Source organism: Benincasa hispida, chromosome 8, assembly GCF_027475165.1.
Source record: "Benincasa hispida cultivar pf3 chromosome 8, pf3_genome.v1.1, whole genome shotgun sequence".
NCBI classification, from domain to species: domain Eukaryota; kingdom Viridiplantae; phylum Streptophyta; class Magnoliopsida; order Cucurbitales; family Cucurbitaceae; genus Benincasa; species Benincasa hispida.
The window spans coordinates 56341003-56413091 of record NC_143485.1 but is presented as its reverse complement, the minus strand read 5'-3'; the positions used below and the strand labels follow the sequence as shown (position 1 = coordinate 56413091).

Genomic DNA, 72089 nt, shown 5'->3' with positions numbered 1-72089 from the left:
CATGAATCCTATTCATGTTAATTAATATGTAAATCAACATTTAAATATTGTAATCTCTCTAATTACGTTTGTTCGGTTGCTAAGTAGGTGTCGTTAGTTCTACCTAACCCAAAATAAAGAATATTTATAAAACTCAAACAACAACCTATCTAACTCGTAGTTAAAGTGGAAGTAAGAGGTCGATCCACAGGGAAGGTTTTAATTCTTATCATAACTAAACTTGACTATTAAAGCAATAAAATAGGGGGTTGATAAAGTTGAACATACTAGAAATCTAAAGATAGAAGATAAATGTAAACAAGTTAGGAATGATCTTGCTTATAATTCAAGTTAGATATTCAATGCAATTTCTATCATTGAATTCTGAAAGTTTATTGACAATCGGATTGTGCTCGCAACTACTCGCTCAACTCGATCAAGCTAGCCTCTACAAAGGCTGACAACTAGTAATAACCTAGCCGAGAGAGTGTCCTAATCATCGATTAAGGTTGAATAACTCAAACCCTAATCAATCTACATGCTCCTACTTCTATTGGGTTCAATAGCGGCCATATAGAATAGAAAACATGTGCATTAGGTTCTAGGATTCAATTGCATTGATTAATTATTAAGATATCTTACTCAATTAACCAAAATTTCTCCAAAACTAGTAATTAGTACATCCTAGGATAACCATCAAATACAAAACTTCTATTGCCTCTTATAGATCTTGGCTAGACATTCCATCGAACACATTGAAAGCAACGTATTCAACAACGATTGTGACAAAACCAAGCATCTAGGCTATACATGTCCAGAATTTAGATCACTTAACATGATTCGAGAATTAAAATCAGATTCAAGAAGGCACAATTCAGATTGCAATTGATAAAGAAATAGTAGAATACTCAAAGGAATTTACAAGAACCCTTGAAATCGTAACAAGATTCAATCAACTTCACAAATTCATTGACAAATTGTTTGAAGAATTACAAGAGTTTGTTTACAATTCAACAAAAATATAAATTCTAACCTAAATTGGAGCAAGAATTACCAAAGAAGTGAAGCAACTCGGAGAGAGATCCTAGCCTCCATGATGTTTCTTCCTCTCCTTTGCAAAAATGAAAGAAATTATTTTATAGCACGCAGGCTAGCATCACGACGTTGAGGTAGCGTTGCAACGCTAAATTGATGAAAAGCCTCGAAGCGTTGGGCTTATGTTGCAATGCTACCCCCCTCAACACTCGTCAATGCAAGGCACGCGCATGAGGGGTGATGCGTCAAAGTCTGAAGCGTTGCAACGCTGTGGGAGGCGATGCAACGCTGCCCTGTTTTGTAGTGAGATTGATCATTCTGCCTTCAAGTGTTGTGCAATGCCTCTCCTAGGGTCATGACACTGCATTCTTGATGGCATTTGGTAATTTGCTCGATCTTTTCAAATTATTGAATTTCTTGGCTATTTTGGATCCTCTTTGGTCCGATCTTCTCTTAATGTCTCCTAAATGCTTTGGGGACCGTTTTACCTACAAAATAAGAATTTAAAACAAATAATCAACTCAATTTTGGGGAATTAATATATAAAATATGCATCCTTTAAGAACCTAACAATGTTCAATTTCGATAAATTAAACGTTTTAATTATATCAAACATGATTAACCAAACCCTAAATTGAAATTGAAAACTTCAAATTCAAAACCCTAATTTCTACTTTAACATTTTAAATCCACTCCATTCACTAATCCAAGGTGTAATTTAAGAGCTAGTAGAGAAACCTTATGGACCTACAGATCATGAGCTCCAACGATTTAAGATTAATTGGCTAAACTATTTAGACCGAATTAATCAATATTCGTTAACTGCCGAAACACACCACTGTAGCTCGATAGTTGCACTCTCCTCACTTTAGATATATTTCTGTCCACTTTAACCACAATCAGTAAGTTGATTCTTCACAGGTTGTTCGTATTTACATCTAGGTCAAAATTATCGTTTTACCCCTGTAAATACATCTTGCTTCTTAACCTCCCACTGATCTTCTATTGAACAATTGGTTTATAATCCAACTAATAAACCATATTCCTTTTGGCCATGAGAGGGTGAGGCCCCTTTGTTCAAAACCACGAGTCAGTATTTAAGGGAACAACCTATCTGCTAACCCTAAATCAAGGTAGGAGTGAATTCCATGTTGTAGGACTATGTCCCCAACTATCTATCTAGTCTTATCCCAAATGGGAGGCTTATGGAACAGTATTGTTAAACTAATCTCACCTATATAGATCAAAGAATGATCTCAAATAAACAGGAGTTTATAGTTAGCTTAGGATTAAGCTTGAGTTACCCTAGCTCATCAAATTTGAAATAGTCAGTTTTAATAGTAAATAGTCGTTATAAAGAAAAGTGACTATTTCGTGGTCTGGTCTTATGCAAACATCCTTTGTATAGGATGCCTTCACTCGCATGTTTCCACATGAATGATTTTGGGATCACATCATTTGTATCAGTATACAAAGTGGGCCGCATCTTATAGTGTCACCAGGTCGAGGTATCCAATCTCATCCATCTTATAGACCATTTTGGCTATATACTAAAACTTGATCCATTTTTATGTCTCCACATAAAGTTAAAGTATTCATACTATAGTCATGGATTTCGTTTATCGGATTTTTATAACAAAATACAATATCAATAACATTTTATCGAATGGAAAACTCGATAATACTTTCATTGATAAATAGAATATGTTTCCAATATTTACGAACTGTGAGTTTTAGGACATTCCCAACAATCTTCCACTTGGACTAATACTTCAGTGAGTTACAAATATATACAAGTATAAAAGGTACATAATGTTGACATTAAGAGAGAAAATACAATAAGCTAGGGCATCTATATACCCTTGACATTCTCCCACTTTCCTTAGATTATGAAGCTCATAGTCTTAGTTCAACCAAGTGGCTCTCGAACACTTTAGTCGTGAAGGCCTTTGTAAATGGATCAACAAGATTGTCCTCAGAGACTATCTTCATGACTATCACGTCTCCTTGGTTACTATCTCCCTGATGAGATGGTACTTTCTCTTGATATGTTTCCCACGTTTTTGGCTTCTAGGTTCCTTTGAATTAGCAACTGCTCCACTATTATCACAATATAAAGTGATTGCCATATGCATATTTGGAACCACTTCCAAATTGGTCAGGAACTTGTGTAGCCATACGGCTTCTTTAGTTGTTTCACATGCAGCTACGTATTCAGCTTCCATTGTGGAGTTAGCGATACAAATCTGCTTGATGCTTCTCCACATTATAGCTCCTCCATTAAGAGTGAAAAATGATCTTGAAGTAGATTTCCTTGAACCTATATCAGTATGAAAATCATAATCAGTGTATCCTGCAAGGATCAAATCCTTAGGCCCATACACGAGCATATAGTCTCTCGTTCTCCACAGATACCTAAGGATGTTCTTAACAACAGTCCAATGACTGTGTCTAAGGTTAGATTGGAACCTGCTGATAATCCCAACTGCAAAGCATATGTCAGGACGTGTACACAACATAGCGTACATCAGGCTCCCGACTGTTGGTGCATAAGGAATTCTTTTCATTTCCTTAACTTCTTGAGGTGTCTTAGGACAATGTTCCTTAGAAAAATGAATTATGTGTCTAAAAGGTAACATGCCCTTTTTTAAATTTTGCATATTATACCTTAACAACATCTTCTCAATATAAGATGCTTGAGATAGCAATAGCGTTCCGTTTTTGTGATTCTAAACAATTTGAATTCCAAGAACATACTGTACATTCCCTAAATATTTCATTTGGAATTCCGATTCTAACCATCTTTTTACGTCAGCAAGAAAACTTGTCTCATTCCCAGTGAGCAAGATATGATCAACATAAAGGACCAAGAAAGCTACAGTTTTGTTTACTATCTTCTTGTAAACACAAGGTTTATCAGCATTTTTCTCAAAGCCATAAGATTTTATCGCAGTGTCAAATCTTATATTCCAGGATTTAGATGTTTGTTTTAACCTATAAATTGATCTTTTAAGTTTGTAAAATTTTTGCTTTTCATCCTATTCAATAAACCCCTATGGTTCAGACATGTAAATACTTTCATCAAGATGGCCATTCAAAAAGGTTGTCTTGACACCCATTTGTCATATTTCATAGTCGTAAAATGTAGCAATGGGTAAAAGTATTCTTATAGATTTTATCGTGGCAACCTAAGAGAAGGTTTCTTCATAGTCTACCCCCACTCTTTGGGTAAAACCTTTTGCCACGAGTCTGGCTTTATAGGTTTGCACCTTACTAGTTCGGTCTCGCTTTCTCTTGTAGATCCAATTGCAACCAATGGGTTTGACCCCATCTAGTTAATCTACAAGTTCACAGACAGAATTTAAGTACATTGACTTCATTTCAGGACCATGGCTTTAGTTCATCGATCTCTATCTACATCTTCCATTGCCTGTTTAAAGGTTAATGGATTATCTAAGCCATCATCAAGTATGTTGACATTAGTTTCTGCTAAACACATATAGCGATCAAGCCATCATACAACCGTCCCACTATGCCGAGACATTCTCAACTCTTAAGAAGAATGTGATGGACAACAACTGTTGTTGATGGACCAGCTTGATCAACAACTTTTGTTGAAATTATAGCTTCTCTAGGCATTTCATTGAATACTAGTTTACTGCGATTTCCTAATATGATCTTCTTCTAAAATTGTAGAGTTTGTCGATACAAATACTTTATCTTTTTGAAGATCATAAAAAAATCCACCTTTTGTTTCTTTAGGGTATGATACAAATAGGCATAATTTTGAGCGTCATTTCAATTTCTTAGGGTTTTGCACCAACACGTGTGCCGGGCATCCTCAAATTCTGAAGTGACGTAAACTACCTTTACATCCTCTCCATAACTCATACGGTGTTTTTAAAACATTTTCTGAGGGAACCATGTCCAAAATATACTGCAATCTATACTGCATACCCCCAAAAGGATTGAGGTAACTGAGCGTAACTCATCATCAACGAACCATGTCTAACAAGGTTCGATTTCTCCTTTTTGCAATATCATTTTGTTGTGGTGTTTCAGGTGCTGTGAGTTGGGATTGAATTCAATGATCTACTAGATCTGATCGAATGTTTTGATTCTCTTACCTAATAAGTTTTCAACTTATGTTTTATATTCTTTGACCTTTTCAAGAGTTTTAGACTTGTGACTCATTAGGTAAATATAGCCATATCTAGAATAATTATCAATAAAATTGACGAAATGTTCATATCCTTGTCGAGCTTTATCATTCATCATACCACAAAGATCTGAATGTATAAGTTCTAGGGGTTCTTTGGCTCTAAGGCCTTTTCCTGTAAAATATCTTTTGGTCATTTTACCCTCAAGAAATGATTCACACGGAGGCAATGAACTATCTTCTAACTGATTTAGATGACCATTTTTTACCAATCTCTCAATCCTATTGAGATTTATGTGACCAAGTCTTAAATGCCAAAGATAAGCGTTGGGAGAAATCTTTCGTCTTTTATTTTTAGTTTCTGTCATTTTAAACATCTCTATATTTAAAATGACTTTTGTTTCAGTTGGTTTTAACACATACAAGTTATTTTCAAGTTTAGCAGAATAAATATGAACACCTCTTGAACCAATGAACACTTCATTAATATCAAAAGTTACTTTGTACGTATTTTCCAGTAAACAAAATACAGTGATTAAGTTCCTTTTCATTCTAGGTACATAATATAAATTTTCAAGTAAAATGTAAGCATCTCTAAAATAATACTTGATGTCTCCCACTGCTTATGCTGAAATGACTTCACCCGTTCCCACCTTGAAAGTCATTTCATTTTCTGATAGTTGTGTCCAGGAACTAGTTTCCTAAAGAAAAGTGCAAATATGGTTAGCGACGCCTAAATCTAGTATCCATGTTTAGTGAGAACTTTCCATTAAACATGTTTCTACCACAAGTAAATTGGATTTACCTTGGTTTTCCTTTTCAGCTCTTTTTTCAACAAGATACTGTGGACAATTGCGTTTCTAATGCCCGTCTTCATTGCAATGGAAACATTTTCCTTCTGATGCTTTGTTCTCGCTTTTCTTTGCAGGGGCCTTCATCTTCTTATTTCCTTCCTACCTCATTTGGATACTCTTATCCTTTGAAGAAGAAACAAACTTTTTTTTTCGGAGGGTTTCGTTCCAGATGAAAATGCCTTAAGAGATTTCTTCGGTGAAACAACATTTGCTTCGTTTTCCTTGTTTTTCATCAATGACTGATCAGTCTGTAGTTTATTCAGAAGAGTAGTCAAATTGTAATCAATCTTATTCATTACAGCATTAGTACGAAATGTTAAGAAGGTCTACGGAAGAGACTCCATAATCATACAAACTTGACTTCTCTCATTTATGACAGTGTCATGAGCTTCCGCAATATTGAAATGGACCATCATGTCTAGGACATGTTTTCTAATAGAGGTCCCCTCTTTCATGCAGAAGTTATAGACATACTTAATAGCATCATGTCATACAAAATAAGATGGTTGCTTGAACATCTTTTACAATGACATCATGATCTCACGTGCAGTGACCATGACTTCATGCTTATTAGTAAGCACATCAGATATGCTTGCTAAGATATAGACTCTGGCTTTATCGTTAGCCCAACCCATTTATTATAGGCTTCCCGAACATTTCGGTTAGCATTTGAACTTGGAAGAGGACGACATTCTTCCGTTATAACGAACCTCAAATCGTCAACCACTAATATTATATTTATGTTTGATTTCCAGTTTGAAAACCCTTCACTGTTGAATTTATCAGAAGCTAATAGTTGTATAATCGAGTTCGATATTTCTGAAAAATAAACAATATTCTATTAGAATTATGCATTTAAATCCAATTTAAGCAAAAAGTAATAAAGTACCCATATTTCTTTATTTATTTGCAATGATACATTAATGAGTTAGAATAGATATTACCGAGAGGTAGTCAAATATTCCTTTCATTAAGCAAGAAAATCTTGTTGGAATAACTCTTATTCCTATAGTCATTTAGTTACTGTTTTTGGTCAAGAACTTACTAACACTTAGTAACTCTTATAAGTGTGATCCTCCATTTTCAGATTTCATAGAACGGTATGAATATGCCCCCGAATTGGAAGATAATGTTCAAGATGGAACTATGAAATCTTATTCATTACTGAAGCTTGGGTTGTTCTAAATCCTATGTTACAACCCTCCAAGGGGATCGTCGTGATTAACGACTAGCTAGTACCGCCTAAAAACGAAAGTAGGCGCAACATAGGAATTTCATGGTTCAAACTAATGAAAGAGACCGTAGGATATGTTGACACATTTTCTTCACCCACTTACTATGAACTACTTCCCCTATTCACTTTGTTATTGACCCATGCAAACACTTTCCGAATGGAGCAGTCGAGGTAAAATCGACACGAAGTCGAGCATGGACTCACAATGTGAACTCTTAGGGACGTGAAAGCTAAATATATCGTATATATTGTCAATCTCCTACTAAAGTGTTCTAATATATTTTAATGTCTAATCCAATTTTATAACAACTTATAAAACAACAGACATGCTTTCCATCTATAACATTCATCAAAGGCATTCAAACTTTAATATAACACTTATATTAAACTTTAAAAACCCTAAACATGCATACTATATATTATAACTCTTTATAATATATTTTTAATACATGTAACATGCTTTTTATGGTGGGATTTTAAATATACATGGCATACATTATGCACATACATATTTAATTTAAATATAGCATGCTTCACATGCATAAATATTTAAACAACACCGATATGGTTCAACTTTGGCATCCTAAGCAAGCAAATTAACTAAATATTACAAATAATAGTTAAAAATAGCTCCAATTTGAATCTGGATTGCTTGACTTGACCCGAACCGGCTTTCCAAGGCTCAAAATGAGGCTGAATCGAACCAAATTGGGCTGAACCACACCAAGAGACAACTGAACCGGTCAAACCAATCAATTCCCACGTACCCACTCAAGAACGCGTGCCTTTCAAGGCTGGGATAAACAGCGTCACGATGCTTCATCTGAGCATTGCAACACCTTGGGCTCCAAGATGAACAACGTCGTGACATTCTATGAGCAGCATCGCGACGCTGCAAGGGCAGTAACTCCAGTCTAGTTTCCGCTGCTGACTTTGCTTGCTTTCATCTTCGATCATAACCAGGTTTCAACTCTATTGACTCTAATAAAATTACATACTCTAGAGCACACATATAAACTCATCAATAAGCTTATCAATCAAGAGCCAATTACAAATTTAACAACATAATCAAAGAGAAATCTAATACCAAAGTTGAATTTCAACCATATCCATCAACAAAACATGCATCTATAGAAATTCACCCACCAAACTCAAATTAATGTTAATTGAGTGCTTAAATCATGCTCTGATACTTATTGATAGAGTAAACATATATGCAACGGAAGAAATCAGAATCAATAAGCACTCCAATTACATTTAATTTGAGTTTAAAAAGCATGCTAGAATTTTTTTCCATGGAAGAGGGTTTCAATAACTCAATACCTTTGTTGAATATCTAAAATTCCAGCTCCTCTCCACGAATTGGTACTTCAAATCTCTAGTAGACCACCACAATGATCTTCTCTCCAATCCTTTAACTTGGATTAAGAGGTGAAATCTCATATTGAGCTCAATTTGGTGGAGGAAGAAGAAGGTTTTTTTTAGAGAATTCTGAAATTCTAAAATTTCAGTTGCATTAATCAAATGCATGCACCCTTCCATTGAAAATTTGAAACTTTTTAATCAATCAAACCATGCAAGAAATATTAATTCAGCATGTGACACTTCAAACTTCAATTAGAAAGTGAGCAAGGTGTCCACTTTGGGATTAACCCATCCAAATTGGAAAAGGTAGAAAAAATCAACTAAGATAGAATTTTCCAATTTCCAATTTCAATTTTTTTAATTTTAATTCTCAATTAAAAAAATAATTTCAATTTTTAGAAATTTGAAAATAAAATTAATGTTTGATTTTAATTTAAAAAATTAATTAAATAAATTTAATTAATTAATAAAATAATTTAATATCAAATATTAAATTAATCCAACACCTAATATAAATATGAATCCTATCATGTTAATTAATATTTAAATCAACATTTAAATATTGTCATCTCTCTAATTACATTCAATTTCGATAAATTTAAACGTTTTAATTATATGAAATATAATTAACCAAACCTTAAATTGAATTTGAACACTTCATCAAAACCCTAATTTCGATTTTGAACATTTCAAATTCGCTCAATTCACTAATCCAAAGAGTAATTTTACGAGCTAGTAGAGGGACCTTATGGACCTACAGATCATGAGCTCCACTATAGCTCGATAGTTGTATTCTCCTCAATGTAAATATATTTCGGTCCATTTTAATCATAATTAGTAAGTCGATGCTTCACAGGTTGTTCATATTTACGACTAGGTCAAAATTACCGTTTTACCACTGTAAATAAATCTTGCTCCTTAAGCTTCCACTGATCCTCTATTGAACTGGTTTATAATCAAAGTAATAAATCATATCCCTCTCAACCATGAGAGGGTGAGACCCCTTTGTTCAAAACCAGGAGTCAGTACTTAAGAAAACAACCTATCTGCTAACCCTAAATTGGGTAGGAGTGAATTCCATCTTGCAGGATTATGTCCTCAACTATCTATCTAGTCTTATCCCTAAAATTTGAGGCTTATTGAGAAGTGTTGTTGAACTACTCTTACCTATGTAGATCAAAGGATAATCCTGAATAAACAAGAGTTTATAGCTAGTTCAAGATTAAGATCGAGTTATCCTAGGTCATCATAATAGAAATAGTCAGTTTTTACAGTAAACGGTCGTTATAAAGAAAAGTGACTATTTCGTAGTCCAGTCTTATGCAAGCATCCTTTGCATAGGATGCCTTCACTCGCATGTCTCTACATGAATGACTTTGGGATCACATCATTTGTATCAGTATACAAAGTGGGTCGCATCCAATATAATATCACCAGGATGAGGTATCCAATCTCATCCATATACTTATAAATCATTTTGGTTATATACTAAAATTTGATCCATTTTTATGTCTCTACATAAAGTTAAAGTATTCATACTATTGCTATGAATTTCGTTTATTAGATTTTTATAACAAAATGCGAGATCAATAACATTTTATTGAATGAGCAACTCAATAATACTTTTATTAATTAATAAAATATGTTTCCAATATTTACGAACTACGAGTTTTAGGACATTCCCAATAGTAATAGAGATGAGTGGGTTCCTTATTGGATTTTTAGGAGAGGGAATTAGAATACAGAGAAGATGAAAGATTTTTTTTTTTTTTTTTGAGAAAATTTTCTCTATCTGTGTGTTTCTGGTGTATCCACACTTCTGTATTTTCATAAAACATAGACTACTAAGAGGAGGGATAGGGAGTTACAATAACTCCGTCACATGTACACCAAGTAACTCTCCTGTAATGGGGTGTTAAAAAAATATATTATATAATATTAATAATATATTTTTTTGTAATATGGTTAAATAACTAATTAATAATCCTATATTATACATCTTAATTATATTAAAAAGCAACTATCTCTTATAACCTATAGTATATATATGAATCTTATCCATATAAACAATATAAACAATATTTAAATTTTATTCAAAATTTATCTCTCATATATTATATAGCTTTAATTATAAGGGCTTCTAGCAAATTTGGCAAAACAAATTTTAAAAATAAGGCCCATAGCCCAAACTTATTACTTTTGCAAAAATGGCAGAAAACAAGTCCAGCCCATGAAATGTAAAAAATGTATGGATACGCCTGATACACTTGATACACACTTGATACATAGTTAATACACATGATACAATTGATACAGTTGATACACTACTGATATACACTTGATACACTACTAATATACGCTTGATACACTCGATATACTTCATACATTAAAAAAGTGCCATATCTGCAAAATGGAAAAAGTGTGTGACACATTTTCAATATCCTATTCAAAATTATGCCTTTTTATAGGCTACCCAAAGGAACAAGAGTTGTTTACTTTTACGATCCTAAAAATAATAAAGTGTTTATGTTCAAAAATATTACATTTTTATAAGAAGACCACATTAAGGAGCACAAACCACACAATAAAATAGTATTGAATGAGCTTTCCAAAGAAACTACTGAATCTTTAACAAGAGTTGTTGAAGAGCCAAGTACATCAACAAGAGTTGTTGATGCCAGTTCATCTATTAAGTCACATCCACCTCAATCGTTGAGGGAACCTTGACGTAGTGGGAGAGTTTCAAACCCGCCTGTTCATTATATGGGTTTAACAGAAACTCTGACTGTCATATCTGATAGCGACGTTGAGGATCTATTGTCTTATAAACAAGCAATGAAGAATGCAGACAAAGATGAATGGATCAAAGATGTGGATCTCGAAATGAAGCCCATGTACTTCAGGATCTTATAGATCAACATGATGGGATAAAACCTATAGGTTGCAAATGGATCTACAAGAGAAAAAGGGGTGCAGATGAAAAGGTGCAAACCTTTAAGGCTAGACTAATGGCAAAGAGTTATACATAAATTGAGGGAGTTATCTATGAGGAGACTTTCTCTCCCATTGCCATGTTAAAATCTATTTTGATACTCCTGTCCGTTGTCGCATATTATGACTATGAGATTTGTTAAATGGATGTCAAGACTACCTTTCTAAATGACAATTTTGGGGAGACCATCTTTATGCAACAATAAGAGTGATTCATAACCCAAGGTTAAGAGAAAAAGGTTTGCAAGCTCAACCGGTCCATTTATGGACTGAAACAAGCTTGTCGTTCTTGGAATATAAGGTTTGATACTACGATTAAATCTTATAGCTTTTATCAAAATGTTGATGAACTTTGTGTATACAAGAAAATCATCAACAATTTAGTAGCTTTCTCAGTATTATACATAAACGATATCCTACTCATTGGAAATAATGTAGGTCTACTGACTAACATAAAACCATGGCTAGTGTCCTAATTCTAAATGGAAGATTTGGGAGAGGCGCAGTTTGTTTTGGACATTCAGATCTTGAAGGATTGTAAGAATAAATCTCTGGCCTTGTCTCATAAATCATACATTAACAAGATGCTTGTCAAGTATTCGACGCAAAACTCCAAGAGAGGATTACTATCTTTCAGGCATGAAATTGCTTTGTCTAAGGAACAGTGTCCTAAGATACCCCAAGAAGTTGAGAAGATGAGATAGAACCCCTATGCATCGTCTGTTTGCAGCCTAATGTATGCGATGTATATACTAGACCTGACATCTGCTATGCAATGGGGATAGTCAACAGATATCAGTCTAATCCATGATTAGATCACTAGGCTATCGTTAAAACGATCCTCAAGTATCTTAGGAGAATGAGGGACTACATGCTTATGTATGAGCCCAAGGATTTGATCCTTAGAGGATACATTGGCTTTGATTTTCAGACTGATAGGGGTTCTAGGAAATTCACTTCAGAATCAATGTTTACTCTTAATAGATAAGCTGTAGTATGGAGAAGGACCAAGCAGAGGTACATTGCTGACTCCACCATGGAGGCTGTTTAGCTTAGAAAATTCTTGACTGATTTGGAAGTAGTTCCAGACATGTCCTATCATATCACTCTTTATTGTGATAATAATGATGTTGTGGCTAATTCCAAAGAGCTGAGAAGCCACAAGCATGGAAAGCACATTGAGCGCAAGTATCACCTGATTAGGGAGATTATGTATCGAGGGGATATGATCGTCATGTAGATCGCTTTGGCACACAACATTTCTGATCCGTTTACAAAGACCCTCATGACTAAGATGTTTGAGGGTCATCTGAAGATTCTGGGTCTACGAGACAGGTCACCTTTAGTCTAGGGTAGGTGTAAGATATTATTGGGCGCGTATTGTATACCATAATTTATTGTTTTTGTGTACGTTGTACTTGTTTGTACTTTTATTATGTACATCCCACTAACTTTAGGAAAAGTAGGAGATTGTGGGGGTTGATGCCCTAAATCTCATGGATCTTTTAGTTTGTAATTGAATTGTACAAACACTTTATTTATCTAATAAAATAAGAGGTATTTTATTTGATATTTAGTTGTATTAACCCACAAAACCAATAAACTAAGATTTAGGGTTATCTTCTAAAACTTAAACAAGTATGTAGAGACCTATTAGTGGATCATTTTTAAGAACCTAAATGGTCTGTAGTAGATGGATTAGGCTGGTACCTTGTCCTTGGTGACACTACGAATACGACTCACTTTCTAATTATTATAATTATTGTAATGTTCTACAAATGATCTGATCCGGATCATTCATGTGAAGACATATGAGCGGGGGTAGTCTATACAAAGAGTTTATATAAGACCAAACCACAAAATGAATAGTATCTCTATATAACATAGTTTCTAGAAGAGACTTACATTTCACCAAGATGACCATAGGTGACTTGACTTAAATCCCGAGTTAGTTGTGAACTCCTACCTATGAAGGCAATTCTTTAATCTGTATGGGTGAGAGTGGCCTGTTCCGTCGACTCAATATGCCTATCATTCTAGGGATTCATCTGACTGGGGAGTCGGGAACACAACCACACAAGTAGGAATTCACTCATTCTCTATAGTTAGAGTAAGTAGAGAAATTATTGGGGGAAAAACTTATTACACCTAAATTACTAAAAACGATATACTCAATGTATAATATTCAAACTCAAACGAAAGCCAAATAATGTAACAAGGGTTAGATATAAAAAAAACCAATGATTAGAAAGAACTTCAAAACCTTTGGAGATTTAAAACGTAGTCGAGGCACGCTTTTGGTAAGCACTGTTCTGAAGAGAATTATTGGCTCTGCTGCAAGCAAACTGCAACGATCATTTCAGCAGAATAATATGACTAACTCTGGTAGAATTGCAACCTCGAATTACTCGAATCTGGCAGAACTCTAGGATACTTGCTCTCAACTCAACTCAAGAACAAAAGAAAGAAAGAAAGAAAGGAGAGAACTCTTCAATTTGGAATGGGATGCTATAAATGAAGAACCAAGTTGTTACTTACAGCCTAGCAACTTGGTAACTCTCCAAATTAAAAAATAAAATCAAATAAATACAACAATGGAAACATTTGTCTAATTTAACTCAATTGAGTTGTTACTTGACAAAAATCAAACATAACTCATTCAAATTGAAAAAACTACAAATTTAACATTAATACATATTAAATTTCTACGAGAAACATCATTTTAATTTGAAGTTTCAATTCAATTTGAAACTTCTAAACAATGAATTTAATCTACACAATTAAATTCAATTTATGTTTCAAATCTTTGCCAAATTTTAACTTTCTATCATTCTATATATGCAACAGAAATTGCTCCCTTAAGGGTTGTTCCGAGGATTGAACAATGAGGCGCGCACCCTTTCCTAGCACTAGAGGGGTTCGATTATAATTGGACTATAACTTATTGTTCCCTAGAGAGATCAGTGGCACTTAAGGAATTACATGTAATATAGGGGCAAAATGGTAATTTTGGCCTAGTTGTATTTACGAGCAATTTGTGAAGGGTCGATGAACCGTTGATTGGTTATATCCAATGGATATATAAATATATCTATAGTGTGAAGAATGCAGTTGTCGGTCTTTAGTGGAGTGATCAAAAGTTAATGAATGTCGATTAATTTAATTAAAGAGTTTAATTAATTAATCAAGTACCATTGGAGCTTCAATCTATAGGTCTATATGGTCCCCTTCTTAGCTCAATTGGGATTAATAATAACCAAATTAATTTTAGATTAATTTGAATTGTTCAAATTAATAAAGGAAATTAATTACATAAGATATAATCAATATAAAATTATATGAGATACAAATATTATAATGTATAGGATACATTATAATATAAAGTTTTATTTGAGAGAAAAATATTTGAATATGATTCAAATATTTATATGAATTTGATTCATGTTTAATACTATAGGTTAAGTGCGAAAATATTAAACTATAGGTTATATTATGTGTGACATAATATAAACTATAGGTTATATGTTTGATACTTGTAGAAATACAAGTTATTGTTCTCTTAAAGTTAGAATAATTAGGGTTAAATAATGAGAGCGCATTCATTTCAATAGAAAAACACATAAAATTACATATATGTGTTTAATACATACAAAAACATCATTTTAAAAGAAAAATGCATTACTAACACTTCATAACGCAAGAATCGTGGAATTTCACTAAGTGTTGTAGAGAAGCCAACGCATGAAGCATGCGTTGGGATCCAATGGGCGCAAGATGATACATTTCACTCGTGCACTTAACGTCAGATCTCAACTTTCATTATGGGCAACCTGACAGGCGATGTTTGAGCAGATCAGAATGGCAGACGGCTACAGCAAGGTATGGAAACTAATGCTATCACATCACAAGTTGTTGAGCCCAAGTGCTTATAAAAGGAGATGTTGTGCACCTGAAAAACAATTAGAAAGTTAGACAATTCATAATTAGGAGTAGGAAATAAAATCTCTATACAAAGTTAGTTCCCCAGCTGCTTACAAGAAGAAGAGGAATTCGACCACCATTTCCACTGCTAATTACGGAGGTTCTACCAGAGTTAGAGCTTGAAAGAGATAACCTTCAACACGTCCTCTCTCCAGTCACAACAGTAAACACCTAAAATCAAGCCAAAAGAAAAAAGAGATTGACCCTAGCGGCTTGACACTTTCCTTTTCCTTACTTAGCATTTTCTTTCATTATTTATCTTAATTGAACTGGGATTCTGTAGAACTATTTCATTAATATCAATTTAATCATGATTTCATCCATTTCTACATCCTTGTTCTTAACTTGCTTCATCATGAGTAGCTAAATCCATGGTGGGTTGGGTGGAACTAAATGTTAATCTGCTGTACATGTATGTGCATCCAACTTGGTTGATGTTTACTTAAACGTTTTATGCTTGAATCCATCTTATCAATCGATTTGAGTATAAATAGGTAACTGCTTGAGAGTAAGTAACTATAGGATGCATTAAGTAGGAATTTTGAGTAGCTTTAGAGACAAAGTTAGTCATATTGATTTGTTCATATTAGTAAACGCATGCATCTTAGAGATAAGATAAGTGTGGTAAACGCATCGAGAGATGTTGAAAGACTTAAATAGAGAATATAATCTAGATGCATCACACATGTATATTTAAGGATTACCAGTTAGTCTTCCTAACCCCATCCTATTCCATTGATTTCATACAACTTGTTGTTTGTTACTAAGGAACCATCACATTGCATTCTAACACATTATACATTCTGTCAATGCATCCCATTTCTCCATCTTCTTTCTCTTGCATGTACGCTCTTTTATTTTAGTTTATAATCTCAAAAAATATATCTATACTTAAATCATCACTGTTAAAGATCATTTCACCATTTTGCGCTAGCACTGACTAATTCTTGCGTTCGACCCTGGGCTTGCCAGGAAACTTGGACTAGGTTTATACTTGGATCTAACTCCATAAAACTTGTACGCAACTAGAGCTTTGCATGAAATATTAATCTCTATCACTTAAACGCATAGTCTCAAAATAGGATGGAAAAATACACAAGCGCAACAAAGATAAAAACGCAACAATGTTATATTAGATATAACAAATGGTTTTAATTTATGATATATATGTATATGTGTATATATATATATATATATATTAAACTAGTTATTATATATATACCTCTAACATAGGGGGAATATCTGACGTGCGTGCAACTGCACCTTTTCCCCAACATTTGCCGAAACATAATATTGAAAAGCAATTCACGCGTTCTCTCGATATTCTTAAGCAGCTGCATATTAATATCCCACTGGTGGAAGCATTGGAGCAGATGCACAGTTATGTTAAGTTTTTGAAAAATATTTTATAAAAGAAAAGAAAGATCAATGAAGCTGAGATCGTGGTATAAACTTAAGATTGTAGTGCGTTATTCAAAAGAAATATCCCTCAAAAGAAAAGTGATCTTGGTAGCTTTACCATCCTATTCTCAACTGGAGGGATCGAAGTGAGGCATGCATTATGCGATTTAGGCACAAGTATCAATTTGTCACCCTTATGAATTTTTATGAAACTGGGAATTGGTGAGGGCAGTCCAACCATGGTAACGCTTTAGCTAGCTAACAGATCCATTACTTATCCATAAGGGAAAATTGAAGATGTGTTTTCAAAGGTTGATAAATTGATTTTTCCAGCGGACTTCATAATCTCGAATTATGAAGTAGACAAGGACATCCCAATCATCATTGGGCATCCCTTTTTCTCCACTAGAAAAGTTCTCATTGACATACACCAAGAGGAACTTACTATGCGAGTGGAGGTCAAGTTCAATATATTAAATGCATTGAAGTTCCCAAATGAGTCAGAAACGTGCCAGTCAATTGACGCTGTTTAATTATTTGAAGAGGACAACCAACAAAAGCAAGACCCCAAATGCGAGGTCTATGCGTTGAGCGATAGTAAAAAAAAGTTTGAATCCCTCTATTTGAAAAAAAAATCAAAGCCAACTTCTTCTTCTCTCGAGGAGCCGCCAATGCTTGAGCTTAAACCACTCCCTGACCATCTGAAAATGTGCTTTTCTTGGAATTAATGATACTTTACCTGTTATCATCTCATCAAGACTCTCTCATACTAATGAAGAACTTTTGTTGCAAGTACTGAAGAAGCATACATGAGCCATAGGATGGACGCTTGTTGATATCCGAGGAATCAATCCATCATACTTTATGCATAAAATAAGATTGGAATAAGGAAAGACCAGGTCTGTTGAGCCCCAATGCAGGTTCAACCCTATCATGAAAGAAGTGGTGAAAAAAGAAATTATTGAGTGGCTCGACGCAAGGGTCATTTACCCCATCTCTGATAGTAGCTCGTTATGCTCAGTGCAATGCGTGCCAAAGAAAGGAGGCACCACTATAGTCGTTAATAATAATAACAAGTTGATTCCATTCAGAACAGTCACTGGGTAACGAATTTGCATGGACTCAGAAAGTTGAATGCGGCGATCAAGAAAGACCACTTCCCACCTCCTTTCATTGGTCAAATGTTAGATAGACTTGTTGGAAAAGAGTTCTATTGCTTCTTAGATGGTTATTCTGGTTATAATAAAATTCTAATCGCTTTAGAAGATCAAGACAAGACAACTTTTATTTGCCCCTTTGGAACATTTTCATTTTGACCCATGCCCTTTTGGCCATGCAATGTGCCAGGAACATTCCAGAGGTGCATGATGACAATTTTCTCTGAGTTTCTTGAACAATCTGTTAAGGTTTTTATGGATGACTTCTCTATTTTTGGTGATTCTTATTCTACTTGCCTTAACAATTTGGAAGCTATCCTCGTCTAATGCGAGAGACCAACCTAGTATTCAATTGAGAGAAGTGTCACTTCATGGTGTCCGAGGGGATAGTTCTTGGTCTCAAAGTTTCCAAAGCATGTTTGGAAGTTGACAACACAAAAATAGATGTGATTGCAAAATTACAAGCCCCTACAAATGTGAAGGTTTTGAGAAGCTTTTTAGGGTCCATAGGCTTTATAGAAGATTTGTTAAAGGATTTTCTCAAATTACCCAATCTCTAAGCGCATTGCTAGAGAAAAATAGGCTATGATTTTAACGCTAATTGTCAGCTAGCATTTGAAACCTTAAGGCCTGCGTTAACCACAACACTAATTTTGGTGGCTTCTGACTGGACACAACTCTTTATTCTGATGTGTGATGATAAGAATGTGGCAGCTAGTACAATGCTGATGATGTGGCAGCTGGTACAATGCCGACAAAACATTGAATGAATCTCAACAGAATTATACCACAACAGAAAATGAAATGTTGGCGGTAGTGTTTGTTATTGATAAATTTTGAGTCTACCTGGTTGGTCATCTGCAACAATTTACACTGATCACTCTGCTATAAAATACCTGATGGAAAAGAAGAACGCAAAGTCAAGGCTAATCTGGTAGGGGCTATTGCTACAAGAGTTTGACTTAGAGATTAAGGATAAGAAGGGAACTAAAAATTAGGTGGCTGATCACCTTTTTTGCTTGGAGAACAAGGAACATCAGTTGGGCGTGACGGAAATGGAAGAGAAATTCCTTGATGAATGCTTGTTGAAACTTGAGGACCATGAGCCTTTTAACCACTAAGGAATTTCAAGAAGATTTCGATGCCTAACAAAGGAAATGGATCATCCATGATAGCATATGTTATTTCTGGGACGAGCCATCTCTCTATAAACAAGGTCATGATTTAATTATGCATCGGTGTATTCCAAAGGTAGAAGTGCAACACATACTTTTTTGTGTGCCCCGATTCTCCATATGGTGGCCACTTTGGGGGTCAAAGGACTACTTCCAAAGTCCTTCAAAGTGGTTACTTTTGCCCTACCTTGTTTAAAGACGTAAGAGACTATGTGCTTAAATGTCACCGGTGCCAATGCGCAGGTAATTTTTCAACTAAAAATGAAATGCCCTTGAACAATATACTCGAGGAAGAACTTTTTGACGTATGGGGCATTAATTTTATGGGATCATTCCCTCTTCCTATGGCCTTAGTAGGAGTTGATTATGTGTCTAAGTGGGTTGAAGCGGTGGCCTGTGTCATGAATGATGCGGTGACTATCTCAATATTCTTGACCAAGCATATCTTCATGCGTTTTGGAACACTCAGGGCATTGATCAATAATGAAGGTACATATATTATTAACCTCATTATTTCTAAATTGCTTGCTAAGTATAATGTCAGGCACAAGATAGTCACTGTCATCACCCTCAGATGAATGGCCAAGTAGAAGTTTCCAATAAAGAGATCAAGTCCATCCTAGAGAAAGTTGTTAATGCATCGAGGAAAGACTGGGCACAAAGATTAGATGAAGCACTTTGGGCATATCGCACCACGTATAAAATGCCTATTGGAATGTTCTCATATGCCCTGGTGTTTGGGAAAGCCTGTCACCTGCTGCTAAAGCTAGAACATAAAGCATTTTAAGCAGTAAAAAAGCTAATCTTGGATTTGGAAATAGCGGGAGACACTAGGAAATTATAACTTAGGCTCAATGCGGGAGACACTATGAATGGAGGCTCAACGCGTATGAATATGTGAAAATCTATAAGGAGAAGACAAAGTGCTGACATGATCAATGCATTGGTAAGAAAATTCTGTTTATCGGACAAAAAATCTTGCTCTTTAATTCGCGTCTGCGTTTATTTCCAAAAAAATTGAAATCTCGTTGCTCTGGACATTTCATCATCAAACAAATCTTTCCACATGGGGTTAGATTGACTCAAGAAGATGGATCAAACCCCTTCAAAGTCAATGGACAATTGGTAAAACCCAACTTTCAAGGAGAAGGTGAGTGAAGCAAAACTTCCATCAACTTGTGTGAGCCAATCTGATGCTCGTGTTGGAGCTGACCCTGCATCAAAGACAGGAAATCACATTCCAGGGATGCTTCCTTGACATTGCTTTATTTCTGTTTTCTTTATGTTGCTTTCTTTACTTCCTTAGTTTGTTAACTTGTTTGGTTTGGAGATTAATTTTGTGATTTTTTAGAATGAATTACTTTATTTGCTTAAAAAAGAAAATCAAAACCACGACCAACAATTAAGTGCTAAGAACCAATTCATGTCTATGCTTTGTAGTAAAACTAGCCATTACATTAGGGGAATACACCACTCGAGTGGTGTACTATCCCATGCCCGTCTCTTTAGCTGCGCATTTAATGCACTGACTTGGGGGCACGTGTGAGTGACAAGCGTTGCTCCACACTCTCTTTCTCTCCCTGCTTGCGTTTGCCTATGTAAATGGTCCCTCTCCCTATTCTTCTTCTTCTTCTTCTACTTCGTGATTTTCAAACTAGAACCCTCGAGGAACCCTCGCCGTCGCAATTCTTCCATTATGGTGACAAAATTTTAAAATATTCCATGCCTTCCTCGTTAGAACAATGTCAGATATCTTGGATTCCCAGAATGCATTGATGAGCTTCGCTGAAGACAACCCGATGAGCTTCTTGTCTTCCCCTTCTCATTATCCTTCATCTTCCCCGTCTTCCCAATAGTCACAAAGTCCATAACCTCTAGTAAACCTAGGCCAAAAACTACTGTCACCTCCACCAAAAAGACCTCATCAAAACCCAAATCTTCGGTGGCCATTCAAATTCCTAAGAAATCAGTGTCGACTATGTTGGGATTTGTGCCCTAAAGTTTTGCGTTCTGTAGTTTGTAAACAATTTTGTACGAACACTTGTGATGTATAATATATATGATATTTACTTCACTTCTTGACTTTGCACATTTAGATGTTTTTTTTTTATTTTACCACAAACCAATAAACTTAATATCCTTGGTTGTCTTTATGTAACTTAAGCATGTATGTAGTGACATATAAATGGATCATGTCTTAAGTGACAACCAAAATGGTATGTAGTATATGGATATAGGAGGGAAACCTTATCCTGGTAACACTAGAACGCGGCCCATTTTGTGAAATAGTTACAAGTGTTATGACTTGTAACAGATGGTCTGATCCTGATCATTCATGGAAGGGACATGCGAGCGGGGGAATCCTATACAAAGAGTTTATATAATACCTGACCTCAAAGTGTTAACATCTCTTCATATAACTTCGTTAATGACGAAGATTTCACTTCACTAGGATGACCATAGGTAACATGACCTCAATCCTGAGTGAGTTGGGAACTCCTGCCATTGAGGGCGGTCCTTTGATTTACATAGGTGCGAGTGGCCAGTGTGCCAACTTAAACCTACCCCTTTGGGGATTCTTCTAATTTGGGAGCTGGGAACTCAGCTTCATAAAATGGAGTTCACTCCTTCCCCGAAGCAGGGGTAAGTAGATAGATTGCTCCCTTAAGGGCTGATCCCAGGGCTTCAACGATGTGGCACCACACATCTTCTTATGGCCCAAGAGGTGTTCACACATAGTAGGACTATATTGTATTGTTCATTAAAGGGATCAGTGATACATTAGAAGTAAGATGTAACTATATAGGCAAAACGGTAAATTGGCCTAGCTGTACTTACGAGCATCTATGAAGGGTCATCATATTGATAATTGGTTATATCCAATGGACATAGAAATATATGTATGGTAAGAAGAGTTCAGCTGTCGGTCTTTAGTGGAATGTCTGGCAGGTAACAGATGGTGGATATTGTGGCTAAAGAGTTTAGTCAGTTATTCACGTACCGTTGGAGCTTCAAGCCATAGGTCTATAAGGTCCTCTTGGTAGCTTGGATAAAAGTTGAGAATCAGTTTTTGGGTCAATTTGAAATGTTCAAATTAACAAGAGGGAGTTTGATTATATATGATATAATTGAACTAGTTAATTATATATGATATAATTAATTTTATGTATGAGGTACATTAATTTGAAGGAAATTGGATATAAATACAATTTATATCTAGTAGAGGAAAAATACTATGGTTAATATATGATATTAATCCATAGGTTATGAATATAATGTGATTATATTTATTGTCTATTAATTGGACGGTTAAGGGATAATTGGAAGGCGTCTCTTCTGTTTTCATAACGGATGAGTAAGATGAAGAATTGCTTTAAAACGCTTAAATCGCTCACGGTGTGTTAAGCATTGAATGGACGAACATAGTGTTGAAGTATGTCATCGCTTAGTAAAATAAGAGCCTATACGATAGTGCTGAACTATCGCTTATCTATGCGATAGTGCTGAGTGATCGCTTAATGCTTACACCTCCGCACGTTATTTACTAAACGATCGCTTATCTTTTTCTAATTGATAATTTAGTGCCTGAGCTTTACTAAATGGTCATATAGATGATTGCTTAGCTTTTTCTACACGATCGTTTAGATGACCGATTACCTTTTCCTACACGATCGTATACTTCACTTAAACGATCAAGCATTTTGTCTATACGATAGACAAACGTTTCTCCTACTTGCTTGATCGTTGTATACGATCTCCCTTCCTTCTCCCCTCTACCAAATCCGAACAAAGCCTACCCTTTGGATACTCACTCCAAGAATACTGAGGGCTCTGAGTGGTGGTGTCGTCTTTGTTTTCCTCTGTTCATATGGAGACTGTTCGAGGTAGACGATTGGGATTTGCTGAACGATAGCTTGCCATTCCAGCGAAAGTGAGATTTGCTGTGAAGAAAAAGTCTTCAACTAGTATGATCTCTCGGTCTCTTGTTTATTTTTCTTTCAAACATGCTAGTAATTTAGCTTTACAATGCATATTTGTATGTTTGAATGTATATCTGAAAATTCTGTCACAATGAATTGGAAAGATCCGCTTCTGCTTGTAGGTACTCTTGAATAAGAGTTCCTTCAGACCAAACCCTCCTTTTTCACCTGATCCCCCTTGAAACCCAAATCCTCCATCTCCCAAAAGCCTAAAAACTCTAAGTCCACAACCCCTTCTAAGTCAACGTGGCAGCCTACGTCGAAGTCATCAGCTGTGAAACCTGCTGCGAAACCCTACAAACAACCTGGTCCTCCATTCATTATCCCAACATCACATCAATCATTCTGATGCAAGACCCAACTCCCAAGCATCTTTGGACTACTTCATCTTCTGTCATGCATTCGACAGTCCCTCTCTTGGTTGAACCCCTAGACACAATATTCCCAATAAAGGTCAAAATCCAACCCGATGCATCATCACCCTACTCCTCACATACTTCTATCGAACCTTACCCTCTTACTTCACTGCAGCCATATAATCAGCCTTTTCCTCAAGATGACTCGCAGCATGGTGCAGTTGAGCTGACTAGGAGGGTTGAACAAGAAGTCTTTGGAGACGTCCTCGCCAGTCTCGAAAAGTGGCAAGAACTACATAGTGCGGAGTAGGAAATGCGTTCGGAGTTAGTGATTGTGTTGAGCAGCAACGATGAGATGTTAGCTCAAACACAAGAGGAATTGGATGAAACTGATCAATGGGCCATTATTTTAGACCAAGAAATAGCTGAAGAAGAAGAGGAAGAGCTGTCGCAAATGTCTATTCCTACAGCAGGTGGCCTTGAAGCAACCACAGCACACCAAGCTAATGCAAATGAAGGGCTGGTAGTCCAGCCAATGAAGAAAAGAAGAGTAGTGTTGGCTGAAGAGATAGAAAAAGAGATTGCAACTGGTATAGTTGCAACGCATGAGGAGAGCTCGACTGAATCAAATGAGCTGGAACACATGCTCGAGAAGTATGTGCCAGCCAAAAGCGTGCGGAAGAAAAAAGCTCTCTAAAAAAAGTTGGAAAAGAAGTTAAAGTCATTGGCCCAAGAAGCCATCTCTTACGACGTAGGAAGGAAAAAGCAAGGGATGAAGAATATCCTAGTGGAGAAGAGTTTCTTCCCTGAATGCCATCCACTACCAGAGTTTATATCAGAAACAATCGATGCAATGGGCTAGCGTCTACTTCATGTTAGCCCCACAAGAATCTGGCCTAATCTCGTCTCAGCCTTTTATGACAGTGAAATCAATGAACAAAAGGACGTGACATTGGTGGAAGATACAATAGTTCATTTTTACCCAAGAATCATTAATGAAGTTCTCAATGCAACAAACAACCTCAAAGTAGAAGGCAATCGTTTCATCGAGCAACCCATTCCACATCACCTGGTGGATGCGATCCAAGTCATAGCAAAGCCCGAAAGCAGTTGGAAAATCTCACAAATGGGCTTTATGACTTTGGCTAACAGAGACATTCTCCTCTACGCATACCTGTAGTTATATGTTGTCAAGAATAGAATCATGCCTATCTTGCATGATGAAGCGGTGTCGAGGGAAAAGGGTGCTAGCAACATATTGCACCATGCAAGGCATCCCACTTGACATAGGACAGATCATAGTAGAGCAAATCAAGGGTGTCAAGGGGAAAGCACGTGACCAGTTATATTTTCTGTGGTTAATATGCAGATTGTGTGAACGAGCTAGCATCTCTACGGGGATGACTATGAAGTTGTCGAAGGCCTGATGGATCTAGTTCTAATTTGGCGTTTGATGATAGGATCACCGTGTTAGCCAAACCTTCCACTAAAACCCAAGATCTCCAAGTCTCAGCCTTCAAAATGTGGAAGGAAGAAAAGACACGTTAAGACTTCGAAAGAAGAGCAAAGCAACGAACCCTCCCTTAATGAAGAAATTGAGGCTGAGCTTGCATTAGAGAATGAAAAGTCTGAATTTGTGGACTTAAACCTTTTTCCATTCCCTGAAGAAGTTGAATATAGGGAAGAAGACCTTACCTTGCCTCCTCCACCTCAAGACCTTCAAACCCAACTCCCACCTCTTGTTAATAAGCCAATAGATCCAAAAGCCCATGATGAAATGCAAAGGGACCTGATTGGTGAGACAGTAAGCCCACCACATTCACCTCACTGCTTTCTACCCACCATATTTAACCCCCCTATGACTATCTATTGAAGTAGCTGAGCTTGGAACCAACAATGTTGAAAGTTTGCAAAATCCAGTTGGTGAGATGAATGAATGCTCACAGCAGATGCCCAGGCTTCACTCTAGTCTTCCAATACCATTTGACGCTAGCTCTAACATGGATGACCCAAAGAGTTCATCCAAGCCTAACTCAGACCAATAATCACATCGCTTGAAGCGTTTTATCTACAACAAGCAACATTTCAACGTTAGGACATTGCACTGAGGAATTATTTGCACCAACAGACGCAGAGAAATCAGGACCATTTAGACTTCATCGTACAATACATCGATCAAGCCTTGATGGGGATGTTTTCCCCTCCTCCACTACCGCAATATCTACACGATCCCCTTTGGTTTAGATGAAGACCCTGCTCCTAAACATAGGGATTATGTGGCACTTCATGATTGAATTTGAGGGTATTAGGTTTATTTCTTTCTTTTGTAATTTCAGTTCTCGCTTTTGTATGTCTTGATCATATTATGAATTTCATGTAATTATTTCTTATGAATACAATTTCAATATTTTGTCTACTTGCATTTGTACTAAGAATTCCCTTATGCCTTTTCAGTTGCTCCTCTGTCTTGTGTCTTGCATTGATACCTCGATAACTGTACCAATGTAGATAACTAAAGAATATGTTGATAGGTGTTAGAATTGCGTTTAGGAACTCCTTCGAGTAAAAGATATCTTTGATTTTCTATGCGTACAAGTCTTACCTCAAACCTCCTTTTGAAAACTTTTTAAGACCTTGCTAACCTCCAATGCTTATATAAAGTCTATTTAAAAAAAATAAAAAAAAACTCCACTATTAGTGAAAAGGAAAACCAACCTGATATGATTTAGTTGTGAATGACACTTACTCATAGTTGGATGTCCGCATGACACCCGTGGGGACAAGTCAAAACGAAGGTCGATAACTAGGACGAACTAAGCATAAAACACCCCAAACTTCAATGTCTCAGCCTAATGAAAGAGAAAATATATAGCTTAGACAAGAGTTTAGTTGTGAAGAGTATTTTTTCATAGTTGGATGCTTACATTATACCCATGGGGACAAGCCAAAACGAAGGTGAGTTACCTGAATTGACGCATGAAAGAACGTTAAGCAATAACTGGAAAAAGAGCCTTTTAGAAAAAGTGAACCTTCTAACGCAATTCTAAATCTTAAAGATAAGAATGTTTTAAGAAAAGAAAAAGGATTTTTGAGGAAGGTGCTTGCCTCATAGAAGACCAGAGATATATTTCTTCGGGAAGGAAGCAAACTCACATTACTATATGCTGATAATGAGACCTACAAGTTATTATTCTCTTAAAGTTATTTAATTAGGTTCAAATAATGAGAAACACAGTCATTTCAGTGGAAAAACACATAAAATTACATATATGCATTCAATACATACAAAAGCATCATTTTTATTCATTGAACAATGTGTATCTTTACAAAACAACGAGACTCTGGAGGAATTAGGACACCAGTCCCAACAATCTCCCACTTGTCTTAATGACCCGGGAAACTAATGTACAATACAATATAAAAATGTACAATATACAATAAACTAGGACATACCCCAGTATCATCTCCCACTTACCCTAGACAAGATGCCGCATGTCCCGCAGACCCAGACTTTCCAGGTGACCCTTAAACATGTTAGCCATGAGGGCCTTTGTAAAGGGATCAACAATGTTGTATTCCATAAGGATCAAATCCTGAGCTCCATATATAAGCATATAGTTCCTCGTTCTTTGGAGATACTTGAGGATCGTCTTGGCCGATTCATGTTTGTCAACATCCTTCATTGCTTTCTTAAAAGACTATGGATCCTCGACCCCATCATTCGTAATGACAGTTTGGGCTTCAGTCAAACCCATGTAGCGATCCGGTGGGTTCATAACCCTCCCATTACGTCGAGGCAGTCTCAACTCTTGAGCTGGTTGATTAGACGTCCTTACCTCAACAACTCTTGTTGATCTATCGGCCTGTTCAACAACTCTTGTTGAACCCTTAGAAGTCTCAGTCTCACTAGAGATCTCACGTAAAACGAGCTTACTTCGTGGCTTATGATCATGTGATCTTCTTTCAAGAAGATAGTAGTAATGAAAATAAACACTTTGTTCTTACTTGGATCATAGAAGTATCCTCCTCTCATTTCCTTGGAGTAGCCTACAAAGAGGCAAACCTTCGAACGTAATTCCAACTTCTTTGGATTAGTCACTAGCACATGTGTCGGACAGCCCCAAATGCTTAAGTGGCGTAAACTACTTTTACGGCCTCTCCATAACTCAATAGGTGTTCAGAAACACTTTTCGAGGGAACGTTGTTGATGATATAACATGCAATCTGGACTGCATAACCCCAAAACGAGTCTGGAAGATGAGCATAACTCATCATAGACCGAACCATGTCCAACAAGGTCCTATTTCTCCTTTCTAATACACCATTCTGCTAAGGTGTACCAAGGGCCGAGAGTTGGGACACAATCCCATGTTATATCATATAGTTCTGGAATTGGAGGTCCATGTACTCTCTACCACGATCAGATCGTAGTGTTTTTATCTTCTTACCTAACTAGTTTTCAACTTCAGCCTTATACTCCTTGAACTTGTCAAGGGCTTCAGACTTACATTATATTAGGAAGAGATGCCCAAACCTTAAATAATTATCTATGAAGGAGATGAAGTATTCATACCCACCTCGAGCTCTAACATTCATCGGACCACAGAGGTCTGAATGTACAAGCTCCAAGGCTTCCTTGGCTCTGTAACCTTTTCGCCTTCGAGGCATGATTCACATACTGGCAAGAAGTTTTCTTCTAAACTCTTTAGAAGTCTACTTTTCACCAACTTCTCAATCCTATTGATGTTGATGTGACCTAACCTTAGATGCCAAAGATGGGCATTTTTCTTTGGAGAAACCTTTGGTCTTTTAGCTGTTGTTATCGTACTGAACATTTCAGTGTTAAACAAGGCTTTTATGACTAACGACCTTAGTACATATAAGTCATTTTCCACCGAACCAGAATAAATCTCCATTCCATTCTTGAAAATAAACACTTTATTCTTAGAAAAAGAGACGGTATAGCCTTGTTTAATGAGATAAGAAACCGAGATTAAGTTCCTCTTAATATGAGGAACTACAAAAACATCATCCAATAACAGATAACGTTTCTTGTCAACATATAACTTCAGCCTGCCTATAGCAACAGCTGAAACAACCTCACCATTACCGACTCGAAGAGTCATCTCTCTCTGTGGCAACATTTGCCAGGAACTGAATCATTGGTAAGAGGAACTGACATGATTGGTAGCACCTAAATCAAGGATCCAGGCAGAATCATCATTCTCTACCAGACATGTCTCCAAGACCAATAAATCATATTTACTGTCTTGTCTCCTCTTTTAGAGAGTAGTGGGATGGAGGTCGTTTGCCACGAAATTCGTTTCACACGATTCCTTCCACTGTATTAAATCGGGCATTTTAAAAGCTTTAAACCGAAATACTAACGAGTTGTTGAAAAGAAAAACACATTGACCTACGTTAGGTTTTAAGCAAATACCCATTGTAAAACAAAACAACATCCAATAAGGTTTTAGCAAAACTAACATGAATCCCGTGTGACATCTAGTTTTGCAATGACACTTCAAAGGTTTAGGACAAAGCCGCCTAAGGGAGGTCAGTTATCCCTCCTCTGAATTGAGAAATTTTCAACCAGTCATTAATACCAGAACAACTCTTGTTCCTTTAACGACTAGCCATCATTGATTTGGCCAAGAGATCATTAACTTACTTAACAATCTCCCGTAAGTGTGACCTGCCATTTTAAGCCCTAGAGGTCCGTCCCAAAAGGCCAATCCTAAGGGGAAAAAATCCGATTGGGGCAAAACCTAAAGTGACCCTATCCATTTCTGGAGTTCACCTTGATATTGACCAATTGCATAAAACCCTTCCTAAGGGGGCCGCTACCAGGGCGACACGAGGGCATACAGAATGATCTCATGGTGTGAACCAATGACAAAGACCATAGGACGTGTTGACACATACCCTTTACCCATTTACTATAAATACTCTCTCCTCCACCTTGATATTGACTCATGCAAACACCATCCTAAGGGGGATGCATCCTGAGGCATCTCGAGGCCAAGCATGAATCTCACGGTGTGAACATGTAGGGAGAAAGGTAAGTGGAATCATAAACATATCTGATACGCCTCCTCCTCCCACTGAGTATTTTATAACTTAGAGTTTAGTTTACTTAGAAAAAACACGGCTAAGGATTTTAACTAAGTGACTTTTAGGTTTTCCAAGAGTAACATTTACCTTGGATAGTTGAACAACTTTTGATCATCATCCATTGAACTCTTTAACGGAGTCTTTGACCAAAACGTCGCATGCTTGTTGAAAATCTATCTAATTCACCTTTCCAGGTAGGTTCCCAGGTAGGGGTGTTATGTTTCTGTCAACTTAAGAACCCCAGCCTAGCCAGAACCCGCCTTAGACAAAAGGTCCCTTATAGATAGGTTTACAACAAATTTAATCTTTTATTCCAACAATTTAATCCTATTAAACCGATTGTAAAAGATTAAGCTAGTTTACTAAACTCTTTAGAACCACTTGAACTTAGGTCTATCTCAATCCAATTTTAAAACGCTTTTAAAAACTTGAGTTCACCTTAATTTCGCATGCAACTCTGAATTATCGATTTTAGGTCTAATTTCCTTTATAACACTTATAAATGAAAACAACCACAATGCGAAGCTAACACATGCAAGGCATTCATAACGCTTATAAATGGCCTAAGTGTCATACTCAATGCATTGTCCATTCATTGCTACTTCTTTTATATAACACTTATACAAAACAGCAATGAAATAAGCAAAACATGCTTCCATTCACCCTTAGACTATAACATTTATAATAAAAAGATGATGCATGATAATGCTCAATACATGCAAAATATAACTCTTATATTTCATGATGCATGCGCATGCTTTCAAGTAATTTCTTCATGCAATATTATAACATTTATAATACATGATGCATGAACAATTTCACAACCTAAGGTGGGTTTTTAACTATATGACAAACACTTTGACATATAAGAACCATACATCACATGTGTGAGCAATAAAAGTTGATGAACTGGGTAAAATTTCCTTAAAACACAAAAAAAGAAAGCTAACTATTACAAAGACAAGGAGTCTCCGGTTCAAACAGGCGAACCGGGTCTTGAACTGCTCGACAAAGCATCGCTTCTCCAACCAACCATCGTGTACAAAGCACTCCACGATCGTCTACACGATAAAACAAACTCTTTGCTCTATCGCTTACCAGTGCTCTAGAGTTAAACGATCGTCTAGAAAAATCCAAACAATCGTTTAGCTATTACAACATGATCGTGTACCGTAACTAAGCGATGAAGTCTGAAGTACACGATCGCTTAGCGCGCTCCGCACGACACCCGCCTTCCGCGATTGTCTAAGTGACTATGATGTCGCGAAACACCATTGCCTAAGCGATCACTTAGCCAACACCTCCGTATCGTATATGCGCGATCGCATAAGTAGTAACTAAGCGATGAAGCTTGCTAACTACGCGATTGTCTAGCGCGCGTCTTTTACTAAACGACGAGCATCACATGCTCCCACTACGATCGTCTACCCCCAGCGCCTACGCGATCGCGCAACCAACGCTACACGATATGGTAAACGATTTACCCCATTGCTTAGAATTAGCTAAATGATCGATTGGAAAATACTATACGATCGTTTAGAACGAAAAATCTAAACGATCGCTCAGTAAAATCCCTACGATCGTTTACCTGAGGCTACACAATCCGACCAACGCTTGGTCTTCTTCTTCTTTGAGAACTGTATTGCCATGCGATAAAGCTTCATCACGAACGACTCGACAAACTCAAACTTTTTGAATTACAGACTCGATTGCAAAGGTAAATTTGCCCAAAAACGCAGGAGCCTTTACAATTAACACTTTGTAATACTAAAAGCTTTAACAAAAAGGCAGATTAAACCCGAAACGTTCATTAAAACATCCACAAATGCAGAGAACGGTTAACTACAAATGCAGAAACCCACCGCGGCTGTCAAAAGCATGTGATTCAGATCTGTAATTTGAAATATCAGGGAACCTGGCTCTAATACCAATTGAAGAAAATCGAAATCGGGATTTTTGTGAGTAGCGAAAGCAGATTATTCCAAATTACAATCATGAATCAACATATATTTATAGTCGACTTCCATACAAGCGGTTATACAATTCACAGAGAAATTACAACATGAAACAACAAATGTACAGAGGGAAAAACTGTACTAACAAAGGCAGATGCGTCTCCATGCTCCGATGTGCGACCGCTCGAACAACAGCGACCACGAACACTCGATCTCCATGATGGCAACACCGCACGAACACAGCACGAACACTTCGCCTTCGTTCTCAACGATCTCCTCGGTCACGATATCCTCCGCAACACAAACTCCTCCACAACACCACGAACAGACTCCTCCAAAGCACCTCGAACGGCCTCCAGAAAACCTCGACGGTGTCAAGTTGAATCTGACACCACCAACAAGGTGACCTTGGTATTCTCGGTGTGAGAATCTAGAGAGTGGGCTCTGTTCGAACTTGGTGTGAGGCAGATGAAGGGAGGAAAGACAGATCGTGTACATGATTGGGCAAGTGGGAGAAGTCGAAAATCTATCGTATAGGTCAATGCCCAATCGTTTTGATAAAGCTATGCGATCGTTTAGCTCTATCGTTTAGCTCGGTCGATTCTACATGATCGTTTATCTTGGGCCAGCGATCGTCTAGCAAAGCTATACGATCTTTTAGTAAATACTTCACGATCGTTTAGCTCGCACCTGCACGATCGTTTAGTTCGCACTTGCACGATCGTTTAGTTCGCACTTGCACGATCGTTTAGCTCGCCCAACCGTCGTTTAGTAAATCTGTATTACCTTGACGACTTCCGTGAGTTTCATTTCGCCGAAGAGAAAACTCAAATTCTTTTCAAAACATTTATGAAAACTTCTTTTTCAAAATAGGAAACTGATTTCCTTTTAAACTCACGGTTACCATGATCAATAACCACCCACTACATTTGGTTATTTAAAAGAAAAAGTATTATTTATCTAATAATTAATATTATTATAAATATAAATGATAACCAACTTATAAAACTATATTTATAACCTATAGTTTTAATATTTCATATCATGAAACATATAAACCATAGTTATTTTCTATTCCATGGTACTTAATGTAAATCTCATTTACATCAATCCTCCACTTGATGTATCTCATACATCATACTGATTATATCATATATAATCAAAATACCTCTTGTCAATTTGAACATTTCAAATCAACACCAAGAACTTGATCCTTCAACATAAATCCAAGCTACCAAGGGGATTTCATGGACCTGTAGATCCGAAGCTCCAACGATACGTGAATAACTGACTAAACTCTTTAGTCACGGGATCCACCATCCGTTAACTGCTAGGCACTCCACTAAAGACCGACAGCTGAACTCTCCTCACTATAGATATATTATGTGTCCATCTTAACCAATCAGCAGTGTGACAACCCTTCACAGATCACTCGTAATTACAGCCGGACCAATAACCGTTATGCCCCTGTAGTTACATCTGTCTCCTTAAGTACCACTGATCCCTCTAATGAACATAAATCATAGTCCTACTAGGACTGAGTCTTCTCTTCCAAAGAGAAGCTGTGGCCACTATGTTCAAGCCCCGGAATCAACCCTCAAGAGAGCAATCTCTCTACTTATCTCTGCTTCGGGAAAAGAGTGAATTCCATATTGTGGATTGAGTTCCCAGCTCCCAGATCAGACAAGTCTCCAAAAAGGTAGGCATGTTGAGTTGGCAATCTGGCTACTCTCACCCATACTAATCAAAGGACCGCCCTCAAAGGCAGGAGTTCACAAAACACTCAGGATTGAGGTCGTGTCACCTATGGTCGTCTAGGTGAGATGCAAGTCTCTAGTATCAACGACGTTATATACAGAGTCTAATCATCTCGTGGTCCAGGCCTTACACAAACTATTTGTATAGGACACCCCCGCTCCACATCTCCACACGAATGGTCAGGATCAACCATCTGTAGTAGTTTACAACACTTGCAAACCTCTACAAAACGGGTCGTATCCATAGTGCCACCAGGATCAGGTATCCCACCTTAATCCTTATACTACAGAACGAATTAGGTTATCACTTAAGGCCTGATCTACTTGTATATCACATATACATGCTTAAGTTCATATAAGATAACCAAGGAGTTTTGTTTATTGGATATGAGTAAATGTCAGAATTAAATAACACTTATTTTATTCATTGAACAATGTGTATCTATACAAAACAACGAGACTTCAGAAGAATTAGGACACCAATCCCAACATAATTATCCTGAAGGTACATCGATCTAGTAGTTTGAAATCACTTTTAACATAAAAATATAAATATCATCAATTCTAGATATCTGGCTTTCTCTTGATTCATAAAACATTATAAAAACAAATTTTCTCATCAATCTAAATTCATTGGAAATTATACTCTCTTGAAACTTATTTCACAACTTAATTATTTTTCTAGTAAACATAAAACCCAATAATTATGAAACATATTTCTAACATTTCTAAAAATCACAAATAGTTGACTTTATACTAAATAACTTTGAACTCTTACCTGAACAAAAACATAAATTTTAGTAGATTGATCAACCAAATTTAGCTCAATACAATGATCTTCATGTTGGAGTTTTTGTCCTTTTTAAACTACACGCAGAGTACTGTGACTTTGCAAGGAAATGATCTAAAATGCTAACTAGACTGAAATGGAAATACAATAAACTTAATGGAAAAACATAATACATTTAATCAATTTTGGGCTGGACTTTAGGAGAATTGAAATCAAACGTTTTGTGAATCTAAAATGTAATGATTTGCTGAAGGTGGAGCCAAATTAGAGAAATCTCAATTTTCCATAAATTGCTAAACTTCTAAGCTGTAATGATTTAATTGACCGATTTTCTATTTTTTGGAATTGTGTGGTTGAGCCTCTAATTTGTAGTAGTTGAAATTTTTGCCAATAGCTCTGATTTGAATCCATTGATTATGCTGCCTTTGCTTCTACGTAGTTTGATTTTTTTCTTTTTTGTTTTTGTCATACCAACGTTTTCTCTAAAACATTTAACGATCTTCGAAATCCTTCCAATAGAGACAAAACATTTCATAATTCTCAACTAATCATAAAGATTTCAAACAATTCTAAAACCACAATATCGGCCTAAATCTTAGAATTTTCTGAAAATTTATTACAAATTGGAGAAGCGATGCACCAATTATGAAGAAGGGACTAAAATTACCATTTTTCCATTCGATGCAGCGTTGCAAGCCTTGCATTACCCTCTGGCGCTATGCTGTAAGACAGAGAGCACACTTTCATCGCATGAAGCCAGCGTCGCGACTCTACCTTCACGCTGCTGTGTTTGGAAGACAGTATACTCGAATATAGAGCAGCGTTGTATATATTAATGTCTCAACACTACAAAAATTCAACACATCCACACGCGCGAGCCTGCTAAAATGCCATAGAATAGCAAAACTGCCTCTATGCTTATCTTATGCTCAAGGTCTGATTTGCGGCTAGAGTGTTGAAACGCTGCGATTATGACTATAAATTGTTGTTTCAAGTGCCTAAGTCAGGGAGTGATGATTTCAGCCAATTCTAGCTGATTTCCACCTCAATTTCTCTCCACATTTTTTCTATTTCAGTTTGGGAATGTATAAGATAATACCTTAACGTTTTTCATGGCTATTATAGGTTAAGGAACTCGATCAACTTTGGGTTTATTAGGATTTTTCACCTATTTGATGTATTCATGAGATTTGTAATTTTTGTTTCCGATTTTGTTTATTTAATGTTTGTGATTATTTCATTGGATGCTTTGGAATATTTTAATTCTTGCTTTTGATTGGCATTGGATATGTGACATGTAAACTTTGTTAATCAATCAGAAGCAATAGGTTAGGGTAACTTGTAAATCACCTAGATGAACATTATTCTAACCAAACCTAGAAATCAACCAAATGTTTGATTAAGGTTGTTCCTTGTTAAATGTTCAATCTAGCTTTGCACTAGATCTTAATGCAATTAGGTCAATTTAAATTAGCATGTTGTTCATCAATTTAAATTGGTCTAATTAGTTGATTAGGTCGGATTAACTGGTTGTTCTAATTTATTTGGTTAGGTAAAATTAATTGTATGTCTCTAGTAATGAGAATTCTGTATTAAAAACCTTGAAGAAATGAAATAAAATAACTACCAAAAGGAAAATAAAAGAACATTTTGTTATTCTAGAAAGTTGAGTGTAGAATGTTGGGAAAGAACGTTGAGTGTCCTTCCCTGTTCTAATAGTTATCTTGAAATCAAACAAGATTAATACGGGAAAGTGTAGAGAAAAAATAATAAACATAACTCGGTGGAATTTTCAAGTTCCCTCTAATAGTTTACCCTACAACGATGAAGAGCAAACTCAAGAACTGAAGATTAATCACTAACTCAAAAAATTAAGAAGACATTATTTGGAAGGAGGAATTAAAAACACAGAAGACAACATCAATCGTTGGCACCATACTCTTACACAAAACATATTTTTATTCTCTAACCAAACAAAAGTCAACATTAAGAATCAAAATTATCTAATAAATAAATTTTCAAAAACAAAATGTTAATAGCAAAATTACTTCCTAACTCTGCAGTTTCTCCATGCCGAAAATACAAGCTTCACATGGAGAGAATTTTGAACATCCTGTCGATTCAAGTACTTTGCTATAATATCTCCTGCACACGGATCTTAACCTCTCTGTCTAGCTTGAAGAAAATTTTGGATCAAACAAAAATTTCAAATCACACAACCAACCAGAGCAATAAAGAAGAAAAAATAACCCTAAAAATTGCAATAAGAAGTCGAATAACCTGGAATAGATGAAGTTGAGGAGTGGAGAGTATCAGTGCAATTGAGATGGTTGAGCTGTAAGGAGGTGACGAAGCGACGTGCATTTCCAACGGCGACATCAAAGAAGAAATCGATGGCGAATGAGAGCTCTTTGGAGGTGTTACTGGCGACGAAGGTACAATCGGAAGAGAGGGATTTGGGTTTCCTTCGGTGACAAGACGAGAGGCGTTGAAGATGGAAGTGAGAAGGTTGAAGTCATCGTTGGAGATGAGGCCATGAGTTCACTAATACTGATCTAAGGCTTTTTGTGTCTACTTGGATGTCAAGAAGCATGGAAAACGAAAATTGTTTTGGGTGACACGCGGCGAATTCTAAAATTTTGGGCGCCATCAGTAATTCTTTTGTTTTTTTTCTTTATTCAGCGTTTTTTTTTCACTTAAATTTATAGCTTACTTTTAAAAAGGCTATATGTAAAAGTTAAAAAAGAGCATATTTGTTGTAGTATTAATGAAATATGAGTTCATAATTGTTGTGTGTTATTGTTGTTATGAATGTTGAATTGAGAATTGTGAGTTGATGATGTTTATATTGTTTTTATTGTTTTGAATGTGTTGAGAAATGTAAGTTAAACATTTCAGTGAATGTGTTGTGATATATATATATATACGAAAAGAAGTTTAGTTGGTGTTTTAATTATGATCTAAACTTTGTATTATTTATTTTTTTACAAGATCAATGTTATGTCTGTGGCTTCGCAATTCAACAGGATTAAAATGTTCTTATGTCAATGTTATGTCTCGTAAGTTTTTTTTTTTCTTAATCAAGACTCCTGTTTTTGTTATTTTTAGTTCATATATGTTTATTTTGGAACAACATAAGTTGTAATGATATTATGACTATTTAAATGAAGTTCGATTGTTGACACATATAAATTTTATTGGCATAGACCCTCTAAGCTGATATCATGTATACAACGTCAGCAAATCCATGAAGTTAAACGACATCGACATAGACAATGTATGCCAACGCCAATGAAAAAAACATGGGGATATGGTATCTCGATGGACCTATCCTAACTACCACCGTTTGAGAAGCGTCGGCAAGACCTTTTGCCAATGTTTTCAAGGCTATCCTAATGCTTTTCGAGAAAAGGTACAGTTTTTGTAGTGGATGTAAACATTAAGATCATATAACAACTGACGAAGCAAATATAAGTTAGAGGCAGTGTTTGCAACAGCACGATATTCTGCCTCTATTGAATGTGATAAGATATTTTGTAGTGGATGTTGAATGTGTTTTAACAGCAAGATAAGTTTAATGTGGGTTGATGTGATAAGAGTTCACATTCAACAGCACGATATGTTGAATGTGTTTGCAACAACAAATATTTTGTAGTGGATGTGAGAGATTTTTGGTTGCTTCTTTGCTGACCAAGAGATAAGATAAGAGAAGAACCAAGAAAAACAACGTAGCCCATAGTAGATCAACGATCGAAAATATCATCAACCCAATTAGCATCCGAAAATGCCTAAAGGGACAAAGAACAAGGTTGAAAGAAGATTCCATGACCATGAGTGCCACAGAGATACTATAAAATGTGTTTGACAACTGTATAATGAAGAACACATTAACATCCCAAAATTTTCAGGTAATTTGCATTAAATTATTTTAAAATATTTGGGCGTTATTTTGATAAATTGGGGCTAAAATTTTAATATGGGAGGCAAGATAATTAATTTAAATGATATTTGTAAAGAATTGGAATTTTAATTCAATTTAAGGAAAAATTGGATTAATTTATTTTGGTGAAAGTGTCTTTTTAAATCGATTAAATATTTGGAATGATGTAATTTATCTCAACTATTGGATAAGTTAATTGGGTTTGAAATTAATTTGACAAGAGATTTGGAATTTTTGGATTATTTTGGATAAAGATTTGAAAATAAAGAAAAGTAAAAGAATTAGGATTTCGGAAATCAAAAGGAATTTGAAACTTAAGAAGAAAAATTGTGGTTCTAAATGTTATCCTCTTTAATTTTGGAGTTTGGATCCAAACTAGATAAGACAATTAATATAAATTGAGTTCATAAGAGAAATTTAGATTTAATTTAAATTAATTAGATGATGAATTTTCTAATTAATTAAAATATGAATTTCCTAATTAGAGAAAATGTCTTATTCAAAAAGAAAATTTGATCTATTCACTACTTCATGTTATGAAACCCCAAATAATTTAGGATTAGGAATATTTTCCCACTATAACTCTATAAATATAACCATCCACTCCATTCCAATCTATTCATTTCATTCCAAAGGGAGGTCAATTAGAGAGAAAAATCCTTGTTACTTTCATATTTTTTTTAGCATTTGCCGTTGTGCGTCCGCTGATCACCGCCACTCACCAGATTTTTATTTGATTTGGAGTATCGATTCAACTTTTTGAAAGTCGTTAGTGTACTATTCAACAAGTTTCAGAGCTTTGGAGTGCATAATTGATTTGAATCTTTGAGCAATGTTTGGAATAAATTTGGAGTAAACAAAGCATTTGAGACATTAATTTATGTTTTTGTTGGAGGTTTATTTCTTGGATTAATTATGAAATTTCAATTTGAGGTAAGTAATCTGACTATTGGAACCGCCTTTGTGCCAGACGATATATTTAAGAATAATTTTGAGGATTCTAAGATTGTTTGCATCGGGATGCACGAGGAAAAATAAGCTTATCTTAATTATGTTTTGAAGCATGTTATGAGTGCAAGCATGGATTAAATTTTTTATATGCTTTGCTAGAAGAATAATGAGCGTGATGACATGTATTTGCATGATTGTGGGACTTTATTTTGTGATACATGTTATTTATGATAGTGATAGTTACCCCTATACCTGTAGTTAGATACTCACTAGGGGTTTTTGTTTCCTTCGGGATTCACCAGAGATTTGTGTTTCCTTCAGGATTCATCAGAGGTTGTGATCTCTTTTGGGATTTCGTTAGAGGTTTGTGTTTCGTTTGGGACTGACCAGAGATTAGTGATCTCCTTCGGGACTTCACCAGAGGTTAGTGATCTCCTACGGATTTAACTAGAGGTTTGCGGGTATATCTTATCTATGGTAGAGCGAGTTTAATTATCAACTAGATAGTCATCCTATGGAAAGTAGAAGTTTATGAATGGTCCACTCGAGAGTGGCATCTAGAAGACATAGATGCTTAACCTGACCTCGGTAGTGGAGTTACTTACTGAGTATTTTATACTGATCCTTTTTTTATGTTATGTTTTTTAGGTAAGTGCAAGAACGTTTTAAATGTTTTAATGTGATCATGCCACTAGGACAAGAGAGATGCTTCCGCTTATGTTTTCATGTTTTAATGTTTAAATTTCAGTCTTGATTTTTGAACTTAGAGTTCTATTGTTGAAATTTTTATTTATAAAGCTTCAAGAAATTGATTTTGAACTTATATTTCAGAGGACTCCAATCAAAGATTTCAGTTATTTAAATTTTACAAAAGTTATTTATTTAATAAAGTTCCTTTGATTTAGTTAAAATTTGTGAGAGAGTCGTTTTGAGATTTATGCATGCATGTAGTAACGACCTAGTATAAATCTTAGAAAGTCAGGTCGTTACACAATAGTAGGTCATTGCATGAATTGACTGACATGGTTCACAACGAATTTGATATCAGGACGAGTAAAAGTAAGATACTGCAAAGAACCAACAAGTTGTCAATATAAAGGAACATCAGAGAATAAAGATGTAGAAGCATGAAGATCCACAGTAATGGACATAGATGTGAGACACTGCTTAGAAGTTGACATGCTAGAAGTATTGATAAGATCATGTAGATATTTTGCCTGATTGACAAAGATACCTTCAGGAATATTCATAATTTTAAGGCCAGAAAAATAACTGAGCTTCCCCAGGTCAGAAATATGAAACTCGAAAGATAAATCATGCATCAACTGGCTAATATAGGTTGAATCTGGTCCCGTGATGACAATATTGTCCACATATAATAAGAAATAAGTTAAGGAGGATCCCACATATCAAACAAACAATGAATTATCAGCTGAGGACATGACAAAGTCAAGTGTTGATAGGTAGGAGGCAAAGCGATCACACCATGCACGGGGTGCTTTCTTAAGGCCATACTAATTTTTATGTAGCAGAAAAACATGAGTTGGGTAGTTAGGATCAACAAACCCTACTAGTTGACACATATAAACCCTTCTTATAACTAACCATAAAGAAAGAAATTCTTAACATCTAATTGATGTAAAGGCCATGTAGAGATTGCAGCGAGTGTAAAGATGTGGGTTTTTTAACGATATGGATGGAGAAGTACAAAGTGTTATTGTAAATTTTAGGCTCCATATAGTAATAATTTGATTTTTTGTTTTTAGTTTTTTAAAATTAAAGCTAATAAAATCTCACCTTTTGTATCTAAATTTCTTGCTTTGTTATTAACTTTTTGTCAATATTGTTAAAAATTAAGTCAAGTTTTGAAAACTAAATAAGATAGCCAATGTTTCATCTATTCAACTTTGAAAGAATAACTTAATGATTTCGCAAACACCTTGTATCTCTTGCCTCTAAAAAGAGAAAAAAAAATCTAAATATCATACATTTATTTCCAAATATAAAGATGTGATAAGATTTCTAAATCTCAGGGGGAGTTGCCAACCATTTGAAAAACTAACTAGTACACCCTACAACGGGTGGGTGCATGATATGAGGGGTAAAATAGAAAAAAAATGGTCTATATTATTTTCAAATTAAAAAATGATTTAACCATATTTCAATATAAATTTTGATTGTTTTCTATGAGTAACTTATTTATAAATATAGCAAATTGTTATTGTCTATTACTCTTAGACATCTATCAGTATTTGCGTGACATTTTAATATATTTTAGAAATATTTTTAGCAGATTTACTATTTAAACTAATTATCTTAAATTTTTTGGTTGTTTAGCAAAACCGCAATTTGTTAGTGGTTATTCTGCACAACTTCCTTCTCTTAAAATCACTTTAAAGGTTGTGCAAGTATGTGTTTGAGAGATTGAAAATGGGCCAAAAATTTGGGAGGAAGAACACCACCTATCCTAACACTTGGATTCGATTTTGTTGGGCTTGCTCACTTAATTTCTTGAATCAAGAAAAGGCCAAATGATGAAAATGTCTTCAGTTGACAGACCCATGATCCAAAGGCCTTAGTTGATTTGCCTCAAGACCTAGTAGGTAGATCACTTGGCTTTGTTTGCTCCACGACTTTCCAGCTGATATGCAACACGTGGTAATTACCACTTTCACTGCCTGATAGAAGTGACACCACTCTAATGGGAAAAAGAAAAATAACAAACAATTTGGTTTTCTTTCTCTATCTCATTTCAGACTTCGGATTACAGAAGTTTTCTCTCTAACCTTCTTCTTGTTTGATTGTTTGCATGAGTTTGTTGTCTGAATGAAGAAAAAGATGAAACATGCAATGTGATAAAGAGAAAGAAGGGAAGAAGAGCTACACAGAGATGTACGTGGTTTGGCAATGGAGTACCTACATCCACGGGAAGGAGAAACACTTTTATTATTCAAGAGCTAAGTCACTTTCTTTTTACAGATCTTGTAGCTTCCTTGTAAGTTTATAAAAGATCACTCTACTAAATGTAAATGATGCATATTTATACTTTGAGCTGATACAAGTAGTTACATAACAAATTATAAAGAAAGTGTAAAAAGCCATTGAAGTCTTGATTTCAAATCTCCACCTTAAGCTCAACATGCAAGCTTTTCTCCTTCTAGATCTAACTGATCTTCACCACTTTTCAGGTAGCTGGCAGCCGATCTGACAAAGACAGTTGGTGAGCTTAAGCTTTGAAACAGATGTGGTAAGCATATCAGCAGCATTCTCGGTGGTATGGACTTTGTGAACTTCGACTTCACCTTTTTATATTTTGTCCCTTACGAAATGATATTTTATATCTATGTGTTTGGTCCTTGAGCGTTATTGAGGGTTTTTGGAAAGATGAATGGCACTTTGGTTATTATAGTAGATCTTAACTACTGCTTGATTGAAACCAAAGTCCTTCATCAACCCCTTTAACCATAATGTTTCTTTTATAGCTTCTAATAATGCCATGTATTCTGCTTCAGTAGTTGATAGGGCTGTGATTGACTGAAGGTTTGCTTTTCAACATAGTAAATTTGGACCATATAAGAATAGATAAGCTGTTAATGATCTCCTTTTGTCTTGATCACCTGCAAAATCTGAATCAACATATAGCTCTAGTTCTGTTTCTTTTGTACTTTGATATGTTAATTTAGATTGTTTAGACCATATTAAGTATCTTAATATCAATTTTGCTGCTTCCCAGTGCCTTTTTCCATGGTTAGATATGTATCTATTGACAAGACTAGTACAATAGGATAGGTCTGGTCTAGTTGATATCATTAGATACATTAAACTACCTACTGCTTGGTTATAAAAGATTAATTGCATTTGAGTTAAATGTTCTATATCTGTTTCCTTAGGTGAATTAACTGAACAGAGTTTAAAATGACTAGCAATAGGTATAGTAACAGACTTAGCATTAGACATATTTAACCTTTTAATAACCTTTTCATAGTAGTTTGTTTGATTGATGGTGAGGATAGAGGAAGCTCTATCTCTGTTTATTTCAATCCCAAGATTCCTTTTAGACTGACCCAAGTCTTTCATGTCAAACTCTATCTTTAAGAGATCTTTGACATGTTTTATAACCTCCTTGGATTTCCCAGTTAGCAACATATCATCCACATAGAGGAGTAAATAGACTTTGTTCTTATAGGTAGTTGAATTAACATAAAAACAAATGTCATAGGTACTCTGTTGAAACCCAATACTCTCTATGTAGTCATTGAATCTTCTGTACCAGCATCTAGGGGATTATTTAAGACCATATATCGATTTGTTTAGGAGACAATAAAGATCTTCCTTTCCTCTTTCTTTAAACCCTTAAGGTTGAACCATATAGATAACCTCTTCTAGATTTTCATTAAGGAAAGTTGTTTTAATATCTAGTTGATCTAATTCATGGTTGTAATGAGCAACTAAAGACAGCAGAAGTCTGATAGAGGTTTGCTTTACTACTGGTGAAAATATTTCAAAATAGTCTATGCCTTTCCTTTGAGTAAATCCTTTAGACACTAACCTAGCTTTATACTTAGGTTTTTCTTCTTTAGTAGAACCCTCCTTTAGTTTATATATCCACTTGGAAGCTATAGGCTTGCATCCTTTAGGAAGAGGGGCTAGGGTCCAAGTGTTGTTGACACTAGTGATTCCATTTCTTCACACATAGCTTCAATCCAAGACCTAGCATTAGGGCAGCTCAGTGCCTCTTCAAAAGTAACAGGTTCTTGGTCATTGGGAGCTATTGTGGCATTTAGAACTAGTTTCATGTAATTAGTTTCAGTATACCTTGCTGGAGAAACTATCACTCTTCTTTGTCTATCCCTAGCTAATGAGTACTGACTCAAGTTAGGTTGAGATTCAGTATGCTCAGTAGACTCACCTGAGCTTTCCTCTTCTTCTTCTGCAGATTCATTAGGAGGATTGTGACTAGTGGATGAATCTTTAGGTGCCTCCACCTCAATTCTAGCAGTAGTCGGGCTTTTAGGAACTTCACAGGTTGTCTTTTCCTTTTACATAAACGTCTTTTTTTCTCTAAAAAGAGATCATTAACAGCTTATCTATTCTTATATGGTCTAAATTTACTATGTTGGAAAGTAAACCTTCAGTCAATCACAACCCTATCAACTACTGAAGCAGAATACATGGAATTATTAGAAGCTATAAAAGAAGCATTGTGGTTAAAAGGGTTGATGGTTGGATTTATCTAGGGTTGAAGTTAGAGCCACTACAGGAATTCTGGCTTCTCCTGACGTCATATTTTCGTCCGAAAAGTGTGGAAAATTCGTCGGGAGAGGATCTCCCGACGCATAAACGATCGTCGGGAGTTTGGTTGGGAGAAATCCGTCGGGAGAGGATCTCCCGACGCCGCGTCAGGAGTTAAGGGGGAACTCTGGACACCTATGCGGCGTCGGGAGTTAAGGGGAACTCCCGACGCTTAGTATACGGCGTCGGGAGTTCTTGGAACTCTCGATGAGCTACACCGCATCAGGAGTTCCCCCTAACTCCCGACGCCGCGTCGAGGGATCCTATATGGATAAACAATTCAATTTCCTATATGGATAAAATTTAATATATCGTTTGTAATTTTTTAAAATTTGATCTGAAATCCTGTGGAAAATATTATACCAAATAAAGATTCACATAAAAGAAAATAAAGTTCATTTTATAACAAGTAAAAAATTACAATATCCAAATGTTGTCCCAGCTCTAGAATACTTGTCCATTATATTCAGAAATACATAAAATAAGTAAAATGAGAACAACATTTCGAACACTTCTCGAACACAGCATCTTCAACAATTGTCCTAGCTCATCTCCGAACAGCATTCTCCAAAAAAAAAAAAAAAAAACATTGAAATGTTATATGGATAAATAATTCAATTTCCTCTATTTTTCAATTTTTAAAAGTCCTATATGATCTTTTAGATTGGAATCTAGTAAAAATTAAATTTGCATGAGAAATATGTAAGAAGGGCTAGCTTACCTCAAAATAATATTAGTGCATGCATAGGATAATGAGGTAGAATAATGGTAAAGAAATATTGTTGGAAGGGGGAAAGAAACAAAAACAAAGACCATAATAAGATTTGGGTGACCTAACTTTAGTTTATTGACATGACAAGATATGGCAACCTTTTGAATTGATTATTGACTTTCTAAGCAACATGTTCAAAAAGGAAACAAGTTAGCCTATTACTGATATATTTTGTTATTTTGAAATTCTTTAAATATATTGTTGTTCACTTGATTAATACCCCTAAAAGTACAACTTATTGCAATTACCCTTTCATCTTTTATTCTAATGGGTCCAAGTGGAGAGCTTTCAATTCAAATCCATATCCATTTATGCAAGTTTGGGCCTTAGGAATATTGAAACAACAATTGTTGCAAGCATTTCATTTCTCTTGATGATAGGATGGGCCTTGATTCTAGCCCAATCCATAGTTGGGGCTCATTGGGCTAACTATCCCTTTGCTATATAATTTGCTTAAGTCCCCCTTTTAATTCCTTTGTTATCACAAGTTAAGGCTCTCTCTAATTTAATAATAAAAATAAGATCAAAAGAAAAGGAAAAGCACAATTACACATCTTAATTAAATATAACAGTTGAGAATTTCTTATGAGTTTAGGATGAATATAACAGTTGAGAATTTTTTTTATTTTATTTTTTGAAAAGGAAACGAGACTTTTTCATTGAAATAATGAAATGAGTCTATTGCTCAAAGTACAAAGAAACAAAAATAATAGTGAGAATACAATGGAAAGTTCGTCACAACTAGAATAAGATCAAAAGAAAGGACCAGCCCTAAGAATAGAAAAAGAAAGCAACATCCAATGAACAAAAGTATCTGAATGAAACAGTTGAGAATTTCTTATTCGTTGCTTACATTACAAAATTTAATGATATGGCATGGTGGGATTATTTATCTAATTTTTATAAGAGTGTTGAAGTTGCTGAGGGCATCTTTGGATGTCATTACTTTGGATGTCAATCAGGGTGTGAAGCTGTTGAGGGCATCTTTGCAAGCGAGATACATGGAGAGATCGACACTAATTGAGAGAGCGACATTCAGGGACTGTGATTGGGCTTTTGAAACATCAAGGCATGGTGGGATGCTTATCTAATTTGTATGAGAGTGTTGAATCTTTAAATGACACATATTTACAACCAAATAAGAGCAAAGACACCCTTTTGAAGGCTAATATTTGAATCTTCAGCTGATCAAAGGAAGTTATACATGTGCTGTGACATTCATGGAGAGAGCGAGTGGAGAGAGCGAGATACATGGAGAGAGCGAGATATATGGAGAGAGCGACATTTAGGGACTGTGATTGAGCTTTTGAAACATCAAGACATGGTGGGATGCTTATTTAATTTGTATGAGAGTGTTAAAGCTTTAAATGGCACATATTTACAACCAAATCAGAGAAAAGACACCCTTTTGAAGCCTAATATTTGAATCTTCAGCTGATCAAATGAAGTTATACATGTGCTGTGACATTCATGGAGAGAGCGAGATACATGGAGAGAGCGACACTTATGGAGAGAGCGAGATTCATGGAGAGAGTGAGATACATAGAGAGAGCGACATTCAGGGACTGTGATTGGACTTTTGAAACATTAAGGCATAGTGGGATGCTTATCTAATTTGTATGAGAGTATTGAAGCTTTAAATGACACATATTTACAACCAAATCAGAGCAAAGACACTCTTTTGAAGCCTAATATTTGAATCTTCAGCTGATCAAATGAAGTAATAATGTGTTGTGACATTCATGGAGAGGGCGAGATACATGGAGAGGGCGAGATACATGGAGAGAGCGAGATACATGGAGAGAGCGAGATACATGGAGAGAGCGACACTCATGGAGAGAGCGACATTCAGGGACTGTGATTGGGCTTTTGAAACATCAAGGCATGGTAGGATGCTTATCTAATCTGTATGAGAGTGTTGAAGCTTTAAATGACATAACTAAAGACATAACTAAACTTTGCTACCATAACTGCATAAAGTTACTTAAGACATAACTAAACTTTGCTACCATAACTGCAGGATAGCAACATATTACACAACTAAATAATGTAGTAATCATACCTAATTTGATGGGTCTCCTCTATGTGATCGTACCATGTCTTCAATCATCTTTTTCATTTCTTCCATTTGTTTCTCATGATCCTCTTGCATTCTTCTTTGAATGTCTTCGAGTTCCTTAATCCTCGATTGAGACTTCTGGAAATTGACTCTTAATTCATCCATTCCCGCCTCCGTTCCTTGAGTAGATGACGAGCTTGATGACATTGTACTCCTTCGTGACTTAGGTTTAGGGCCCCAACCTAGACCTTTTGAATATCTGGGTCGTGTACCCAAAACCGTCTCACAGATTTCATCCCCTGTTAGTGGTTGAGAACCTTCTACAGTGGGGTTGGATTGTAGTTCCAACATTTGATGCTTGACATAATAATTAAATGGGTAAGAACGAGGGACTAAAGTTAAAAGTGAAAAAAAAAAACACAACAGTAAAGAAAAAATGTTACATGTGCACTTTCAGCAAACTCGTCACAAACTTGCCACCTTTAGAGTGTGTTTCCCTAAATAGGTCAACACGTCTTATTTCTCGACCCTCCTTTGCCTACAACTCTGGCTGCATTTGCAGGAATGACTTTGATATATCAACGTGGTCGAACGGTAATTTCTCTCTATTCTTCCGATTCGTCACAGACATTTCCTACATTTGAAGAAAAAAAAATATGTCAATAGTGTGATGTATTAGTAAATGCAGCAAATGATACACGCCATAAATATTGTACTTGAAACACTTCACTCTCGAAGCGGTCACACAAAAGTACCAATCTTCTAGCCTATTTTTAAGCCAACTAGGCAAACTAGCACGTACTTGTTGAGGATATCCACATTTCCTATAATGTTTGTACAAGTCTGATCTAAATTCTTTGAACAAGTTTTGCATTTTATGTTCTATGAAACAGTTAAGTCGTTGACTGGACAGATCAAGATCGAAATGAGCCTACAAAAGAGGGAGGGAAGAATTAGCATAGATGATGTTCATGACTGTAAAAGAATAAACTTATAATTACTTACCAATAATTGACTTTTAGCCAATTCTATGAACTCGTTTGGAACCTCAGCAAAAGTACGACACTGTACTGGAAATGTGGATCTCACGGCGACGTCAATCGCATTACTAAAAAAAAAACGAATTTTGAGATATCGGTTTTGTCTCCCCCTAATTTATGACGATTGTGATTCTCCTATGTTTTTGTACGTATTTTTCCAACTCGATGTTCCGCGAATGCTCTCGCTTCTTCCGATTGGATGTTGAGCCACTATCTGAAGAATAAAAAATTTAAAACAGTTTATGATGTATTTTAGTTAACTGAATATATTTCAAAATATCTAACCTGAAGTATCACCCACAGAAGATACCGTGTTGCCTATATATAACTCTTGGAATTCTTCATCAGCCTCCCATTGCCTATTAGGGGTTGACATCGTATCTATACAAACACAAAAGAGATAAAACAATATTAAATTAACAATAGATACGTGTAAGCTAGAGAAAAAGAGAATTTAGTGATACATCATTACTCATCATCGTAATCTAATTCAAATTATTATTAGGGGTTGACATCATATCTATACAAACATAAAAGAGAGAAAACAATATTAAATTAACAATAAATACGTGTAAGCTAGAGAAAAAGAGAATTTAGTAGATACATCATTACTCATGATCATCGTAATCTAATTCAAATTATTCATCAACACTTGAACTGTTATTGGGAGATAATTGTTCTCCATCATCATCGTTTATGAAGTCATGATCGCCATGTATAGTAATTGGTCTTTCCACAACTGTAGAATCAACGTCAACTCTGCATAAAGTAACCTCCTCATTAGTTTCATCCACTCGAACGCCACCAACAATTTCTAGTAAATCTTGTTGTGTATTTTCAACATCATCCACTTCCGGTACATCCCATATTCGTTTATTTTGGATTACTTGAACAACTTTCCAATTGCTACCTTTTTGGATGTCATCAATGTAAAAGAATTGTTGTGCTTGGATAGAAAAGATGAAAGGCTCGTCGACATACCAAAAGTGTGATGTATTAATCGATTTGTATCCTAAATCCACATGTGTCCTATTACTTTTTGTGTTATCTGTGTCAAACCATCTACACTTCAACAAGAAAACTTGTCTTTTATTCGCATATTGCAAATCTAATACTTCATGTACAACACCGTAGAAATTGTTATCCACACTTGTGTTCTTAATGATCTACTCGGCCATTAGGACTCCACTATTTTGTGTAGCTCGATGATTATCACGCTCTATAGTGTGAAACCATACCCCATTAACAATGCAACCATTGTAAGAGCGCACCTCAGACGAATGTCCCATTATAAGTGAAAAGAAATCATCGGAGATATCTTCTCTCTCGCGCTGTTATAGAACCTGATAATTACATATACATTAAAATGAGTACGAAAAATGAATCATCCCTCAACCGTTGCCTAGAAAATGATTATGTATACCTGAGATTTGAACCAATGGGGAAATTTGCGTTGATGTTTTATATATAAGTCAGAGGCGCTTCGAGCTTCACGACGAATTAACCTCAAATGTTGCCTACAATATTTATCATTTAAATGTTATATCAAAGGAGATACCCTAGAATTTAGAAAAGGAAAAAGTTTGAAATGTACTTGCGATAGTCTGTTATTTATTTACAATTGTTGAGAATGTACCAATGTGCAATACGCTTTTCCTCCGTTGATAGTGTCCGTAAAGCTGACGCCCCTAATGGTCGTACCCTCTGCCTAAATAATTCAAATTCACCAAATATCTCATGATCGGGAATGTTATCATCATTTCGTTCATATCTATTGAATCTCATTTCAGTCCCACTTAGATATCGTGAGCAGAAGTTCCATGATTCATTCATTGCATATGCTTCCGCTATAGACCCCTCAGGATGTGCTTTGTTTCGTACAAATTGTTTTAGTGTTCGTAAACTCCTTTCAATAGGATACATCCAACTGTAACTAACTAGACCCACCACTTTGGTTTCATATGGTAGATGAACTGCAAGGTGTACCATTACACCGAAAAAGGCAGTTGGGAATATTCTCTCCAATTTACAAAGTATGACTGATGTTTGCTTGTAGTCTGTTCAAATCACTTACACATATTGTCTTTGCACATAAGTCATGAAAGAATGTACACAACCCAACAATAGCAGTGGATACATTCTTCGGTAGGTATGCTCGAATACCAATAGGGAGTAGTCTGTGAAGCAACATATGACAGTAGTGTGTTTTTAGGCCTGATATTTTTCCATCTTTGTCATTGACACATCGTGATATGTTAGATACGTATCCATCAGGGAATTTCACTGATTTCAAATACTTACAAAACGAAATCTGTTCACCATTTGTTAATATGTATGCTGTGTGTGGTTTTACTAATCTATTCTCGACCTGTATCAAGTGTAGGTCCTTTCTTATCTTCAAATCTTATAAGTCCAATCGAGCGTTCGTTGTATCCTTTGTCTTTCTTTTAATATTTAACAATGTGCCCACCAAATTTTCGCATATGTTTTTTTCAATATGCATTACATCCAATTTATGTCATAACAATAGTCTAGACCAATATGGAAGTTGGAAAAAAATACATTTTTTGGTCCAGTTTAGAATTCGCTTTCTTTTTTTGTCTTGCTTCGATGGATGTTTGCTAAGTACAGAAAAGTTTAGCGTATTTATTTGTTGTAATATCTCTTCTCCATTCATTATGATTGGTGGAGGTCTACGTTTAACTTTTCCATCATGTTGTCTATTTCAACGCCAACTATGATTCTCCGGAAGATAACGTCGAAGTCCCATAAATGATATTTTCCCTCTTATCCCAAAGGACGAGTTATCTTCTTTGCATATTGGACATGCTTGATAACCTTTTGTACTCCAACCAGATAAGTCACCATACACAGGGAGGTCATTAATCGTCCATAATAAGGTAGCATATAGTTGAAAAAACTTACCAGCAATAGAATCATAAGTTCGCACACCAATTGTCTACAACTCTTTCAACTCTTCAATCAACGGTTGCAAGTGAACATCAATTTCCTTTCCAGGAGATTTTGGACCAGGTATGAGCAAAGACATGAAGAAGTTTGTTTCTTTCACGCATTTCCAAGGGGGCAAATTATAAGGAATTATCACCACAGGCCACATACTATAAGAAGTGCTCATATTTCCAAACGGATTGAAGCCATCTGAAGCTAATCCCAAACGAACATTTCGAGGATCTAAAGCGAAATGAGAAAATTCACGATCAAAATTAAGAAGCACATAGGCCTCCTTTTTATCTCCAAGTTTCTCTCTTAAGGTTTTGAATTAGGCAACAATTTTCTTGAATTCATCTAGATTATTAGTTAGAGACTTTGATGAATCCATTTTAAATGTGAAGAATTTTTCCCTAAGGTACATTTTACTAGGAAGATCCTTTGTAGCATATAAGTCTTCCAATTTAGTCCATATCCTATTGGTTATTTCTTGATCTAAAACTTGTCTTAAAACATTATCACTAAGGTTTAGGACTAACGTACCATAAGCTACCAGCTCCCAATCTTCTTTTTCTTGAGCTGTCACTGAGGCTGAGAGTGTAGATGGGTCAAAGAGAGCTCTGTGAGTCTTCTGTTGGCCAATAATTACTTTGATTTTGGCCTTCCATAGACCAAAATCTCCTTTACCATTGAACTTTTCTACTTCAAATCTTGCTACTGACATCTTGGAGTAAAACTTGAATCTTGAATCTTCAAGAACCGCAATCTTGTAAGTCTTTTTTCTCTGATACTACTTTGTTGGGCTTGCTCACTTAATTTCTTGAATCAAGAAAAGCCCAAATAATTAAAATGTCTTCAGCTGAACAGACCCATGATCCAAAGGCCTTAGTTGATATGCCCCAAGACCTGGTAGGTAGATCGCTTGGCTCTGGTTATGCCACGACCTTCCAACTGATGTGCAACAGGTGGTAATTACCACTTTCACTGCCTGATGGAAGTGACATCACTCTGATGGGAAAAAGGAAAATAACAAACAATTTGGTTTTCTTTCTCTCTCTCGTTTCAGACTTCTGATTACAGAAGTTCTCTCTAACCCTCTTTTTGTTTGATTGTTTACGTGAGTTTGTTGTGTGAATGAAGAAGAATATGAAACATGCAATGTGATAAAGAGAAAGAGGGGAAGAAGGGCTACATGGAGATGTACGTTGTGTGGGAATGGAGTGCCTACATCCACGGGAAGGAGAAAAACTTTTATTATTCAAGAGCTAAGTCACTTTCTTTTTACAGATCTTGTAGCTTCCTTGTAAGTTTATAAAAGAACACTCTACTAAATGTAAATGATGCATATTTCTACTTTTAGCTGATACAAGTAGTTATATAACAAATTGTAAAGAAAGTGTAAAAAGCAATTGAAGTCTTGATTTGTATGCTTGAGCTTATTTTTATACTTCAAATTGTCTATGGGAAGAAACATATTAAAATTAGAGAGTGAAGATCATTTTAGGAAACTATAAGAAATGTCTACCTAAAATATCCAATATTGAGATATGTCTAGACGATTAATAGTATTACAAAAATAACTACAAGATTTTTAATAAAGGAGAGTGAATATTTCTTTTTTCCAATTATACTTTTGTATATCTAATTATTTATAGATTTAGTATAATAACAGAAATGCAATTGCTTATGTTAGAAGTAAGAGATTTTAAGGAGAATTTTAATAATATATATTCTCTATAACCCAAAACAGACACATTATTCCAAATATTATTATTATTATTATTATTATTATTATTATTATTATAATAATATTATTATTATTATTATTATTTTCTATATTTAGGGTTGAGATTTCTCGTTTTCATTTTTTCATTTACGCGATATGTTCATCCTCTTATTATAACACATGATTCCTTCATCGACAACAATAAAAACAGAGACAACGGATAAATCACAAAGAAGATAGATCATGGTGAAGGAATAAGAGAGAAAAGTATATTATTCCTTGGTGAAGTTTCTATCTTTGCTTGTCTTGGGTCCTACCCCAATTGTGCCTTCTATTAGATGAAGCAAACAAAACTTATGTAGATTCTCAGGCATGGTATTGTGCACCTACTATTGGGAATGTCCTAAAAACTCGCAATTTGTAAACATCAAACATATTTTATTCACAATAAAGTTATTATTGGAATTTCTATCAATAAAGGTATTATTGAATAACATTCTTTTATAAATCCAATAAACTAACCTATTGCTATAATATGAATACTCAAATTTTATGTAAAGACAAAAAAGAGGATCAAGTTTTAGTATATAACCAAAAAGGTCTATAAGTACATAGATAAGTTTGGGCACCTTATCCTAGGGACATTATGAATGCGACCCTCTTTGTATATTGATACAAACGATGTGATCCCAAAATCATTCATGTAGAAACATATGAATGGGGGCATCCCATGCAAAAGATGTTTGCATAAGACCATTGTCACTTTTCTTAATAACGATTATTTACTGTTAAAATTGACTATTTCAATTAGATGAGCTCTTGTTTATCCGATTATCCTTTAATCTGCATAAGTGAGAGTGGTTGAACACCCCCGCTCAATTATCCTTCCATTTTAGGGATAAGACTGGATAGATAGCTGGGGACATAATCTTACAAGAAGAAATTCATTCCTACTCATCTTAGGGTTAGTAGATAGGTTGTTCCCTTTAAGTATTGATTTCTTATGTTGAACAAAGGGGCCCCACCCTCTCATGACAGAGAGAGATATGGTTTATTGGTAGAACCATAAACCAATTATTCAATAGAGAATCAATGAAGACTTAAGGAACAAAATGTATTATAGAGTTTAGTCAAGTAAGGAGAGTGCAACTATTGAGCAATTAGTGGTATGTCTTAGTAGTTAACAAATAGTGATTAATTCAATTTAAAGAGTTTAGCCAATTAATCTCAAATTGTTGGAGCTCATGATCTGTAGGTTCATTAGGTCTCTCTACTAGCTCGTAAAAAGATTAAACCTTAGAATAGCATGTTGAGAGAATTTGGAATATTCAAACTCGATTTAGGGTTTGGATTTTTATATTTAATATAATTAATGTTTAATTTAATGAATTAAATATTCTTAGGGAGTTGATAATATTTAAATATGAATTAAATATTTGATGAGATGTTTTATTAATTTAATATTTGATATTAAATTAAATTAAATTAAATGCAAATTTAAAATTTGAATTTATGAAATTAAAAAATTAAGAAATTTCTTTTTTGATTCTTTGAATTTTTTATATTCAAAATAATAAAAAAAAATTGTCTCTTTTCAAAATTCAATTTTTTTGGAATTCGAATCAAATTTATAATGTAAAATAATATATATTTTTGCAAAATTTAGAAAATGGAAAGTGGGATAATTCCACTTATCCCACTTCAATTAACATCTCAAGCCATTACGAGTTAATGGTTTATGAACTGGCTTGATAAAATTCGATCTTGTTTGAATGAAAAACTTCTATAAATTGAAGTTTTTAAACAGTTTTGACTGAGGCAAAAAAGGAAAACTTCGGAAGAGGAAAATCCAGTTTTTCTCACATCATTAACCCCCATAATCCAACTCTAAATTCTCTTTAATTTGAAGTCCACACTTCAATTTAAGGCCTGAGGATAGTAGAGAAGACTTTGATTATGGTTTACTGTTGAGATTGAAAAAGAAATCAGAAAGAAATCAAACAAATTTGTGGATTCTTCAAAGGTTGTATTGTATATACCCTATTTCTGGTTTTCTACTGAATATGTATGCTATTCCTTTAAATTGATGTAGTTAGAGTGCTTTGATCTGTAATAGCTTCCATTTATTTATCGTCAACTTCATCAATTGGTATTAGAGAATGTTTTAAGTACTCAACTTACGTTAATTTGTGCATGGTGGTTGTTTTCATTGAATTGGATGAAATGGTTGCTGAAATGATTTTTATGACTGGCATCTTAATTTCTGTTCAATTTGCAAGTTATTATTATAATTAGCTCTTTGTTTATGGGTCTTAATGTGTGATTAAGAGTCTGTAAATTAATTAGAATCATTAGAGTTGCAATTTGGTTGTAATTGAAGGAAATTCGAAGCAAGCTCAACTACAGAATTCAAGATTTGAAGCTTCTGTGAGACAGTGTTGCAATACTGTTCTCCATCCAGCCAATAATTGAAGATCAAATCCTATGGCGTTGCAATGCTGGGATGAAGCATTGCGATGTTGTTCATCCTAGCCTAGATCGCACGCGTGCAAGATGACCAACGATTCAGCTGAATCGGTTTGATCGATTCAACCCTTGAGGGTTCGGTCAACTAGTTTTTGACTAATTCAACCATTTTTGGAGTCATGGAAATCCGGTTCAGGCAGTTCGGGTCCGGTTCGATTTGGTTCAAGTAGTCTAGAGGCTTTGTGAAGTTGTTTTAATTTATTATGGTAATAATTAGCTTGTTTGCTTGTTTAAGATGCCAAAAACAGTCCATTTCAGTGTGTGTTTAATTATTTATGCATTACGAATGTATGTTTAATTAAATTAAATCTTGTATATGCATAAAGTATGCCATATAGATTTAAAATCCCATCATAGAAAGCATGTATCATACAATGAAAGTATGTTATAACATGTTATAATATATAGTATGCATGATCTAGGGTTTCATGTTTTTAATATAATTGTTATATTGAAATATGAAATGCTTGATGAATGTTATAGCATGTCTATAGTTTTATAAAATGAGTTAGACATTTAAAATCTATAACAGAGATAAACAACATGCTCACTTAGGGTTAACTAATAACAACTTGTTTTAATAGTTAAAATATGTGCTAGACCTGCTTCTTGTTGTATGATTGAATAAGCCGAAATGATGAATAATTTGTGTGGCCTTTCTTGCCGATCCAATTCGTGAGTCCAATTATTTTTCCCCAAAAGAATTTGGTTTGGTAGAATACTTGGCCACCAATTGTCCACGAGCTTCTAGCTGATGTGCTCCACATGGTTTGCTCCACTAATCTATTCCTAATGGAAGTGAAAGAAAAAATAACTCTGATGGGTGATTATTCAGAATTAATTTCCTTTCTCTCTCTTGCTCTCTCATTCTCTATCTTTTCGATTTCTTCAGGACTTCTTCTATCCCTAATTTCTCTGTTTGATTTTGTGAGACTGATCGAGTAAACAATGAAGAACAAATGCATGCAATCATGTAGACGAAGGGAAGAAAAGAAGAACTACACAACGATATACGTGGTTCAACTTAATGTTGCCTACATCCACGGGAAGGAAAGAGATCTTTATTGAGAGCTGAGTCATAGATTCTTTCTTTTACAGATTTCAAGTTTTTTTTGAAGCTATTGTAATTGTGTACTATGAAAATTTGTAAATGATGAGTACTTATTCTATTTTTCTGATACAAGTAGTTACAATAACAGACTGTAAAAGTTAAAGAAATGTGAAATAATTCTTGAATGTTGAATGTTTGAGCTTATATTCTTCAAATCTCCATCTTAAGCTCAACATGCAAGCTCTTCTCCTTCTGGATTTAACATGTCTTCATCCTTTTTCAGGAAGCTGAAACCCGATCTGACCAAGACAGTTTGCTAGCTTGAGTTTCCTCACAGGTTTGGTAAGCATGTCGGCTGCATTTTCTGCAGTATGAACTTTAAGCACCTCGACTTCTCCTTTCTCTATTCTCTCTTACAAAATGATACTTAATGTCTATGTATTTGGTTGAATGATACTGAGGGTTTTTGGATAGGTGAATGACACTTTGGTTATCACAATAGATTTTTACTACTGTTTGATTAATACCAAAGTTCTTCATCAACCCCTTTAACCATAATGCTTCTTTTATTGCTTCTGATAAAGCCATGTACTCTACTTCTATGGTTGATAATGTTGTGATTGATTGTAAATTAGCTTTCCAACACAACAAATTAGGACCAAATAAGAATAGATAACTTGTTAATGATCTTCTTTTATCTTGGTCACCTGCAAAATCTGAATCAACATATCCATATAGCTCTAAATTTGATTCATTAGTATTTTGATATGTTAATTTTGACTGTTTAGACCAAATTAGATATCTTAAAATCCATTTTGTTGCTTCCCAGTATCTTTTCCCAGGGTTAGACATGTATTTACTGAGTAGATTAGTGCCATATGATAGGTCTGGTCTAGTAGATATCATCAAGTACATTAGACTCCCTACTGCTTGATTCTATGGAATTGATTGCATTTGAGTCAAATGTTCTATGTCTGTTTCTTTTGGTGAGTTTTCTAAGGAAAGTTTAAAATGACTAGCAATAGGTATAGTGACTAGTTTTGCATTAGATATATTAAATCTGTCAATTACTTTTTCACAGAAGCTTAACTGGCTAATGGTTAAAGTTGAGGAATTTCTGTCCCTTTGAATTTCAATCCCAAAGATCTTTCTAGACTGACCCAAGTCCTTCATGTCAAATTCTCTCTTTAAGAGATTTTTTACATGAATTAAATCCTCCTTAAATTTCCCAGCTAGTAGTATATCATCAACATAGAGTAGTAGGTAGACTTTGTCCTTATAGGTAGATGAATTAATATATGAACAAATATCATAGGAACTTCCTTGAAATCCAATACTCTTTATGTAATCATTAAACCTTCTATACCAGCATCTAGAGGATTGTTTTTAACCATATATTGACTTATTTAGGAGACAGAATAGGTCTTCCTTTCCTCTTTCTTCAAACCCTTTAGCTTGAACCATATAGATAACCTCATCTAAGTTTACATGAAGGAAAGTAGTTTTAACATATGGTTGATCTAGTTCAAGGTTGTACTCAGCAACTAGAGATAAAAGTAGTCTAATAGAGGTTTGTTTTACTACTGGTGAAAAAATTTCAAAATAGTCTATGCCTTCCCTCTGTGTAAACCCTTTAGCCACTAACCTTGCCTTGTACCTAGACTTTTTTTCTTTGGTAGAATCCTCTTTTAGTTTATATATCCATTTAGAGGCTATAGGTTTGCATCCTTTAGGAAGAGGGGCTAGGGTCCAAGTATTATTGACAATGAGTGACTCCATTTCTTCACACATAGCTTGAATCCAAGATATAGCATTAGGGTAGTTTACTGCCTCTTAAAAAGTGGCTGGTTCTTAGTCATTAAGAGCTATTGTTGCATTTAGAACTAGGTTCTTGTAGTTAGTTTCAGTATACCTAGCTGGAGGAATTATCACTCTTCTTTGTCTATCCCTAGCCAAAGAATACTGACTTAAACCAGGAACAACTTCAGTATTCCCTATATTATCATTTGAGATATCCTCTTCTTCTTCTTTTGATTCAATATGAGGGTTATGGTTAGTGGAAGAAACTTTAGGTGTCTCCACCTCAATCCTAGCAGTATTAGGGCTATTAGAAACTTCATAAGTTGTCTTTTCTTTTTGCATAAACATCTTTTTTTCTCTAAAAGTGACATCTCTTCTTATGACAAACATTTTCTCAATAGGATTCCACATCTTAAATCCTTTGACACCTTCAGAAAACCCAACAAACATATACTGCCCTAGATTTTAATTTCCCTTGATTTTGGTGAATATAGCCAACACATCCAAATACCCTTAGATTTTATAGGTTAGGTGGATGTGTGATCCATTTTTCATCAGGAGTTAAAAATTTTAGGGAGAAATGTGGACACTTATTTAAGGTGTACATAGTGTAGCTTACAGCCTCAGCCAATATTTTTCACTAAGGATTGCATCTGATAAAAGACATCTAACCCTTTCCATGACTATTCTATTTAGTCTTTCAGCTACTCCATTCTATTGATGAGTGAATCTAACAGTCCTATGCCTAGTTATTCCTATTTCTTTACAGAATTTGTCAAACTCTTCACTACAAAATTTCAGTCCATTATCAGTTCCTAGGTATTTAATTTCTTTAGAAGTTTGCTTCTCTATCATGAGTTTCCATTCCTTCAACCTATCAAACATTTGGTCTTTAGTTTCAAGAAAGTAGACCCAACTTTTCTTAGAGAAGTCATCAGTAAAAGAAAGTAAATACTTTGAGCTACTTGGGCTGGGTGTAGGAGAAGGACTCCATAGGTCAAACTGTATATAGTCTAGGATAGCTTTTGTGGTGTGTTGTGCTTTAGTGAAGCTTTGCCTTGTGGCTTTCCCTAAAACACAGTGTTCACAAAAGGTTAGATTTTCTGAGAGACCTTTAGGTAGAATCCCTTATTTAGATAGGACTTCTAGGCCTTTAGCACTAATGTGAGATAATCTTTTGTGCCATACATCAACCTCTGTGATCTCATTTGTGGTGGCAACATATGCCCCTGTCATCATTTCAACTCCTTTGACCACAAATAAGTCATTTGTCTTTTCCCCAACTAATATCACCTTAGAATCCTTTAGCACCTCAAGGGTTCCTCCTTTACCCCTATACTCACAGCCAATTGCATCTAGCATACCTAAGGAGATTAGATTTCTCTTAAGTAATGGAACATATCTCACATTCCTAAGAAGTTTAATAGTTTCATCCTTAAGTTTCATGGAAACATAGCCAATCCCTTCTATCTTACAGCCTTGATTGTTTCCCATATACATCATTTCTCCTTCAATTTCTTTAAAGGTGTCGAACTAAGGTCTCATTGAGGTCATGTGGTAGGTGCATCCAGAATCTAGGACCCAATCATGTTTTCCTAGAGGATTTACATGGTTGGATTTTTCTAAAATTGAGGTTAAAGCATCTGAGTAGATAAAGGATCCTTCTACAACAGATGCTTGGGGCTGTTTGCCTTTTGAGTCCTTTTCTTTCTTTTGATTCTTTCTTTTTAAGATAAAACAGTCCCAAATTAGACGTCCTTTCTTCTTGCAATACTTACATTTTATTTTCTGTTTTGATTTATTATCTTCAGAGCTGTGAGGTTTTCTGTCCTTGAATGATTTTTTTTGAAGTTTCCTTTAGCAAATAGACCTTCATCACTAGGATGATCCTTTCTATCAATCTATAATTCTAGCTCTCTGGTTCTTAGGGCTGAGATTATAGTGTCTGTGCTTATACTATCTCTTCCATACTTTAGAACATTTTTTATTTCTTTATAGGGTTCAGGTAAGGAGTTTAGAAGCACGTAGGCCTCATGTTCATCATTAAGTTTTTCTCCTAGAGTTTTAAATTAAGCAACAATTTTCTTGAACTCATCTAAGTTATCAGTTAAAGTTTTAGATGAATCCATTTTAAATGTGAAGAACTTCTCCCTAAGATACATTTTACTAGGAAGATCATTAGTAGAATATAACTCTTCTAGTTTAGTCCATATCTTATATGCCATTTCTTGATCTAAAACCTTTCTAAGAACACTGTCACTAAGGTTTAGAACCAACGTACCATAGGCTGCCAGCTCCCAATTTTCTTTTTCTTGTGCTGTCACAGTGGCAGGGAGTGTTGATGGGTCAATGAGGGCTCTGTGAGCTTTCTGCTAGCCGAGAATCGCCTTGATTTTGACCTTCCGCAGTTCGAAGTCTCCTTTTCTATCGAATTTCTCCACTTTAAATCTTGCTACTGACATTTTTGGATGAAAAACTTGAGTATTGATTCTTCAAGAATTGTAATCATGTAAGTCTTTTGCTTTGATACCACGTTTTTGGGCCCGCCTTCTTGTTGTATGTTTGAATAAGCCGAAATGATGAATAATTTTTGTGGCTCTTCTTGCTGATCCAATTTGTGAGTCCAATTATTTTGTCCCAAAAGAATTTGGTTTGGTATAATACTTGGCTACCAATTGTCTACAAGCTTCCAGTTGATGTGCTCCATGTGGTTTGCTTCACTCTTTTCCTGATGGAAGTGCAAAAAAAATAACTCTGATGGGTGATTATTCAGAATTAATTTCCTTTTTCTCTCTTGCTCTCTCGCTCTCTATCTTTTCGATTTCTTCAGGACTTCTTCTAACTCTAATTTCTCTATTTAATTTTGTGCGACTACTCAAGTAAACGATGAAGAACAAATGCCCGCAATCTTATAGACGAAGGGAAGAAAAGAAGAACTACATAACGATATACGTGGTTCGGCTTAATGTTGTCTACATCCATGGGAAGGAGAGAGATCTTTATTGGGAGCTAAGTGATGCATTATTTTATGCGGTGAAATAATGAAAGGAATTACGGTGATGGAAAATGCGTTGTGCAACAATTTTTCTCAGCAGAATCCAAATATAAATCCTACTGAGTTTCCTGGTAAGTCTAGGGTCAAACTCAGGGACTAAGAAAAACAATATGCGGTAATAATTTTTAAGATGACTTTGTGGTAACCAATAAATAAAAGAGTTATTGGGTTGTTATTTGCGGTGTAAAAAGAATGCGGCGGATTTGAGAAAAGATTGATTATGTGACAAATACACTGAGTATTCGGAAGACGGGTTGAGAAGGTCTTTAGCTAGCGTTTCCCGAGAATGTGTTCAAACTATGCGATCATGCTACACTCATTCGAAAGCAAATCATTTTTCAATGCAAATGCGGTAACTTCTAATTCTAGGACGCATGCGATGAATGCGATAATGTCCATGGAGCTTATTCCTAAGTCTCTACTTCTTGCCTATGTGATGATGTAAGATGCACACAAAGACAAGGTGACCGCATACAATCATAACTTATCTCTAGGATGCATGCGATGCGTCAATAGCAAACAGTGCTTATTCCTAAGCTCCTATCTCTTGATTATGCGTTTCTAATCCGACTCTCCCGAACCTAGATTCTAATCTGAGTTTTCCAAGCCTAGATTCTGTCCTTAGACTACCCTCTAGAGTATCTCTAATGGACGAATGACACATACATAATACAAGGTAATCGCATAGAATGAAGATCCCCAGTTATGTTAGCTAAGTGCTTCTCAACCCATTCGATAGATTTAGCTACTCATGTGTAATAAACAGAGAGTGAACATATAAAGAACTAAATTCCATTTCGATAGATGAGATCAAAGTACAAAATAACAATGGAAGATAAGAATAGAGAGCCTGGTAGCAATTCCTTGCTTCCCGAGGCTTTTAAACTGTTAAATCTATTATGCTCAAAGGATGTTCGTGCTTCCGTAGAAGTTGGCCCTCTCTTTGATATTGACGCTTCCGGTACTCTTCCAAGTTCACCGGATCTCTCGGTACAATCTCACTTCCTTCGCTTCCGCCTTCTAAACAAAAGAAAAACTAAGAACAAGGCCACTTCTATCTAAAGGGGAAAATTATCTAACTGTCTAATTAGACGAACTAGACAAACTGCATTACTGAAGGTGGCCTCTTGTATTTATAGAGCTTCAGGGTGAAAGGCTTCTTCTCTCTTATTATTGCACTGATGGGATGGCATTAATTCTCTGTCTGATACGTCGAATATTTGTCACCAAAAAGTTGAGTGTACTTGCTACAGTAGATCGTTATCGGCTTGTCAACTTAATTTGGAATTGACGGTCGTTAACTTTCTATCCCATCGTGATTTATTATGCTTTTCACTCAGATGTGCCCACCATGTTGGACCGGCTCTATGCGGCAACCTTCTTGAGCAGATACTCGCGAGCGCAAATGACCGCATAGCCTTGTGTTAATGTAATCTCTTAATGCGCCTTGCGTTAATGCAATCTCTTGATGCGCTCATTTAGCCTTGCGTTAACGCAATTTCTTGATGCATTCGACCGTTGATTTCTTTGGATCGCATTTTCCACCTTGCGTCAATGCATAATCTTCACAGAAATATATAAGTTAACTGTTTTAATGTGATTGATGCATGCGACTGCAATATTGTGAACTTAATGCTTTTGGATGCAATCTTGTATATTTTTATCAACGCAAACCTGCATTGTTTTATAACTTAGCACTGTAATAACGTGCATTTCTGCCCATTATCACACCCCCAAATTTAAACAATGCTTGTCCTCAAGCATAAGCTAAAAATTTTCTTTAGAAAGTCGACCGCAATCTCTTTTCCTGGATTTCTCAAGGATGCCTTATTCAAGTTTTATACACCAAAAATTTCCTTAATTTTTATCCAGATCTCTTCTTAAAATATTTCTAAGATTTATGGACTGGAAGTTTAACCTTCAAAAATACTTTTACTAGATTCTAGGATATCGCATGATTTATTTCAAAAAAACTTTTTTTCACTGGGGTGTTAAATGTTTTTTTTATCCTTGCATATTTTAGACATTATTATTATTTTGTTTTCTCTGATATTGCGCTAATCCAAGTGCCTCGCCTTCGTTTTTTCTTGCCCCCACGTGTGTCATGTGGACATCCAACTACGAGCAATGCGCTCTTTCTCAGACTATACTCATGCCCATTTGACAGCGGAGTTGTGGTCATTTATTTATACGTTGATCACGATTCTTACCTTCGTTTTGGCTTGACCCCACGTTTTCATGCGGACATCCAACTACGAGTAGGATCGGATTGCAACATTATGATTTTTTTTTAAGATGTAAGGCTAAAAATAACAAGGTCGAAAATGAATACCGTACCCACAAATTTAAAATCCGGCAATGTTCTTATTGCCAAAAGATTGAAAGAAGTCATGTGATCTTCTTAGGAAGTTCGTGAAGGGCCAGTTTGAAAGAAAGCTAGCAGACCACTAACTTCTAGAAATGTTTCATGAGGTGACTGTCCTAAAATTAAGTGGACTCTAGTATATACGAAAAAATAGAAGCATGTGTTTCATCATTGAAATCATAATTGGCAAAGAGAAATCATGTGGTGACTTACTAAATTGATCAATGTTAAATGATTGCGGTAACCAAAGAGGATGCAATGATAGATTTTTCAAAATTAAAATGCGATGCGATAGTGCAAAATTTGGAATAAAGTTAAGGAAAGATACAACCCCCAAATTTGCACTGTTACCCGCATTGTTTATTGATGCATCCTACTTTGCGGCGATCTACTTTCTTTGGATTGCGGTGATGGAGTAAAGTAGTTGCGTCTTCGTGTAGCGCCCCTACAATCGTTTACCTCGATTGTTTGCAAAGAAAAACATCGAAAGGGTCAAATAATAAAAAAAATGAAGTTAACAAAATTTCTCTCTCTCTCTCTCTCTCTCTCTTTTGATATAAAGATGTAAAATGAAGACAGATAAACGATATTTGAAATAACATCATAGTAGTGAGAGTTCATGAATCATAAGTAAGAAAAAGGATACTCCAGAAGACTTGCGCCCCAGATGATTTTCATTCGCATGCCAGCGTAGAGGCCACTTGATTTCCTTCATTCCATATTTCTTAGGTCTACAAAGGTCTTTTCTCGATGAAAATCACCCCCACCATATGCCTTGACTCTTTGTCTGTTAACCTTGAATGTACGGGTCCCTTCCTCATTAATCAGCTCAACCGCTCCATGCAGGAATATTTCTTTAATTATAAAGGGTTTGGACTAACGTGAATTTAATTTGCCAGGAAAGAGCCATAATCGTGAATTGAAAAGTAAGACCTTTTGTCCGACGTGGAGATTTTTGTCATATAACCGATTGTCATGCCAAAGTTTTGCTCGTTCTGTTGCATTTTCATAAGTTTGCGTTCTCCACTCATCAAGCTCGACCAATTGGAGTTTTCTTGCTTCCCCTACTGCTTTTAAGTCGAAGTTAAGTTTCTTCACCGCCCACAACGCTTTGTGCTCCAGCTCCAGTGGTAAATGACATGCTTTACCAAACACCGACGCATATGTAGACATGTCTATCGGTGTTTTGTAGGCAATTCTGTATGCCCACAGCGTATCGTCCAACTTTGTTGCCCAGTCTCTTCGCAAAGGCTTTACCACCTTCTCTAATATTAGCTTAAATTCCCGGTTAGAAACTTTAGCTTGACCATTCGTCTGTGGATGGTATGCGGTAGCCACTTTATGGAGGATATTATATTTGAGCAGCAGATTTTTGACGAGGTAATTGAAAAAGTGGGAGCCTTCGTCACTTATTATGGCACGTGGAGTGCCAAAATGAGTGAAAATATTTTTCTTCAAGAATTTGGATTATCGCTGCATCGCTTGCGGCACATGCTACTGCTTCTACCCACTTGGACACGTAGTCGACGGCTAACAGAATATACTTGTGACCATTCGAAGGTGGGAATGGTCCCATGAAATCAATGCCCCAGATGTTGAACAACTCCAGTTCTAAAATGATGTTCATGGGCATCGCATGTTTCCATGAAATATTACCCGTGCGCTGGCATCGGTCACAATTCATCGCGTAGTCTTTTGCATCCTTAAATAGTGTTGGCCAATAGTACCCACTTTGTAATACTTTCGCTGCGGTGTGTTGACCTCCAAAGTGCCCGCCATATGGTGAATCATGACATTACAATAATATGTGTTGATGAGCATCGTCCGATACACAAAGGCGCAGAATCTGGTCTGACCTCTTCTTATACAGATTTGGCTCATCCCAAAAATTTGATCTGCATTCATGCCTAAGCCGCTTCTTTTGGTGGTCGGTATAATCTTCGAGAAATTGCTCGCAAACCATATAATTTACCACGTTTGCGTACCAGGGAATTTCTTCAATATGAAATAGTTGTTCGTCTGGGAACGCTGCACTCACCTTTGACTTATTGCGATCAGCCTCATGATTTTTTAATCTGGATAAATGATCCATAACTTGGTTCTCCGTCCCCTTGCGATCAATTATTTTTATATCGAATTACTGGAGGAGGAGAACCCATCTAATCAACCTCGTCTTTGCATCCTTTTTTGTCATTAGATATTTTATCACTGAGTGGTCAATATGGATGAGTACTTTTGTTCCAGCAAATATGCTCTGAATTTCTCCAATGCAAATATTACCGCAAGAAACTCGTTTTCTGTGGTGGTGTAGTTAGTCTGAGCAGGATTCAAAGTCTTACTCACATATGCGATGCGGTGAAGCATTATTTTTCTCTTCTGCGCTGGCACTACTCCCGTCGCATACCCGCTTGCATCGCACATTAATTCAAAGGGAAGAGTCCAATCTGGTGCGATCAACACGGGCGCGGTCGTTAACGCATTCTTCAAAATCATGAATGCGTTGAGGCAATTGTCATCAAAGTCAAATTTTCTATCTGCCTCCATCAACGCACTTCCTTGACAAAACGTCTATAAAATTCGGCATGTCCCAAGAAGTTCCTAACAGCCTTTACACTTGTTGGAGGTGGAAGCTTTTCAATTGCTTCAATTTTTGCCTTGTCCACCTCCAACCCGTCCCTAGATACCTTATGCCCCAACATAATGCCCCCCTTCACCATAAAATGACATTTCTCCTAATAAACACGAGGTTCGTCTCCTCATATCTCTTCAATATCTTCTCCAAGTTGTCAAGACAGACTTCGTATGTGTGCCCATATACAGAGAAGTCGTCCATGAATATTTCTACAAAGTCTTTGAGATATTCTGAAAAGATGGCCATTATGCACCTTTGGAAAGTGCTCGGTACATTGCAGAGGCCAAACGGCATGCGCTTTCCATATGGGCAAGTGAATATGGTCTTTTCAAGATCTTCGAGAGTAATCATGATCTAATTATAACCGACATACCCATCCAAAAAGCAGTAGAAGGAATTTCAAGCTAGACAATCCAACATTTGGTCGATAAAGGGTAGAGGGAAATGATCTTTCTTTGTTGCTGCATTTAGTTTGCGGTAGTCCATACAAATACGCCATCCGGTGATGGTCCTTTGCGATATCAGCTTGTTATTTGCATTAGGGACTACCGTCCTCTCTCCTTTTTTCGGCATGCATTGCACGGGGCTGACCCACGTGCCGTCTGATATCGAATAGATGATGCCCGCGTCTAACCACTTGATTATCTCTTTCTTTACGACGTCCTTCACTACAGGGTTGAGTCTGTGCAGATGTTCGATTGATCCTTTGTGGTTTTCTTCGAGACGAATTCTATGCATACAGTATGCGGGGCTAATTCCTCGAATGTCTGCTAGCGTCCAACCAATTTCTTTTACATATTTTCTTAGAATGCTCAATAGCACATTTTCTTGGTTTTCATTAAATGCGGAGGAAATGATTATCGGTATCTTCTCATTCGGCCCAAAAAATGCATACTTTAGGTGGTTAGGAAGGGTCTTCATCTCTATTATTAGTGGTTATTTTAAGGACGGTTGCATTGTTTTTCTTTCTTCATTCACTGTCGGCTCATCTTCTTGGGTTGCGATCATCTCATCTTTCTTGTTTGTTTTTTCTATGATCGCATTGCATGCAACAATGGATGCAATAGCATCTTCATCTTCATTTTCGTCTTTATGCTTCTCTTCTTCATTCAAATTCTGTTCATCATCGGATTCATTGAGGTCTTCTTCGTCAGAATATTTCATGGCACGGATAATGTCAAACTTGAGCTTCTGTCCATTCACACTCAAGGTGATCTCTCCTTTGTGCACATCAATCTGGGCACGATCGGTTGATAAAAATGGTCACCCTAGGATGATGGGTATATCTTTATCTGCCTCATAGTCCAAGATAATGAAGTCTGCTGGCAATATAAATTTGTCGATTGTAACAAGCATGTTGATAACGGGCAGAAATGCACGTTATCATAGTGCTAAGTTCTTAAACAATGATTGGATTGCGTTGATGAAACATGTTAAATTGCGTCCATTAAGCATAAATTCTATAATATTGCGGTCGCATGCGTCCAACGCATTAGAATAGTTGATCTTTATATTTTTGTGCAGAATATGCGTCAACGCAATGCAGAGATTGCGATCATAGGAATTTATTGGTCGAGCGCAACTTCACCGCAAGGCTTTGCATTGATCATGCTTGCACACATTCGTCCGAGAAGGATCGTCGTAACTTGATCAGTGCAACATGGTGGGTGCATCCGGTTGAAAGGATAATTAAGAGCGATGGGACAGAAAGCTGATGACAGTTAGATCCAAATTAAGTTGACAGCCGATAACGGTCACGAAGTACATTAAGCTTTATCGGTGATAATTATTTGGCGCGTTAATCAGGAATTAAGGCTGTCCCATCTGGACAACTGGGAGAGAGAAGCCGCCTTTCACCATAGATGCCCTATAAATACCAAGTGCATTATTCCGAAAAGGGGTTGATCGGTTGACGAGTTAACTAGGTGCTCCTGTTCATAGTTTTCTTTTCCATTTTACGGCTGAGCAAGAGAAGAATGGTGGCGCCAAAGATCGTCTAGGGTAACTAGAGAGAGAACCTTGGGGCATAAGAGTAGAAAGTGTGCCGACTCTCGCGAGAGCGAGATTATCTTTAGATCAGAGTAGAAACAGTATAAACGCTGGCAACAAGAAATTGCTACCAGGCTCTTTATTTTACTTGCATTATTATTTGTACTTCATCTTCATATCTATTCAATGGAAGTTCTATTTCTACATATGCCCACTCTCTTAATACACATGAGTAGCTCAACTCATTGAATGGGTTGAGAAGAACTAAGCTAACATGACCTAGGAAGTTCATTGCTTGCGATTATCTTGTTTTATGCTGTGAAAAATACCCTTTAGAGTTACTCGAGAGAGAGTCTAAAGAAAGAACCTAATGTCTCGAGAGAGCTAGGTTAGAATGTAGACTCGAAAGAGCAACATTAGGCTTGCATAAACAAGAAATAGGGACTTAGAGATAAGCTCTTTTTTTCAACACTGCATCGCATGCACCTTAGGAATAGGTATGATACTATGTGATCGCATATTTGTGTGGATGTCATTTCATCATCTCATAAATAGGAATAGAGGTTTATGTGTAAACCCTGTAGACTTATCACATATATATCCCATGCGTTCTAGTATTAGAAGTCGTAGCATTCATGCCGAGAGGTGGTTTACTATTGTATGCATGTTGCATGATCGCAAAGCATGAACGCATTCTAGGGAGTGTTAGCCGAAACCTTTCTCAACCCATTCACCGCATATTCATCGCATTTCCCGTTTACCAACTCTTTTCAAACTCCGCCGCATTTGTTATTTATTTTTAATCATTGCAATCGACAAACCAAACACTTTATTTTATTTTCTCGATTACCGCAAAGTTTTCATAAAAAATTACCAATGCAATCTATTTTCACAAGTCTCTGTGTTCGACCCTAGACTTACCAGAAAAGTCAGAGGAATTTATACTTGAATTCCGCTGGGGAAACTTTAGTGCACAATGCAATCCATCAACGCATATCATCCGTATTTCCATTTAATAAAATAACGCATCAAGTTTTTGGCGCTGTTGTTGGGGACTTCGACAGAATAGTTTGTTAACGATATATATTTTTTTTATTTCTTTGTAGGACTCTCAATCTCTGGAGAACTACGACCCGAAGATTGAGAGGACTTTTAAAAGAAGATTAAGAGACCGCCAACAAGAACAAGAAGAAACACCAAGAATTGTGGAGCAACCAGACGCAAGAGCTGCTAACGCGAATAATATAATGGCCAACCCTATCCTTATGGTAAACGATCGCAATAGACCCATCTGAGACTATGCGTCACCTAACCTCTACGATTTCTTTCCAGGAATCATAAGGCTGACATTAGATGGATCGAGGTTTGAAATAAAGCCGGTAATGTTGCAGGTGATCTAGGCTGTTTGGAGGAAGCGTGGCAAAGACCCACATGCCCACCTCCGGAACTTCATAGAAATCTGCAACACTTTTGTGTTCCCAAATATCTCAACCGAGGAAGTTCGACTCACTTTGTTTCCCTTTTTTTTGTGTGATCAGGCGAGGAATTGGGCATATTCTCTCGAACCGAGAGTGATAACTTCATGGGAACAAGTGGTGGAAAAGTTTATGAAGAAGTATTTTCCACCAACTAAGAATTCTAAAAGAAAATTAGTAACAAATTTTGAACAAGAAGATGACGAATCGCTCAGTGATGCCTGGGCGAGGTTCAAGTGGCTAATAACAGACTGTCCACACAATGGCTTACCAGATTGCCTGCAAATGGAAATTTTCTACCAAGGATTGAACCCCTTTTCACAGACCGCTGCCAATGCGGCAGCCGCTGGTGGTTTGCTGGACAAAACATATGAGGAGGCTAAGAGTATACTTGATCACATTTCCAAAAATCATGAGGATTGGAGGGTAAGCGACCAGAGATTAGGAGTCAAGGAAAACGACGCAAAGAGTGGGACTATCGCATCCCTGCAAAATCAAATGACTGTGATGATGAGTTTAATACAAGGCATCGCAATTAATAATATGGGAACGAAGAAAGGGCAAGTCAGTGCAATTACTCAGACAAATGCAAGTTGTGCCTTTTGCGGTGATGCTCACCCGATGGAGGAATGCCCAACAAACCCACAGTCAGTATGCTTCATGAGAGATAATGCCTTTTCCAATACAAACAACCCCAGGTGGAGAAACCACCCCAATTTTGCTTGGAAGAATCAACAACAAAATTTTCAACCTATGGTGCAAAAAGAAGGGCCACCGGGATTCTTTTAACGCAACAACGGTCAACCGAGCAGTCAAGCGAGTAGCTCACACCAACCACCCAATCCTCTTCTTTGGAGAGCCTATTGAAGCAATATATAGAGAAAAACGAGACGGTGTTTCAAAGTCAGGCCACGTCCATCCGCAATCTTGAATTACAGATGGGCTAGATTGCAAGTGAGCTAAAAAATAGACCGCAAAGAGAGTTTCCGAGCTCAACTGAGCTCCCTCACAATGGTGAGGGTAACGGGAAGGAACAATGCTTAGCAGTCTCCTTGCTAAGTGACGACATGACTGCGGAAGTAGGAGAGAAGCGCATTGCGACCAACTTGAATACGGTGATACTGAAGACCCGCTGACCTATATTTTAGAGAAGCCCGAGAAAATAGACCCTGAAGTTGCGTCTACCCTTAAACCTCTGGATCTTGAGACAGAAGAAGTCCAACCACCAGTAACTACGCAAAGATTGAAAGAGGAACAAATTGAGGAAGAAAACATCGCAATAGTGGCTACAGTGCAAAATGCCATGATCCCACCTAAATTGGGCGAACCAGAAATCTTCACGATCCCATACTCTATCGAAGGAACCTTCAGTGGCCAGGCACTATGCGACCTTGGGGCAAGTATAAACATAATGTCGTTGTCAATCTACAAACAATTGAATGTCGGTACACTTATGACCACAAAGGAAACTCTCCTACTCGCGAACAGATCTCGAATATATCCTGAAGGAGAGTTGAAAAATGCCACAATCTCAATCGATAAATTCATCCTGCTGTTAGACTTCCTCATTTTGGATTATGAAGCGGTCGAAGATGCACCCATCATATTGGGACGACCATTCCTTTCAACCGATGGTGTTCAAATTGATATGCACAAGGGGGAAATTGTAATGAGTATTCATGGGGAAAAGCTTCAGATTAAGGCAGTAAAGACCCTAGAAGACAAAGAAAAGACTTAAAAGCCACCATGGATACGAGCAAGCCAGCCGGAAATAAGTGGTCCCTACGTTATCAAATGATTGCAACTTATCAGGGACGCAAGTTTTGGGAAACCTCAATTCTTCAACTCTTTTTTCCACTATTCAGAACTTTTACTATCTTTTCAAATCCTGATCTATCCTTAATTTACTATCACTATCTTTGTAAAAAAAAAAAAACAGAGAGAGAAGAAAAATTGCGATAACAAGTTTCATTTTGTTTAAAATAATTTGACCCTCTCTTTGTCTTTCTTGCAACGATCGAGGTGTAGGATTGCGGAGATATTAGAAGAAGAAGCAAGTGATCTCATCCCATCACCGCAATACACAGAAGAAAAGATTGCCGCAAGGATGGATGCATCAATACACAATGCGGGCGAAAACGCAAATTTTGGGGGTGTACTCTTCCTTATCTTTATTTCAAATTT

General features: G+C 36.1%; 1 non-coding gene and 1 pseudogene across 1 annotated transcript; both read right to left on the bottom strand.

Annotated features, from left to right (window-relative positions):
• Positions 1-47835: 47835 nt before the first annotated feature.
• Positions 47836-52010, bottom strand: LOC150034715 (uncharacterized; annotated as a pseudogene).
• Positions 52011-70075: 18065 nt separating this feature from the next.
• On the bottom strand, positions 70076-70174 carry LOC120084291 (small nucleolar RNA R71). Its single transcript, XR_005483655.1, has one exon. It is a non-coding gene; the product is annotated as a small nucleolar RNA R71 (small nucleolar RNA).
• Positions 70175-72089: the final 1915 nt, after the last annotated feature.